General features: G+C 40.3%; 1 protein-coding gene and 1 pseudogene across 2 annotated transcripts; both read left to right on the forward strand.

Annotated features, from left to right (window-relative positions):
• Positions 1–216: 216 nt before the first annotated feature.
• grapa (GRB2 related adaptor protein a) lies at positions 217–33,829 on the forward strand. Its single transcript, XM_006798060.2, has 5 exons — positions 217–604; positions 7,204–7,301; positions 8,332–8,451; positions 20,905–21,073; positions 32,548–33,829. The coding sequence occupies exons 1-5, from the start codon at positions 527–529 to the stop codon at positions 32,731–32,733; spliced, it is 651 nt and encodes a 216-aa protein (XP_006798123.1). The 5' UTR covers positions 217–526; the 3' UTR covers positions 32,734–33,829.
• Positions 33,830–39,680: 5,851 nt separating this feature from the next.
• On the forward strand, positions 39,681–56,488 carry LOC102782752 (uncharacterized; annotated as a pseudogene). Its single transcript, XR_015719015.1, has 5 exons — positions 39,681–40,133; positions 41,015–41,182; positions 48,715–48,839; positions 49,179–52,420; positions 56,056–56,488. The product of XR_015719015.1 is annotated as an uncharacterized LOC102782752 (transcript).
• Positions 56,489–72,089: the final 15,601 nt, after the last annotated feature.

Below are 72,089 nucleotides of genomic sequence, written 5' to 3' on the forward strand. Positions count from 1 at the left end.
ACGACAAACCACACGGAACATAATGGAAAAAGCTGAAGCACACACACACTCCACAGAAGCCGCACTGAGTGTGTAAGACAAATATATACACAGGAAGTGCCTCCCACTCCTTTGCCCCTAGTCACTTGCTCTCTCTCTCTCTCTCTCTTTCTCTCTCTCTCTCTCTCTGAATGTTTCTGATGGCAGTGTGTTGCTGAGCAGCAGCCAGTCGTGTTTTTCCCCTCGCTGAGCTCACTCTCTCTCTCATCCTCTGCTCCGGCTCTCAAACGCTCTGTTGCTCAGTGAACAGACCAGACCTCTCCTCTCCACTTCTTCTCTTCTGCTACCCCTTAAGTCTGCTCTATCCTCTTCTTTTATCTGTTTCTTCATCACATTTCTTCTTCATCCCCGTCTGTCCCCCTGCCCACTACCACTACCACCTGGGTGCCAGGGGCATTAGTGGGGGTCCCGGTCTTTTTGACTGTGTGTGTGTGTGTGTGTGTGTGCGTGTGTGTTTATGTGAGAGCGTGCCGGTACTGTTTTCAGCATGGAAGCGGTGGCATTGTACACGTTTCGTGCCACAGAGGGTGATGAGCTCAGTTTCAACAAGGGAGACTTGCTCAAGGTAAGAAAAAGAATTTTTCATCTTTGTCTGTCTGAAGAGTAAAACTGGCACAGCACCTCTGTCTTCTCTCTCGCTCCGTCTGCCTACTGTGATAATTACAGCAATTAAAACTTTACTGTCAGAAGCCATTGAAATTATATTTCAAGTGCTGCGGGTGCTTCCTAAAGAAAGAATAGTATAAAGAAAGATAAAGTATTAGAAGTGGCTTAAACCTGTTTTGGATGATAGCACTCACCTGTATGTGTGGTAATGTGCTAGACTGAGTTAGCTTAGCTTACCATAAAGGCAGGAAACAGTTTGAAGTAGCTAGCCTGGTTCTTAAAAAGAGCAAAAAGTTACTTATTTTTTATATTTAATTTGCTAATCTTTACACAAAAGTGTCAAAACAACCATGTAGAGTATGCTAGAGGACTTTTTTGGCTTGAACCAGTGGTTTCCTGGAGCGTCTGCTGACTACAGGGCAAATAGTCCTTAGCTTGTAGAAGTGCCAAATCTGTACTTCCTCAGTGGCCACCAATAAAGTCACTCCCTATCGTGTTTAATATTGAAAAGGCTTACTTAACAGCAGAAAAACTCAAGATAAAACATTTTTTATGTCTATGAAGCTAAACACATTTTTGATAACTGTGCAAATTTTCCTTAAAGACTAAAGAAAGTGGTTTGGCCACTTTGAGAGCTGGACACTAAAATGCTGTAGCATGTATAAAGTTACAGAGCTAGACCTCACAACAGTGTTCTTTCTGCTGTTAGCTAATTATACGGACTATTTATTGTACAAACAGCCCATTTAAGAAGTTTGTGTTTCAGTTTTGTGAGTGAAATATAGATTTTTAGTTATATTTTTATTAGTAAAAAGGCACCTATGCTATCTGTGTACTGTACAGTCATGTTTGCTAACATTAGCTCAGAACTTAGCACTCCACTGTCTCAACAAATGATAGTTTTTGCAAAAAAAGGAACATGGCAACAGACAAAATGCTTTAAAATGTAGCTTTACAAACTAATGAGTGGTAGCACAGGTGGCTGTGTAGTCTAAATCTTCACATTTTAAAATGGGAAGATTTAGACTACACAGCCAACTACAACTTTCACATGGCTAACAGGTTCCCGCTATTTTAAACCTTTTTTTCCAAGCTAAGCTAACGTCACAGGCTACAACTTAATATTTACAGTATAAAATGGGAATGCTGAATCTTCTTATCATTTTACAGAAAGTAAATAGGCATATTCAATTCTACTCCTCTAATTTAATTTTGCTCTCGGTTGCCTAACAATCTTTTTTTTTTATCTGCAGCTTTTTATTTGTGTCAAACACCATGCTGAAATAGCTCCGGCACAGCTGGAAATTAGTGTAGTAGAAAATCGTCCCTCTAAGACATCAACAGCAAACCTCAGAATTAAAGAGCCAAGTGCTTCTTTCTAACACTGGTGCTTTGGCACCATCTGTTTGACACTCAGACGCAGGCAAATCAGGCAAGATGGAAGACACAGTGAGATCAATTTGTCTTCTGGATTTTGTCTCAGTTAACCAGTGGGTGTCGGTGCTGCAGGTCCAACTTCTCTTACTAGTTAAATCCTTTATTTTTTCCTTTCACTGGAATATTTCTCTGCTAATTTGAGGCTTTTCTTTGAGGGTGAATTTACCTTTTGTTGCTTGAAGATAGTTGGTGTACTATTCTTCCCATACTGACTTCATTCCAGCACTAAACATGAATAAAAAGGCCTCTTATTCCTGCTGTCTTTAAAGTCATTTGTTAGAAGTCGAGTGTCACAGCATGTTGCAGCTAAGATGCAATGGCATTTAGTTCCGACACTATGACAGATAGTTACAGCAGTCTTTGATGCGTACTCGTGTTGTCTGGCCACAGTGATGAATTTACAGTAGCTAGAACAGCACCATCACTTAAACCACTGTTGAGTTTGTTTCTTTACTCGTGCAGGGCTAAGCGACTGTCTTGTCTTTGCCAAAAAGCTTTGGTTCACACTCGGGTCAAGCAGTACTTTTAAATAATTCTCCACATTTGTTCGTTTCTGCATGATGCGCCAGATGGCCTGAGCTTTACAACATCAAGACAATTTGTGCGGAAAAAGAAAAAAGAAACTCTATAATTTAGTTACAAAAATACCAAAGAGATAGTTGCTTTCCCCACAGCTGCTCACTGGTGCTCATTTATTGCCCTTATGCTGCTTTAAAGCCTACTTCTGCTTCTTTTCACACCTTGTTGCCAATGCGAACGCATTGTGCGTTTTCCATGTGGAACTGGATCGATTGAGCTGAGCAGAGTGTTGACTCATAAAGAAGTTATAAAAATAGCTTCATAGAAAAATTTGTAAAAAAAAAAGAAGTGGCTCTGGCATTATGTGTAAAGCTGGGAGACCGTGCTGCCAAGTTTAACACGAGGGACACAAAAGCCGAGCTTTAGTTCTCCAGATACCGTCACAAAAAATGTAACAACTCTGGCTGGAACTGAAAACCTCCAAAGCACCCAGAGAGTACGCACTACATTCTAATCACAAAATGAAATAACTTCATTTATTTAGAAAATAGTTAACTATCCTTGGAAATAAAAATATTGCTGTATTTATTTGCTTCATTTCTCCAACAGTTTCGTGTGTCTGACCACAGCAGTCAGGTGCTGTCAACCATACCTGACCTGTTTTTAAGCCTCATTAAGAGCTTTGTGTGCGGTCTTTTCAGTCTACTGCCATGTCAGATGTTCACGTTGTCGGATTTTGTTTGTTTAATGCTCTTTTGTTAAGGGTTAATTATGTAATGAGTAAACTCTCTGGAGTGGTCTGGAAGGAGCTGTTAGTCACAGCTGAATTAACAGGGTCTAGCTAGATAATCAGCTATTATTGGTTATATATGGTCTCTCTCTACATATATATATATGATAAACACTGTACATCAGCGGCCCCCAATCTTTTTTGCGCCACGGACCAGTTTAATGTCAGACAATATTTTCACGGACCGGCCTTTAAGGTGTCGCGGATAAATACAACAAAATAAAATGATACAGACAAAGACCAAAACTGTGGTATTTTGTAAATATAATAATAAACGCAAATTCACTGTGTAATTGTATAACTTTATTAGCAGCGTCCTCCTGAAATGCGCCAACAATATTGAGAGTAACATCCTCCTCTCTGCCCCTTAATCCTCTCCGATTGCTATGGTAACACGTAAATATTTCTTTCAAAATAAGACACACAACTACAACACGGAAAAAGACAGAGTTAAAGATAAAAACCCTGAAAACCATAAATTTCACACCCGAGCCTAATCTCTTGCTGCTCGGTACCAAACGACCCCCCCGGGCGATGGACCCCCGCATGCCCCCCCCCCCCCGGGTACGGGCCATGGTACCGGTCCATGGCCCGGGGGTTGGAAACCGCTGCTGTACACGGTCAACATTCAGTACAATTGTTTACTTACTTAGTAGCTACTAGTGGTGAGTGATAATGCAAATTTTGGTATGCATGTGATACCAAGTAAAAACAGGGCCAGAGTTACTAATACTAATACTGATACTTTTGATTAGTAAAGTCAGCCTTTATGACTTATGAGCTGAACCAAATAACTTACTTTTACTTCCCACAGTCATTAGTTAACCCAACAAAGCACACATTGCAGCATTTCATGTAATTTGATAGTGGGGTTGTTTGGAGACCTGGGATGTAGATACACTCGTCTTTTTGTGTCAGCTTCTGTTTAAATGTGCTACAGGCTATAAATATTTTCATAGTGCGTGTTTGAGGTGTGTATTTTCCTTTCCAAAACACAACAACAACAACAATATGGGCTGCATGTTGAACTTTACTATATTAATACTGTTGATATTTGTATTGATGCGCTAGTACTTACTGGCATTGTTGCATTATTAATAAAATTAAAGTAGCGATCTATGAAATAGAAATAAGGAAAAGTTCTTAAACTGCCAGTGTTACCTCTTAAGAGGCTTTATGAACACAATACATATGACAAAAAAAAGATTTGGTTTCTCCACAGAACTCCTGTAGTTACTCGTTATTATGATGTACAAGCAGGGAAAATTAAATTAACAGGTGAAGCTGTACAGGAAGTGGAAACTTTTTGATTGAAATTGTGGTGGGGGGGGGGGAAGTTAGTCTCTGAGTCAGACTGATGCAGAAATGGCTCACTGGGTTTCATGAGAGACAGTCCAGCGTGTTGTTTTAAACTGTGGGAAATATAGGAAGAGGTTGTTTAGGAGGGACACCGAAACCTCCAGCCTCTTGAAAGGGCAAGCTTTCAGCTCGATGAATGACTGACGCTATGAGCAGTAAATCATTTCGTAGCCCGCGACGCATTTTAAAAATGCACGTACAAATGTGCACTGTAGCCATTACAAGCAGCTGATGCATGAAATGAAGTTTCTAAAGGCAGAGAGGGGACAGGGCAACTTTTTTTTATTTATCTATTTTCTGGCAGATGGGCATTACTGCCCAAGGTGTTCTTCATCACAGTGGCCTTCAAGTCCTTGCTGGCAGGATGTCGCGTGAAATTTGAGGTGAGGGAGGATGTTTTAACTACAGTACATGACACGCGGTACTTTGCTGGGTACAGCCGCTGATCAAACACAGAGGCAACGTGACGAAAGCCCAAAAAGTGATAAACCCAAACTGTAAGGGAGATAAGGAAGAAATGTGGCAGTGCGAGGCAGGTAGAGCAAAATAAAAATCATCTTAAAATATCAAAATGACAAGCCATGTCACAGCTGGGTTAGGAGACTGAATGTAAAAAAGATTTTGAAGAAGAGCATGAACAGAGATGAAGCAATGAAAGGGGACGGGATAAAACAGATAAGGTTTAAAGCAGGAACATATCAGGAGTCAAAATAACAGACTGTCCTTTATTACCATCATCATGATGGAGCCCTGGCCCTGTTTATTACCTACTGTAGCCAGCAGAAATAAGACATGTTTGCAAGAGTTTTTAAATGACTATCATTAATATCATTTGTGCTTGAATTTCTTTTAATTTTACTTTGCACACCCCACTGTCAGATTACACGTCCTGCAAATGCTAATGAAGGCAGCTAATGTGAACTTGATAGCAGGCTCTTGTGTGACATTTCAGACTTTCTTAAGGCAAGCGACTAACTATAGTAACTATAGTCTTTAAAAAGTCAACTGAAATATTTTCAGTTATCGCTTATTTATCAAGCAATAAATAAACAAGGGTTCAATTTATTTTATTTATGTAATTAATTTGTTTTTACTTGCACCAAAGCGGTGTAATTTTGATTATTAACTCTTTGCCCCTTAAAAGGCTCCTAGAAGCTCTTTTCTGAGCCCAGTGGTTTCTTGTCACTAAATGTAAAGAGGAGAAAAAAATTACTGATATATAAATAATCTTCTCTTGCAAAAAAGCTCATTCCAAGTGTATCACCTGCACAGGATTTTTCTTTTGGCGTTTCCTGTATTTTTGGTGAGATGTCTGTGTTTATGGAAAAAGGCTGGTGTCGGTGGGGCCTTTAGGAGTATGAAGAACTGTTTAGAGATAGCGCTGGGTGTTTTGGCTCTGTAACGGGCTGCGAGGGCAGCCTGGCTGCTTGTTGTGACAAGCTGTGTTTCCTTATCTATAGAGTACACGCAGGAGCAGGTAGATGAAACTTAGTGTGAGATTACAACTTCGGATTGTAATGACAACGCCTGCTGAGATGCGCTCATCTTTACTCGTCGATATTATGTGAAATTCCACAGTAAATATATGTATATTTCATATTATTCCTCTGGATCGCCTGGAGAATCTGCGCAAGGTAAAACCTGGTGTCGTCATGATTTCCATTACACTACCCACTTTGCTCATGGTGTTACAGCTCTGCTATAAAACACAACCTGATCATCTGACCTGTAAGTGTAATAGAAACAAACAAATCACTATGCATTATAGCGCATGCATTATATTTTACCCATAATTAGTGTAAACAGAGAGCCTCCCTTACACACATGTTTTGTACTCCATAATGCAGAATATAGCACTGAATAGATTGTAGTTATTCTGACATTATACTATAGGGATGAAAATGTGACAGAAAATCTGAATTAATAAGAAAAAATGTTGTTTTTTTAAGAAGAATTAAGTTTACAGTATTTATTCTTTTTAATTACTTTGATCTTTTGGGCTTCACTGATGGAAAAAGACACCTATTATGGGGTGTTAGGAATACATTACATATTAAAGTGCGATAAAGGGCAGTAAAGGGCAACAAACATTTGGCAAATACCATCAAACTTCATTTTTATCTCCGCTACACATCTGTGATGTATGGTGGTTTCCACATTCGGCGTGATGACACGCGCAGACCGACTGACTCACGTCAGCTAACTCGAGGAAGATCAATTTTGAAGAAATATGTGGATTTGCCAGCCATGGTGAAATCGCGAAAGGCTTCATGTGGCATTTAAAACTCGCCCAGTAATCTTTTCAAACTTGTGCGAGTTGACGGTTGCGGATAGTAGAAGCAGAGAGGCCTGTGAGGAGGCTGATAAAACAGTGTGAAGACAAAATCCAGCACCAACATCATTATGGGCAGCTTTTCATCTCACTCTGTGTTTTTGTGTGCGCTTGCTCTTAGATCACCAACATGGAGGATGATCCTAACTGGTACACGGCCGAACTCCACAACCGAAAAGGGTTCGTGCCAAAAAACTACATCAACCTGCGTCCACACGCGTAAGTATGCGCACACTCACGCACACATGTGCATCTTTAGCTCATCTGTATAAAGCGTTTCACACATCTACCTACCACCGGTCCATTTAAACATCTCATCAGCGAGGATGTGAGCAGTTTGCTGCCCCGGGCATTTTCTGCTCTGCTTTGGACATCTGCACTCTGGCATAAGGCGGTCTACCCAAAGGGACACACTCATTCGCTAACTTATGTAATCACACATGATACAGCCCTGTGTGTGTGTGTGTGTGTGTTTACAGTGAAGCTGCTGGTACACCCTGTATCTCCATCAGATGGTCATGCACCAGCTGGTTTGCTGTGACAAACTCTAAACTGACAACACAGACGTTATAGCAGCTCTGGCTCATTAATGAACCCTGATGTACAGCCCAGTTGGAATTGCGTAGTTAAGTCTGTGGACACCCCTGGGAGTGTAGGATACGTGTGTGTATATATGTGTGTGTCTTTTTTTCCTCCAAATTTCTTTGCGTGGCTTTGATTATTTTTTTTTTAAATCCCTGAAATCTGACTGCATGAAGTTATCCACGAGGGTCCTAGTTTCTCCACCATATTGGATAGATGCTCACTCTTCATGAGTCATCAAACTGACTGTGCTCACAGCCTCCAAGCAAAGCGCACTACTAAGCAAGTGCAAAAAAAAGAAAGAGAAAAGAAATGAATAATGACACCTTTACTTCCGCTCCACAGCTGACAACTGAATTGCTGGATTTGTGGGATTTGTTTCATGTGCAAACTTAGCAGCGTGTGGGAAATTCACTTCTTTCATTCTCTCTCTCAGCTCTTTGATCCGTGCTTTTGTGAGCTGCTCTCTTCTCAGTTTCTTTCAGAGTTAGCAGATATCCACAAACTTCTTTTCTTAAATTTGAGTGTGTGTGCAAACGTCTGGAGGAGATGCTCAGATCAGGAGAGTTCACCTGCATAAAGCGGTAACACCGGTGACCCCTTTCTTTCTTTGTTTGCTCACTTGCTTTCTTTTGTCTGTTTTTGTTTTTGCTTGACTGGCCTGCAGATGGTTCGCCGGTCGCATATCTCGCGGTGTGGCAGAAAGTCGACTCAGAAACAGAGAGTGCGGCGCCTTCCTGGTCAGAGAGAGCGAGAGTGCTCCTGGCGAGTTTTCCATGTCTGTCAGGTAGGAGAAAATTACTAAAGATTTGCACTATATTCTGCACAGTTGCTTTTTTTGTCGTGCTCCTCGCAGTGGGATTTCATACACCTCTCTGATCTCATATGTATTTCTTCATATTACTCTGCGTAACTTCTCATTACTGCAGCTGCAGGGTTGCTCCACAGCCATCACTGAAGTTTCATTGCATCTCATCTAATGCCACAGAATTGAATTAGCAGACCTATAAGCACACACCTCTGAAAACGCTACATTATTTCCCTGTATCTCTTCATTAATGTATTTTGGATGCGCGCGGGCGAGCGTGCGCGTGCTCGATATATTTGTCATGGTGGCTGGGGATTAGAGAAGCAGGCAGAGAAGGAGGGTTAGAGGATAAGGTATGGGGTGGAGGCTAAGAGGGGTGAGGGGGGGATCTGCGGGCCCTCTGGCCTGATGTGAGTTAATCCTGTCTAGCACACCACGGCATCTGGCGCTGCTGATGGGGCTGATGGGTTGTCTTGTCAGTGCGTGGCGGTGAAGGGTGCAGCTGAGACTTGGTGTTGTGCCTTGAGGGGCTGTGTGGATATTGGAGTGTGGGAGTTCTGGGGTCTGAGTTTTGGTGCTGATAAAGGCCAGACCTGGAATGGAGGTTTGGCCCTTCACTGTGCTCCTACTTAACTCAAGACAGGGGTTAAGAATTAGATCTGGGGATTGTTTTGTGTTTGGCTGTTAAATCGCCTGGGCACAATGTCACTCTCAGTGGATTTGTCTTAGGATAGTCCTTTGGAAGGGAAAGGAAAAAATTAGGTTGCCTGTGTTTAAAAAAAAGCTAAAATACAAAATTAGACACAAGGGATGGAAGAGAAGCGATACGCTGCGTGTAAAATAGATTTGCCAAGGGGGGACAGAGCGGAATCTGATGCTTCTTGTTTTTTTGTTTTTTTTGGCTGTTTATTGATGTCTTTCTGGCTGTTGTTGCTGGATGGTGTACCAGCTTGAAAAGTGGGTCAGGTGTTTGTGTGAGTTTGCCAGTGTGCGTGTGTGGTTCTTGTGTGCCGACACCGCTCCTGTCAGAGGAGACAGGACATCAGTAACTGCAGAGACTTCAGTCTCAGTTTAGCTCGGTCCAGCTTTGACGTCAGTCTGTGAAAAATCCGATCCACTTTCACAGCCATGAATGAATCCTAGAAGAGACGTTGTGGCTCTTTTTGTCATAAAAAAAATTCTGGTGGAGACAGAAATCCTCCAAGTGTGATGTACGATAAAATTGGCTAATTAGCAACTTTGTTTTAGGAAGGCAGGGATGGCAGATCTAAATCTAACTTTAAAACCACTTTAGTCCATTATGAAAATAGTTAAAGTCATGTGTAAAGATGTGAATATAAATATTTCCACTGTGTTGATCTCTTTGAAATATTGGTCTTGTGGTAAGTAATTCTAACATAAATATATGTGGGTGACCTACTAAAGGAAAAACCAACATAAAGTGGTTAGTTCTTTATCCTCTAATTTGTTGGTCATCTACATCTGTCCCTGTTGTACTTGATAAATGCAAACAATGTTACTATCTTTGTTCTTGTTTCCGCAAAAAAATTAAGCAACAAAACATGCATTGCTTTGTTATCAAATATTGCAGTCATTAGATTTTATATCGCAAACAACAATGTACAATATCTAAAAATTGGATTTATATAGCATCAAATCACAACAATAGTTGCCTCTAAAGCTTTATATTATAAGGTAAACACCTCACAATAATAGAGAGAAAAACCCAACAATCAAATGGCCCCCTATGAACAAGCACTTGGAGACAGTGGGGAGGAAAAACTCCTTTTTAAAATGAAGAAAAGTCTATATTTAAAAGTACAGAGGTTGACTGTCTCCCAACTCCAAACTAGTAGCTGGCACCACAGAAAAGTGGCCTGAAAGCTGAAGGCTAATGTCTCCCCACTTTTAAATATCCTAGGAACCACAAGAAAGCCTCTGATAGTGCCTTATTGGGGTATTATGGTACTATGAGGTCTTTAAGTTAAGATGGGGCCTGAATATTCAAGGCCTTGTATGTGAGGAGGATTTTTAAATTGATCAAAAATCCTGACATTTTCATTAAGCAAATATACTGTGCCAATGACCAACAGATCTGAGTCAGAAGTGAGCCACAGTTATACCCATGTCAACCTACAGTAAACCAAACACATAAACCAAAACTGTCAGAGTTAATCTGAACTGTCGGGGGAAAAAAAGTCTAATCTCAATCTTAAAATATAGTAAATATAGTAAGGATTCTGACATGAAGGGCTTCCATAAAAGCAAGATGTAAGCAAATATAAAAAAAAACAACATTAAAAGAATGTGCTGGTAGTCTGGTACAACTAGAGAACTAAAATGGTGCTTAATATAAGATGCCAAGTGAATGAAACTGTGCACAAAAGTAAAATAGCCACAAATGTGGAACACAAACATCTGCAGAGGGGAATAAAGAACTGACGTGATCTCAGCGTCCTGTTCGCTATCGTTCTTCACCATAAAATCAGTCTTAAAAGCGTTTTTGTGGCCTAAAATAAGTAATTTAATGACTCCAGCCATAATGCAAGGGACCTTTTTTAAAACAGTAATTGCTTCAAAATTTCTTTGAACAGGCAAAATATGTGGCAGAAGACTGTAGTTTCAGACTACGCCAGCAAAACTATCCCGGTGGGTTATTTAGTAGCTTATTTTTGGAATATAAAGTGATGCCAAGATAGACTTTAGACACAGAGAGACAGAGAGAAATCTATTTTGCCATGCCGGGTGGTTTCACAGTTCTCTTTGACTCAGCAGCAGATGCACCCAAAGGATATATTTGGTCTTCTCCTGCAGCGCTACAGTGGCACAACTTAAATCTAATACTTTCAGCAATACCTAATCCAGTTCTATAGTTTACTTTTTAGATGCTTGCAGGGAGACAACATCACTTTTCTCACAGTCTGGTGGAAAATCTCACTTCCTTTTTCAGACTTTTCAACAGCTGCTATAACTGCAAGTCCTTGCGGCTGACTCCCAAACTCCCTCAAACTAAAAAAAAGTGTGCGCAGTCACCAAAAGACACTTCAGGAAATTAGTAATTGAAGCAAAAATTTGATCGAGTGCCTTAGCAAAAGTAGCTACACCTGTCTTGAAGGTGCAGTTCACTTGAAATTTATTAGACAGGCAGGAGTAGCATTGTGGTTGTGGTTATCAAGGTTTTGTTTAACATGTTTCCCACATCCAAAGAGTCAACATCACTTCCTTCCTTTTTCTTTTGAAAAGACCTAAATCTGTTCCATTAGATATTTTCTTCCTGCTTGACCCCGTGTTTGTTTAGACTATAGTCTGGTGTTGCACGCAGACGCACACGTGCACAAAGACACGTACACAGTCGGTTTTCCTATTGCATCTGTCCCGTATCACCTGGAGGTCATACAAACACCATTTCTTTGATGTAACAGTCTGATAGAAGCTCACCAACAACTTGTCTAGCCTTATGTCTTCTTGACCAGTGAGTCCACATTCTCAGCCTCAGAACGCCCACCCACCCCACCCAGAAGATGACTCATAGTCTCAAGATAATGATTTGTGCTCTGAACAGTAAGGACTGAGGTCTATTGCATGTCTTGCCAAGAGCGATCACCACCCTGAAAAAGGGTTGGCTATCTGATTTCACTCTTTGATTTGTGGGCTCGGATGTTTTTGAAGCCTTGAGTTTAGCATTTTATGTCCTTGTTTTAAGGACATCGAAAAACTAGAAAATTTGAGTCAGTAAGTTGAAAGTTTCAGTTAGTTCTGGTATTCAGAAAGGGCCCTGAAGGACCTCATTTCCACTTAAATGCCTTCTAGCGAATGATAATGATAATTCATAAAAGGTGTTCATGTGGAATTGTTGGACAGCTGATGTCTTCTGCAATCTACCTCCAGGTGACAAGGTAATGGCATAACTTCACAGAGCCCCTGATTGTCAGATCCAGCTTGACAATTTAGGTATTTGCTCAAAATTTTGACTTATTAACTCGAAGCTTGAATTATGAATTATACAGTTTTCAGCTAACTTTGCTAGTTTCTCTAGCTTGACTCATCAAAGAGTACATAGAAACAGATGCCTGTGAATTAGTACCAACATGTAAATAATATAGTAAAATTCGGGTTTACTTAAAAACAAAATCTGCTTCAAGAAAGTTTAAAAAGCATAGGTTAGATTAAAATGCAGTTCTTCTGTAAAGTTGCTCATTTTTAACATAGGCATCTATAGTGATTAACTTGCCTTCCATGGAGACTGTAAATACCATAACGGTAGATGAAAATTATATAGACAGGGCCACTAGGCAATTTGCCCACTGCGCTACCATTTCAGTGTGGATGCTGTTGTTTTTGACACGGCCTCACGTATCACTGACTCACACTACACTGACTGATGGCTCATACAGTAATCGCTGATTCTGGCTGTTCATTCGGCTTCCTAGTCATCATTTATCATCAGCTTCTTTTCAGGGACATTTCTACAAAGGGAAACCATTAAAGGGAACTAACCCTGTGGGTGATGCTTATTTTACAGCTACATAATCCGCTCAGAGATTTAAGTAACGCAGAGTGGGTTCAGTGTCCTGTGAATGTCATCATTTGGGGGACAATTTCACACTTCGGGAACATCTGGAAAAAAAACGTGCTTTAGTTTATTTGATACAATAAAAAAGAGTGTGTCAAAAAACGCCTGACAAAATGAAGAAGTGACTCAGTAAAGTTATGTAACATGACTCTAAAATATTAATTAGGCCATCATGTTATTTGGTATACCTGCTACTACTTGGACAAACTCCTTTTGCCTTCAGAAATATCTTCATGGTGTCGACTCAACAAGGTGCTGAAAGCATTCCTGAGAGATTTTGGTCCATATTGAGGTGACGGGGTCACACATATCCTTCAGATTTCTCGACTGCACTTCCATGATGTGAATATCCTGTGCTCTGTTGGATTGAGATCTGTTGACTGTGTAGGCCATTTGAATGCCGCGAACTCAGTGAACTGTCATTTTTAAGGTGTTTGTTCTTTGGTCATAAAGGGTTGGACATAATTAGCAATAACACTCATGTAGGCTGTGGTATCTTGGGTACACCACCACTACTGTGAACCATCCATACAAGGCAGAATGGACCAAGGTTTCTATGCTGTTTACAACAAATTCTTATCCTGTAATCTGAATGTCGCAACAGAAACTGAGTCTCATCAGATGAACTTTTTTCCAATTTACTGTTGCCCAATTTTGGCGAGTCTGTCCAAATTGCAGCCTCAGTTTCCTGTTCTGAGATTACAGCAGTGACACCTGGTACAGTCTTCTGCTGCTCTAGCCCATCTGCCTTAGGTTCAGTGTGTTGTACTGACATGTAATGAGTGGTTATTTGAGTCATCTCAAAGTAGTCTTGGGATTCTCATCTGATCTCTGGAATCTACGGAGCATTTTTACTCCGACAGCTGCTGCTGTAATCCCTCGAGATGGCTGTGTGGGAAAATCCCAGTAGATTAGCAGTTTCTAAAATACTCAGATCAGTCTGTCATCAACAACCAGCTGATGGACAGTTGTCTACTAATCGGAAGGTTGATGGTTCGATCTCCAGCTCTTCTAGTCTGCTTTTAGTATCCTGAGTTGCCCCCGATGTATCCATCAGAATGTGAGTGTGTGAATGTAAACACACTTTGACCCAGAAAAGAGTGCTTGTGTGAATTTGTGTGTGAGGTAAGAAAGTGCTTCAGATGCTCAAATAGAGTAGAAAAGCACTATGTAAGTACAAGTCAGACAAGTTTAACATGCCACCTTCAAAATCACCTCAATCAACTTTCTTTCCATTGTGATGCTCAGTTTGCACTTCAGCAGGACATCCATGTCTGCATATCTAAGTGCCCTGAGTTGCTGCCACGTGATTGGCTGTTTGTTACATTAATGAGCAGAGGTGGGAAGCAACGAAATACGAATACTTTGTTACTGTACTTCAGTAGAATTTTCAGGTATCTTTACTTGAGTATTTATTTTTCTGACAATTTTTTAATTTTACTCCCTACATTTTGAAACGAATATCTGTACTTTCTACTCCTTACGGTTTTAAAACAGGCTTTTTACTTTTGGTTTAACGCATTTGAGGGGAGTTATTATCACTGCGGGCCTTCAAATATGAAACCGATTTGAGGCTCAGCACTAATGCACGAAAGGCAATCCTATTCATGTGTCAAGAAGCAAACTGTTTGTGTGCAGTTTGTCACACAGTGTGTTGCTAACTAAAGGTCCAGCTGCTGTATTTAACAAGGAGAGAAAAGAAAGAGAGCTAACTTTACTCAGAGATGGAGAAAGATAAGAAAGACAGGACAGGAGAGGAGGAAGAGAGGTTAGATGTAAAGGTAAAGACTGCTCAGTGGTGTTTGATAAACCTCATGTTTTTAAATCATATATTGTGCCTGTACATGTGACAATATGTTTTTTTCCATGTTGTGAAACGTGCTGCAAAAAAACCAACAAAAAACCTGAGGTAGACTAACTGTTATTTAAAGGTTGCATGAAAATACTCTGCAAGTTTGTGCAGGATAAATAATGTGGTTGATTTAAAGTAAAGCACTGTGTTGGGCTGGTGCACAGTGGCTGTGGTTCTCATGGTCAGAGTTAGGTTACATTGGGTGTAGCAGAGATGAATTTTAAGTTAAGCTGATGATGTTTAGATCTGCTGACTGAATTCCACCTTCATACTAACTTTATACTGTCTAATATAAAGACAGCCTAAACAGTAAACTGTCTGTGTAGAGTACACTAGTATCTGTACTTCTACTTAAGTACAGAATGTCTGTACTTTTGCCACCTCTGTTGAATAGATGTACCTAATAAAGTAACTGGCGATTGTATGTGTGGTGCACGGCACAATAATGTTTGTTCTGTGAAATTCTCCTTTAAGTTGTTTACTTGCAATATATATGTGTAAACCTGGCATTGATAGACATGTTTGGTCAAGAGTTCCACAGCCAACATGACTGAGACCAGGAAAACATTGTCAGATACCAAAAACCGCAGCCTGGTTAGAGAGAGGATATTGTATTCAAACCCAAGTGAGAGCTTTTCTCATAAATTTTCAGTAGAAAGTCAGGTTTTCATAGCCTAAACCATAACTCATACTGGCACAGTTTAATACCACAGTTCAGTGAACGTAAACACGGGGAAGAGAGAAAGAGGCAAAGCAAGAACAGTGTCAGAGAAGGACAGGACTTTATATTTCCTTCTGTTGTGTTTTCTCACGGTCAAGTACGACCATCACGTGCTCTGTGAGATAGAGGCTCCAGAGGGTCTCCTCCTCCTTATTTATGTATTCATTTGTTTCTCATTTTAATTAATCCAAACTCGCTCTGTCTCTCACTCTCTCTCAAGGCTTAGACCAAGTTTACTCTGAGAAAAAGCAGATACAAAAAGTTAGATTAAATTTATTCCCCAAATTCCAAAGACTCCAATTGAAAAGATTTTCAATCATAACATAAATGTACCACAAAAAAGCTTGAACTCAAGAAATCACAGAGCATCGCAAAAGTCTCATTACTTAAGAATTTTAAAATGTTATTGAATTTAAGGTGAACAAAGTTAATGAAAAGTTAAGACATGACATAGATCTGTAAATCTATTGACAGCATCATGACAGTGGTGTCATTTGAGCTTTCTGCTTAAAGAGGCCTGCTCGTTGGAGACTTTTCCTGTGACCAACATGACTCATTCAGCAGAAGTGCTTGCTGACAGTTTCTGTCACCTTAGGATGGCAAGTTCTGCTGTTTTTAATTATTCATGTAGAAGGTCAAAACAAAAAAGGAAGCCAAAAACAGAATACACGTTTAACAAACATCCAAAATGAGAAAAGCATCGTTAGTATTGCCCAACTGCTGTTAAGCATAGCATGGAATTTTTAGCGCTGCTTTTCCAACAATCCTGGTTTTATTTTGGATGCTTGCATTGTTCCACTTTGCACACAGACAAAAAAATTGAAAGTAAACAGTTTGAACTTGATTTTTAAAAAAATGATTGAAGTCAAGGGGTATGAGCGCTTTCCCAAAGTTTCAGGTGGACGCGAATGACTTAAATATGCAGTAGAAATATTCAGCCCACTAAGTCAACACAGTTTTGATTAAAGTGCCTCCACCAAAACATATTTTATCATTCCTCCCCTTCTCTGCTTCATCACATCTCTCGCTCTGCACCCTCAGAGCACAGACGGTCACACTTCCTTCCTATCTCCTCAGCCATCTATCAAAACTGGCTATGCTTTATTAATGCCGCAAGCGGTTTGAACCACCCCCCCCCCCCCACCCCCCCCCACCCCTCACTCACTGACATGCCTGGTTGACATGCAAGGACGCTCCTTTAAAACATGCACGCACTGGTGGTCAAAATGTGTGTGCATGACGGCCTACAACACATGTAATACGGCAGACGGTTATGCACGCTAGCTGGCACAAAAACATGATATAATCAGCAATTTGCATCACATGGACACACACACAGAGTTAAAAACTGTCGACCGGAGGTGTTAGTGTGACTGTGTGAAGTAGTCCAGACATCTGCAGCGGTTTAGAAACTGAACAGCAGATTAGACAAGGGGGCTGGCAGAATGAGAGAGACAGCAAGAACAAGGAAGTGAGAATAGATTGATGGGGGAAGTTGAGAGAAAGATGGTCGGACGACCTTTGAGCACCCACAATAGCGCTGGCGCAGAGCAAAAGTCTGAAATGTAACTGCTGTCCTCATCTACAGTATATCTGACTCTGAGTTCTATCTCTAAATCTATTTCATTTTCTGTCTTTCAATCTTTCTCACTCTCATTCTTAGATTCTTGCTCTCGTTCTCATTTCCTTTTACTCGGAAACAGAGCATAATCTCTCAATCGCTGTGGGCCTTAATTACACTGGATCAGAGAGATGAGAGGGCACTTGGAGAGACTGCTTTGTGTATGTGTGTGTGCGAGAGAGCGATCCAGCTGAGACAGATGCTGTCTGCACTCTTACAGCAAACTGCTTCCCTACTGTCTCTACTTCACCGTCATAATTGATAAAACCATCAGTATGACATCGCCGAATATTGTTCCAGCTACATTACTCATGCATTCTCCTCTTGATTACATACAAGTATTCAGCTCTAGATTATGGTTTATTTCATTCTGAATAAGGTGTGTTGCCATTGCGATACAGCAAAAAATAGTATTTAAATAGTTTTTAAGGCTAGTTTTCTCATGATTTGTGTTCAAAGTAGGTCTCAAACTGCGTTATTATATTTTTTACCTCTTTCCTGATACTGATGTGTGGTTGTGTTTTGCATGGCAGGGTAAATTTAGCATCAAGCGTGGTTTAATGTTCAGCCAGTATTTAGCTAGCTTCTGGTCACTTGCATGGGCACTTTTTCCGGTGAGGGAGGGGCTGGGCATGTCAAACATTAATGATAGATGCCAGTTTCACATTAATATTCCAAAGCTAAACTGAAATTAGTTTGGTTTTTTTTTTCGTTTTCTATTGATTTCTTTTTCCTGAAAATACTTTTTTTTTTAAATTTCCTGAAAATAAATTTTCTCTTTCAAATTTCAAACTACTACTGAGAAGGATGTAGAGGGTGCAGAATAACTTCAAATATTACCTTATTTTCTTCTTTTCTTCCATCTGTTTTATGTGTTTAATTGTGCTTTACATTGTTGTGAATCCCCTCGAGGGAAAGTCCGTGTTGAGTTCACATCCTGTTTTAAAATCTTCTCGTCTCTGTTCACCTCTCACAGCACCCCTTACTTATTTTGACTTCGTTATCCAGCAGGGGCTTATTGTGCGATTTGCTCCCTCAGACAAGCAGCTGCTGCACAGTTGCAGAGCTGGTGGCAGTTACAGAGCCCCACCAGTAGGGTGCAGCAGAGGGCGCCAGACACCTTGGGAGATTTTTGGGGCCGATGAAGATTACTCTGACAGAAGACCACAGTTTTGTGCTTTGTGTGTGTGTGTGTGTGTGTGTGTGCGTGTGCGTGTGTGTGTAAAGCTGAATTAAGAGAGGCAATGAATACAAAGTGAGATAAAGAGAGAAAAGTTAGAAAGAACTGAGATTAAGAGGTGATTGTCTGCACTGACAGCAATGATATGGCAACAATATGACAATAATAAAAAAATTGTGGCCTTTAAGTAGCAATTCATGAACATTACCACTCCAGTATTGGTCTAGGAACACTACAGCATAAAACACAGTGTTCGTGTGTTACCAGAGGGGCACAGACAGATCTGTTTGTAAGAGTCACCGAAATTAAATGTAATTAAGACCTGATTAAACATTAATTCAAGGTGAAGTTGTGTTTGTTGCTTCTGGCTGTTCGGAAATTTTCCTCAGAGTTTATTCACCAAACCTCAAACCCTCGCACAGGGTACCAAAATAGCTGAAGCCAGCCAGACCTGTGGGCAAAATAAAAGTTGGTCATACAGAACGAGTTAATATTCACATGCTGGTAGGCTGTCATTTTAGAAAGATACATTTGATTAATTTAATATTCCTGCAAAATAAAATCCTCAGTTTTGGGAGTCAGATCGTGAGAGGAGAGAAACAAGGACACACAGGCTGGAGAAAAAGAGAAGGCAGAGAAAGAAGGGCAGGGTGGAGGTGTAGCTGAATGCCATCCAGTCATAAGGGAGCCAGCTCTGCTTGTTCACAGGAGCACAGTGTCTGAATAGAGAAAGGAATTCTGGGTGAAAAAAAGCCGATGCTCATTTACTTTCCGCGAGCCTGGAGCACGGCCAATCAGACGCGATTCAGAAGGAGCCGAGCAAGGTTAAACCACAAATCCCCCCAAAAAGAGATCCCACATTGTGCTTTTTCGCTTATTAGGATGCATCATTCAATGGCGGTATTTCCATCCGCACCGATGACGTTGCGCTAGAAGAGAAACGGGAGAGAGAATGTTGGCTCTCTCTTTAACCACCGACGTGATATTTTAGCAATCATTAACATAACATTAACACACACACCTACTCTGCGATGTGTTTAGAAATATGGGGGTGTTGCACTGATTTCCGCTGCATGTTAGATGCAGTTATGTAACCATGTAATCACGGTGAGATGTCCAGATTTCTAAAGATAAGCTGGGAAGTTACTTAGCAACCACCGCAGACCAGGACAGGGGAGCAGGTATGATTGTCAATGAATGCTGGCCAAACTCTTCTAATTATAACAACAAGGCAAAGCTCTTCAACACCAAGGCTATTTTTGTTCGTGCCACTTATGGCTTTATTTTATTATTATTTGTCATTTGCTTTGCTTGGCTTTGATCAGAATCTGTCTAAAAATGTTGCTGATTTTGTGCTACAAAGCATCTAAACCACATTTATTTAAATTTAAGGGGTATTGGGTTTGTTTGACATGAGACCCACAGAGCAGTCTGTGAAAATGTCATTGTCTGCTTTTATGAATTCTGAGAAACTGACTGCGTTAGATATTTCCACAGTAGTTTGGGTTTCTCTTTGTAACAGCTTGTCTGTTTTCACATTATTTCAACAGCTTTAAGTCAACCCAGGGTCCTGGGTTTGGACTCGGGCACAGCTTCCGGCTCAAAATGAAAAACACACAAGGTTAATTCTGCCTGTGCGAGGACACGATACTCTTACGGAAGAGACTTGTAATCTCAAGCGTTTCTCTTGCTCGTTAAATAAAGTCTGACCAAAAATAAAACTTCAATAAGTATAATACCAAGCAGAGGTCACTGCACTGATTTTAGAGGCAAATTGAAATGCACTAAATCCATTGTCCAATCAGCAGCTGACATCTGGGAGGAGGCTTTGCAGGCTAAACATTAAGACTATTAAGAAATAGTTGGTCCAGATGTACTGTAAGACAAACAGAAATAAACTAAACGAAAAATAAAGAGACCTTGAGATTGACAATAGAGTACATGATTAAAAAGCAGGATTATTCAGCCATGATTCCTACAATAGACCTTAAATTGAGCCCAAGCACCGTCAACACAGTTAACAAGTCATCGTTTTGTTTCCAAATTATTTCTGAGAGTAAATGACCCGTGTTGTTGCAGATATATATATATATGCAATTTGTCCCATATAAACAATAGTAAATATTCAAACTTTTAATGAGATTTGGGAATTTTGCCCAGTGTGTTTTATAGATTTCATTTCCATGAAGTTTAATCCAATAAAGGGAAACTGGCTGTGGCAGTGATTCTCAGTGTTTGTGAGCATGGAGCCACTGCAGGGTGGTGTTGTGGATGACCAGGGGAGAAAGAAATGAGCAAAATTAAGATTTATCAAGAGGAACAAAATAAGGATTTTCTCATGATTTTGTATTTTTTTATTGTTAGCTAACAAAATGGCAAAAAAATGGAACTCATTAGTTAAGGTATGCTACTGCGAGGAAGCACATATCCTCATAGATACTCAGTTTTATGATCGTTTGCGTCTCTTTGTTTACCTGCTTTGCAGTTATGGGGATCATGTTCAGCATTTCAAGGTACTGCAGGATCGCTGTAGTCAGTACTACGTGTGGGACGAGGCGTTCTCCTCTCTGAACGAGCTGGTGGACTTCTACCATAGCAACAGCATCGCCAAGGAGAGGACGGTCTTTCTGAGAGACCCCGAGCACTTTGCCAGGGTGAGTTTCTTTTGATTTCATGGTTTTCTTAAAGCAATCTAAAATAACATTTAAGTGGGGAAGCTTTAACCTGATTTTTTTTTCTTTCGCATTTGTACTGTAACAAAGTAAACCCTCTAAACTGATCTAATCAATCAAGTTTCAGCTCAATCTGCTCATTGTAGGTCTCCTTCTATGGTCATTTCAGGTGAGATAAGGAGGTCTAGCTTGCTAGCACTGGATTCTGTTTGTGAAAGCCAGGTGAGGAGCTACCAATCAGATTAAACTGTGCTTTAAGGGAGGGGTGGCCTTAAAGAGGCAGGAGCTAAAACTGTGTCTAATGCAAATGTGTTCCAGTGGAGTCCTAGGACCAAAATATACAGTAGAAGTAAAAATGTACACAAAAGTCTCCCTTTAAACTCCAGTTTTTAAAAGCAACCTGAATATAATTTATTTGAAATGATATATATTAAATTAAAAAAAATTAAATGTACCTAAATCACCTAAATCCTCATCTTTTTTATAAAAAAATCCCTATGCATTTTTTAATCCCATTATCCTTATGAGTGTCCTCACCAAACCATTTAAGACACATCTGCTCTTGCTGTCATCTGTCTCTGTCTCGTTCCTCTTCCCTCCGCCGTACTCCCATACATCATGTTAACTATCAGGCGAGACACAGTAAATTATCCGGTGCTTATCAAATCAGTGCGCCTAGACAAACATAACAAGCCGAGTATTCATTTTTCATTTGACTCGAAGGCATAACCTGTCAATCTAATGTAGCTGATAAACTATGGGAAAAACTCCATATGTGGAATTTCTGGAGCTGCAACTGTGTCGGCGGAGTTTGACGTTTGACGTAGAGGTGCAGCTTGTAATGAAACATCACAGAGCAGCCGCCAGTTTGGAGTAAAATCAAATCAGTCATCTTAGACAGCGTGCCAGACGGACTGAGCACAGCAGTGTTAAAGGAAACTGATTTTCTAAAAGGCAATTCTATGCATTAGTCATGAGGTAGCTACATATCAAATTTGGGCATATGATTACTTTACTCCATAATTCAATCACCTGATCAGTCTTAGGTGGATCACACTCTATGTAGAGTGTGATATGTAGACTCCAAAAGACTGCACACGATAGTAATATACTACAGCTGTAAACCAGAAGCATAGCCCAAGCATTAGTAGTACTTTATTTGATTTTTAGTATGAGAAATGACAGTTAGTTCCATCATGGGAAAAGCTGCTGTTGTTGTTGTCATTATGTAGACAAGCTCGTATTGCACAGTAACTACTCCTGGGAGCGGCAGGCAGTGCCGCACCTGCAGGCGAACCCAGTTGCACCGAAGGGATTTGATCCACAGCAATCCCAACGTGACAGCATGTTTGTGTCCCTGTAACACAAACCACAAGCTAATACTTCATATAACATCATATTCAATTCTGTGGTTTCAGCCCCGAGATTTGACCTCAATTCATCGGGGAACAGAACGATCAATGGAGTGCAGTCATCTGCCAGTGTTAGCTGTCACATGGAGATCATGTTTCATTTACTACACTGACAAAAATTATAATTCTCAAAATGAAACCGAGGAATGTCTGGCATTGCTGGATCGCGTGGTTTTTGTCTTAAGTCGTTCTTTTAGTCAGCCTCCTGTCTTCATGGTTTACTCCTGCTACGCTGGCAGGTGGCTGTTATTGTACATCACAAAGTCCCCAGTTTCTTTTAAACAAACAAAAAATCATTTACAGTACTGTGCAAAAGTCTTGTATCTTATCATTTTCATTTGCTTGTTAAGCTGCTTAAGACAATGTCAGAATTTGGTGTTTTATGTTGTATTATCGTGCATGTCGCATGTTTTAATTAAATGCCTGCACCTATTTGTCATTTTCCTAATAAACTCTGAAGAAATGAGGGCTAGTTTGAGACTTTTGCACAGTACTATATGTTATTTTAAATAAATAGGGTTTGCTGTTTTTCTTAATTTGTGCAAAATTATGTTACACAAAAAGTCCTGCAAAATGCATAACATGTAACTCACTCAGACTTCTGAATGGAGTCCGGTATTTTACAATCATATGAAGCACAGAAGAAGCCAAAGGCAGAAGCTTAATGTGCCCTGGATGAATTTCTCAGCTGGATTTTTAGCACAGACTTTCTTACTTATTCCAGCTAGGGAGCCGTAACATCATAAGAGTAATATCAGCGCAGTGTAATTTCCAGATCCTGTATATTTAAAATAAAAGAGTCACAATCAAGATGGGCTTGATCTTAAGTCATTTACATGAGCACTTTACACTTTTCTCATTTTGGGCTCGCTTTGAGTCGAGGATTAACAGAATGTGACAGGGTAAATTTTGCTCACATCACTCATTGAAATGGATCTCATCATATGTGATTACTTAGCCCACAGCTCAACTGAGTATCAGTTAAGAATCAGTGCTTCAAATTGCCTACAGATGATGTTGAAGTTTGGATCGTTTAACCTGAAGAAGTTGGATTTTTCAGTTATCAGACACTCGCTGCATGTTTTCTTTTGATTGTAGATGATAGTGGTGATGAAGTTTTAATTGTGGGATGCAGTTTCTATGTTAGAAAATGCAAGAGCTCCCTCGTACTCTGTGTTTACAGTACATGCACAGACAAAGTTTGCCATAGAGCTGTCTCATGTTTTCTTTATTGACTTAATAATGTTTTTAATACCCCAAATAAGAAGACATGATCCTAAAGCAACTCTGGAGCAGCTTAGAATTACATCCAAGCTTCATCCTTAATGCTGCCATCTGTTTTCAAAGCACCCTTGCAGATGGGATCTGTTTGCGATCACTGCCTCGGTTCGGTTCACCTTTGAAATCAAACCTTTCGCCTAACAATCAGCTCTGTGAAGTGCCAAAAAAGAAGCAGAGAGGCGCTGACATCCGAGGTGGTGGCCTGCAGATAGCCAGTCACTGCTGCTCTGTGGTGTTTTGCAGATGATCAGAGAAGAAGTGATGTTAGTGGCCAATGAGTCAGTGCTGTTATTACAACTAAAGGGAGGCAAGGAATAAACAGACACACATGCACGAGTGTATTTCAGGCAAGGTAGCAGCACATTGTAGTTCTCACCCTCCTTTCTCCACTTTCCTTTTATGTTCTGCTTAAAGTAATAATAGCATCCTTACTAATCCAGCCCGGAGAAGAACGCCTGCAGTAATATACATATAGTAATATATATAAAAAGAGAAAAAACGATTATTAGCCTTAACCCAAAGTAAAACCACCAGAATCGTCACTAAATTATTTTAAACCAACTTTAAAAAAAGGAAATGTCTGTTTACTATAGAATAAAATACACCTTTGCACTTATAACTTACAGGATTGACACTAAAATGCACTGACTTCTGTTTAAAAGCTAACTCAGACTCAGTGCCTTAGCTATACGAAGGTTAACTGAGCTCATGTGCATGGCCACCCCTCCAAATTTGGAGCCAATGTGGATGAGAGGACCCGCCCAGTACTACCTCAAAATCATCCAGGTGTCTGCCATGCTTACTCTGATATGAAGAAACCTGAGTGTCCTATCAGTCCCACATGCTAACGGTAGCTCCCCTGTTGATCGTGGCACTTGTTAACATGACTTTAGCTGCCTGGACAGCAGGCTCCAAGGAAAGAATTTTTTAATAGGCTAGGGTAACCTGTAAGGGCTATTTGCTCTGATAAAGAATAATACTTTGACTTCTACCTTTACTGTTTAACAAAAGGTTAAAAAGTGGATGTCCATTGTCCAATTGTGGGGTATTTTATTAAAGACATTTAGCAAGAGCAGCTGACATCACCCAACAGGAAAGCAGCTGGGCATTCAGTAGAAAAATTATGTAAACCAAAATCCTTCTGAATGAACCATTTAACACAGGCAAAAAAAGCGCACACAAAAAGCCAAAATTTACAAAATGTAAGCATATCTGAGTCATGAAGATGATGCATGTGATCGTTGTGATGATGTGCTTTTGGAGTAGCTGCTTCTAGATTGACACTTTTCGTCAAATTTCTTAAGAAAAAAAGTACCACTGATCTTACTTGTTTAGAAAGGGTTTGCAGAGCAGGCAGGCTGGTGTTGTAGTTTGTTTTGTGGAACAGGAAACCTTCAGTGGATTTTTTTTTCATCCTAAAAAAAAGTATTTTTTTTTTGCAAATTGAGCTCCTGATTAGTTGCATCATGGCTGGTCATAAAACCGTTCAGAGCGTGCTCCAAATGCACAGTGCATTTGTCTCTGTGTGCAAATGCAGCTGGAGCAGGTGTGAAGTGATGAATTTAGCTTTAGGCAGTTACTTAAACGGAAGATGGCTACAGCCATCCCGCGGGAGACTAATAAACTGTGTGACCTAAATACTGTGATAATTGAATTATCTTTAATGCGAGTGAATAGCACATGAAAACAACACCAGGTTTTGTTTCTGAATATTTCAGTTTTTTGAGAATTTCTCATGCTCATGCACAGGAAGCTTAAGGCTACACCAACGACACCACTACAGAGGAGGTGGTGTTATGTTATGACTTCTGGCTTTGTGGTTTGGGCAGAAATAGTACAAAAAGGATGACTGTCCTCTCTCCATCTGCTCAAACGGCTCATTCAAAAACACACTTTTGGATCCACTTGTGTGCAGTGACTTCTGACAAACTCAAGCTGAAGTGGAATACGAACACAGGAGAAACAAAACTAGGACAGATGCTGCCTTCTTGTATTCTTTTATTGGCACTTACTGCTAGAAAACAGCCTGGAGGCTTTAACAAGATGTTTATGGTTGTTAATTTCATTGCTTTTTACACCCCATTTATTCTGTCTCATACTTTACTATGATGACACAGGCAATTTGCCCTGAATTCTCAATGAATATGCAGGTATTAGAGGTCAGCTGTGACTCTTCTGTTACTTTTAAGAATATGGTTAAACTTAAGAAATAATAGGTCTTATGGAAACCGCCACTGTTCACCCAGCGTCTATCTAAGCATTAGTAGAGCAGCATTACTTTCATGATCAGTGGAGTTTCTACATATTATACATTTAAGGATCTGTAAAAGCACTTTAAGCTAATCCTAACCCTAACTCATCTTACTCTTCATCAATCTTTTGCATGTAAAGCAAATGTGTTAATCACAACGCCACAGAGCCACCCCATTTAAGGAAATTAAGAAAATTGTTCTTTAAAAACAAAAGAAGCAAATGTAAAATTCCCATAGTTTTGAAAATGCATCTACAAGCTCTAATTTAATGGTTCAACACCCAAAAGAAATTCATTTTACAGTGATGGACATGATTAAAGTCTCTGCAGATTCATTTACTCATGATCGATTATTTCAGCTCTTATCTTCAGGCCACTTCCACTCTGCTATCAGCATTTAGCAGGACCTTCAATATTACTTAAAGTGTATTTTAAATTTGCTCACATACGTGCATTAGAATAAAAAAAGAAAAACACAAAAATACACATTATCACTACATATGGCTTTTATGGTCCTCAAGTACCATAAAAGACTGTTTCTGTTTTACCAGATAATGTTGTCGTTTTTTTGTTTAATTTTGTTTTTTCTTTCATTTGGTTCTGCTTAATTTCCTGGTTCTATGATATTATATCATATCTGTTCCATTCATCAGTGACATGAGTCCCAGGCACAGAACCAAATTGTGATTGTCTTTATATTACGCAGCATCATTAGTCTCAGGTCAGAAAGTTGCCCCATCAGAAGCAAGCTTATTAAGGATCCACTAGGACAGTGTTATGTAATTATCTTCCTGAAACATGTGATCATAATAATAATAATTATATATATAAAATGTGGCATGTGTTGGTTGTTTACATATATGGCTAACCTTAAAAATACAGTCACTTGTTTTTTAACATATGTAATAGAAAAATATGTTGTACTCATATGGCTATTGAACATTTGTACATGTATATTTTCATGATCTGTTTCTCATTATGCTTTCCTCCTCTGTCATCTGACAGAAGTGAGTTTCATTCACTTATCAGAATGTTTTACAGCCTCCTCCAGAGTAAACAGACGTAGACACCAGCTGACTTAAACAGCAAACCTATGCTCACTACAGATAAATATAGATAGGTATAAATAGAGTTGTTTATCCTATAGTGGCCACCTTAGCTAGGATTATGCACTTGAATTAGGAAGAGTAAGAAAACAAACTTCCGTTGTCTGCAGTCCACAGACATCTAGACATCTTTTACACACTGTACCTTTAAGACATGACAAATTAATTCTATATCCATTGCTGTGGAGTTTCGCCCACATACAGCAACAGTGTAACTTTGTTTTGAGAAAAAATAAGTGAAATTAACTACAGTGAAGTGTCAGCTGCTGGTCATATACAGTATCTTTGTATCATTCTGTGTTTAGCACACTGGCTGTAATGTTGTTGCACTGTAGGTCACTTTGAATCTGAATCACATCATGCCCCAGAGCCGAAGGTGCCGTGCTTTCCTTACATGGCTATGCAGCCTTTCTGTCTTTCCACATGAGATCACAGCAGCTTAGTCAGTTCTTTATGTCTCCATATGTGTTTACTGTTTTAATTTGAGCTTTAAGGTGTATTTTCTGTGCCTGTCTGTTGAGAGCTTTCCTTAGCATTGAATCTCCATAAACATAATGTATTTCTACAGCCTTCTACTGCTTTACAATTTAATCTGGGAGAGGATCAAAGGTGGGGAAAAAAATGAGAGATGCAATCATGTAAACACCAGCCGATCATTTCTGCACTGGCTCCATGCGTATCCAGTTATCTTCAATTCACATCAGTGGGCTTGGTTTCCCAGTAGGTAGATGTGCAGATTAAAAGCACACATGAAACATTGATATTAGCTTTGGACCCATCTGGCTTTTTCACCGTCAAGCTATATAAAATCACAGTCAGTTGGTCTTCGCGTCTGCGGGGTTTTGTCTTGGCCTTGGGCATCAACAAAGCTCCAACACCCAGCGTCTTCCACTGGCAGCGTTTGCACACGGTCATACAACTCGCGATTTACTTCTCTTGGAGAAAAGATTGTTTGGTGAATGACTTAACCTGATTATGGCAAAACCATATTTAGGGCTTCTATTTGGGTTTTGATCATGAGAAGGACTCTTAAGCATCTCCGAGGTGCCACTGTGGACAGAATTGTGTGAGCTACAAAATCCTCTGTGCCATTTTTGGAGAAGAAAAACCCCCCAAAGAAATACTAAATGAAAGAAATTTGCCCTAAAGACCACTTAACCAGACAACACTATGGCAAACTGGCAAATAAACAGTCTGGCACTTTCTTGTGTATTTGCTCAGCAGCTCTTTCTTCTTTGTGAGCTTGATGTGCACGCTCAAAGCTCTGAAATATTAACAGTATTCAGTATCCACTTCTTCACAGCATCACTTCTTTTTCTTTCATAAAAGAAATAAGAATACAAAGGAAAAAACTGCTCAATCCCCTGATTTAACCATTTAGATTATAAAGAAAGACGAGGTTGTGAAAAGATTGTGTTCAGTGTTTCTCTTACTTTTTGTGTTCGACTAAATAGGTCAGTTTCACAGACGTGAACCGAGTGTGTTGAGCACTTGTGAGTCCTTGAATCATGTTGCACCATGGTGTTTTTTTTGTATGTATGTGTGTGTGTGTGTGTGTGTGTTGACCCTCCTATTGTTTGGTTTGTCTTCCCAAACTAATTCCACATCAGCTCATTACATGGCTCTTGATAGCTTCTTATCTCAGTATGGCAGAATAGGAAATAATTCTCCTAACACATCCCTTAATATCCTCATGTCCTTGTGTTGCAAAGCCTTCCCTTTTACCCTGGAAAACTTGGACCTTGTGCAAAGGGGCAAACAAGCAGTATTGGAGGAATTTTCGTTGCATTCTGTGTACAAGGGAACTAGCAAAAAGCTGTACTGTCAGTGCTCTCTTAGGCGGTAGAGTCAACCCTAATCACAAGGATACATGGATTGTATTTGTCTTTACAAGAGAGAACAAGAATGAAAGGGTTCTTCTTGTGCAACCCACACAAACTAGAAGTCTCAACTAGATCAGTGAAACAATAAATCATAAGACTGTGAGGATTTTATAGATTTGCAGGCCTGATGGATTCTGTCTGGGTTTCTTGATCCTAATCCCGCTGTCTAGTTAGTGCATGTACGTGTTTGTAACTGTGTACATGTTTTGTGTGCCTACCACTACTTGGATGCCATTTTATTGGGCCTTACTCTAAGATAAAGCAGTCCACAATAATAAATCCCAGAATTGCAACATAGATATCTACGCACCTACATATAAAAAACAATATTGGTATTCATTGCAGCCTCCCCGCTCCCTCGCAGTTCACATCACATCCACCTTCTTCTGTGGGAGCGCCAGTGACAGCCGGGTTAGTTAAGTTCGAGCCTCTCTCCTTAAAATAGCCACTTTTGTTCTGCCACTCTTAAACTGCTTTTACTTCACGAGTCAGCAGCGATCAGAGGAGGCCGGCGATCGAGGGAGAAGAAAAACAGTACTTTTGTGAACTCAAAGAAAAACATAGTCAGGAAGAGAGAGCAGAATCTGAGGGCTGAATTTAAAGCGGCCCCACTTGCCCTGGATTGCCATCAAACATCACAGCGACAAGCATTATAAGCGTTGTTTGTGGTTGTTATTTTTAGTGGGCATGTGTGTTTATTACACTCATCATTCTGGACTTATAGCACCTCTCCGTTGCATACCCATCCCTCTGTGTTTCTCTTTTATGACCAAGAGAAACTAAAATCTACCATTTACTCGATTTAAATATTGGATAAAACCCAACGCTAAACAAGGCTTTTGAGGAGAAGAGTGGCGCGAGGTGATTTTCATGCTTCACGAAGGTGCGCATAATGAGAATTTTATGCAAAGCACATGATGTTCATCACCATAAAAGTGTCACAGCAATCTAAAATATCTTGCCTCATTGATATTTACTTTAAGCTGCTGTCAGGTAAGGACAGTCTGAGAATCGAAGGGTAAAGAAAGTGGAATGTGTCAGAATGGTAACTTTAAACCCAACAGGGCCAGATTAGTGGTGTGTCTGGAGTGGGAGTAAGCAGCATGTTCTTTGTTTTTCTGTCTGTTAGGTCCTTTTTAACATCGCTGTGTGCCTGTACTCGCTCTCCCCTTGAAAATATGCCCTACACGCATAGTTTTCTTTACAGCTTTCACTTTCTCAGTATCACAAGTCCTTGAAGCCCTCGAAACAAAACCAGCCACCCATTCATTTTCATCAGTTTCACCTTCAGTTCACCGTCCTAGCCCAGCTATCATAGGACAAGAGAGGGAGTACACCTTGGACTGTACTCCAGTCTAACACAGGAACAACACTGAGAGACAAACAACAAGTCAACAAGTCACATCACATTCACGCATATGTCCAATTTAGCCATTTATCCTAACCCCATGCATATCTTTGGACTGTGGGAGGAAGCTGAAGTACCAGAAGTAGTGTGTGTGATTGGGTGAGTTGTTGTAGTGTAGTTGTAGCTGTAGTGGAAGGTGCTATATAAGTATCTGTCCATTAGCATATGCTACTCTTGGACAGATCTAGTTGTTTCCCTGGTCCTGATAGTACTGCAGGCTTACTAACAGTTTCTAGGATACTTAAAAGTAGAATGGGAAGCAGAGAATTCAGCTCCCAGATTGGATTCAGGATACAAAGCTCTCATAATCAGGGCTGGCTCAGCTACTCCTGAATCCTCACTTAGATACACTGCAATAGGCCTAGGTTGATGGCTACTTTCCATGATGGACAGTGTTTCTTCTTCATTCAACTCTTTTCACTCTCTAGGTGCTTACACACTACTGTACATGTAATCATTAGCTATTATTAATCTCTCACCCCTCAACACCAGCCGGTCGTAGCAGATGGCTGTCCCTCCCTTAGCCTTCTTCTGGTGGAGGTTTCTCCTGTAAAAAGGGAGTTTTTCCTTCCTGCTGTCACCAAGTGCGTGCTCTGTATGAATGTGTGAATACATAGACTGCTTTTCATATTGACCAAGACTTATTTAATCTCTTTGGAGCTCGTATTCTTTTTCTTGTTTTGTTTGGCCTCCTGCTTCAAAGAAAGTGCGCTCACTTTAAAAATTCACCGTCTAGATTGTGGCTGGTGAATTAAATAATACCTCTCAAAGCCTTTAGGAGATAAGACCAGCGAGCCTTATTGACCAACATTCATTTTAAGTTTGTGTAGTGGAGAAATTTCCAAGCTAGCCCTTGCAAACTGTGTGCTCTATTTTTTTTAATGAGTAATCAGTGACTGGAAAAAAGTGCAAAATTAATTTCGATAATCTTATATCCTGATGATAAGCAGAAAATGCACTGGTATGTATAAATATTACTTGAACATAAAGTAAGACATATTTTTGAGAGTCACTGATAAAAAAACAAGTAACCCAAAACTGGCTGTGATATTAAATCAGCATGAAAAATCTGTCTTTTGCAGGATATTAAGTTGATTTGGTTTCTGCAGCCATCTAAATGTAGCGAGATAAACATGTTAATAACTCTACAACCCCCTGATTTGACGAGTAACATATTTGACCGTCACACGCAAATAACACCATGTTGCTACAGCGTAACCCCACTGAATACTACACACATTGCACCGGTGCGTTATGACTCATTTTATGTGGGAGATGTTGGATTACAGAAGCTTACTGCCTCCTTTCCAGCTTTTTAAAAAAAGAAAAGTAGCATTCATGTGCTTTGTGTCTGGATTGAAATGGTAAAAAAGAGCTTCATTGACATTTGACATGTGGTGTCTTTATATTGTGCGATAAAAAGGCCTCATCTCTCATTTTCTAATACAGGGATGTCAAACTCATTTTACATTGTGGGCCACATGCAGCCTACTTAAGCAGGCCAGTGAAACTCCCCTTTCTGTGACTATACAGAAGTTTAACTGCACATTTAATCCCAGAGATATTTTAATTTAAGAAAAAGAAGTTCAGTCATAATAGTTTGTTATTTTAGTGAAAGAAGACTGTCATTATGACTCTTTGGACTTTAAAGTGTAAACTGACAGAAAGAGTTCTGGTAGCTCACACACTTGTCCACACATGTAAAAAACAAAAAACAAAACAACAAAAAAAACAGTAATTTTCTACCTGTTTTTTAACAGTGGCTTCTGTAAATGGCAAATGTGTGGTTGAAGAAAAATATACAAAAAAATCTTTAAAAAATTCAGAATACAGAAATTCTTTCATTTTAAAATTTTGTATAATATTTGCATTTATACTTTATACTGGAGTCTTTGTTGGGCCAATTCTGGCTTTAAGGTTCACTTCCCCGGACTAATATGTAAATCTTATATAGCTTGATAGCTGTCTCCATCACAGGGGTGGGTTACTTTTAGTATTTTCTTTGACGCTATTAACTGGGTATTAACTTACTGTTGTGATGAAAATGTGTGATTAACTCTCTTTTCTTTTCCTCCTCCCCTCCCTCCTGTTCCCTCTCTCCCTCCTGACCCACAGCGTTCCCATCATGCCCAAGCTGTCTTCGATTTCACCCCGCACCACCCGTCCCAGCTACGCTTCCTGCGTGGTGATGTCATTGAACTCATTGACTGCTCTGATTCGGTGCGCTGGAGGGGCCGTTGCCATGGACGCGTGGGCTACTTCCCTCCAGAGTACGTCCAGCCCATTTATCACTGCCAGTGACCTGACCTCGTGTCAAACAAGCGCACGGCCATTCCTTCGGGTTCACCGACGAGCCATCCTGAAAGACACTCACGCTGCTCCCCCGCTCTGCACTCGCCCGTCAACTTCCTGGAGCAAACGACGGAGCTACCACCGAACGACCCGTTCCCTAAACTGATTCCTCCCAATGCCCCCCTGTGATGTCGCCCTTCAAATCAGCCTTTGCTGCAGGCTCATCTGATCATCTGATCCTGAAGTCTCCACTTTCTCCTCCGATCCAGACATGGACCTTTACACTGTGGAGAACTCTCACATATATTCAAAGTCATACATACTCCCAGTTATAATCATTTATTACAGCTTACCAGCTCTAGTATAAAAGTAACACACATAAACACTAAACTGAGGGGAAAAGTGTGTGGCCCATGAAAACTCCTGAAGGAAGGGCAGGCTTGCTCTCTGGCTCATTTACTCCAGTATTTTGCCATCCTTTTCACCGGGAGCTGGACAGAAAGACACAGAAAGTCATTGTGAGTGTGAACACTTAGACGATACTGACACAGCAGATTCCTCTCTCACTGAGCTGGTGTGTGTGTGTGTGGGGGGGGGTCTGTACAGATGTAAAGCTGCAGTCTTTACATACATATATGCATGTTGTGTGACGATGAGGGAGTGAGAAGTGTGTTGATTGTGTTGATTGTATCTGTGTGCGCGTATATATGTGTGTGTGTGTGCGTGTGAGTGTTTGAGCGTGCTCAGTGGACCAGTGAAAGGAGTTACTGTGTTACAGTGTGACAGTAAGACGAACACTGCCCAGACATCGCTTTGTTAATACAAAAAAAGAAAAACGCGCTGCTTAAAATGTAACATGCTCAACTCAATTTACTGATCATTTGTTTGTTCCTGAGTATTTATTCTTATCCACGTGTGATCTTAAATACATATACTGCAAGTGAATTTAAACATTGTATAAACGTTTTGCTTCTGTTGAAACTGTTGCAGTGGCTTAAGAGGAACAAACTTCATGTGACTAACAGCAAGAACTTGGATCGGTCTTCCTTATCCTGTAACAAAATCATTGAAATAAAGTGATACATTTACATCTTTGAGCCCTGAAGCTTGGACTTTATTTGGTATTTACTGTATCTGCTTTTAGTGTGTATTTTTCAATGATCTTGTGTTCTTTTTAATGAAAAGGTCACATATTCCATAATTTGCTGTGATCTTGATCAGTTTTGTTGGTGCTATTCCCCCCTGCCCCCCCCCCCCCCTGCTTTTTTTTTTTTTTTTTTTTTTTTAATATAATCAGTTTTATCCTGAAGTTCCCTGTACCAAAGCCATTGGAGCACTGCTAATCTTACAATCCCCCAAACCATTTAATTAAATGGTCAATTAAATTTAACAGATTTAATGTACTTGTACTTTGAGTATTTCCATGTTATGCTACTTTTGGCTTTTACTTCAGATTACTCCATATTTTGAATGCAATTATTGCACTTTGTGCCCAACACTATATAATTTAAAGTTTTAGTTACTTATTATTTTACAGATTAACTTCAGTTTTATAGCCCAAGCTGCTGAGCAACATTAAAGGAACATACACATGAATAAATCAATAATTAAAATCCAATAATATCATGTATATGATTCTGATTTGTTTTTATTTCACATGACTTTAGGTATTAGGTATTTTAAACATGTTTGAATATGTAACCAGTGAATTATTATGCCATGCAAGTAAAATTATAATTTTATAACTTTTTTTTTCAGCTATCCATCAAAAGATTAGGTTTAAATTCTGATGCAGCTCCACTTTTTACATAATAAATCTGGAGGCAAGGCCACATATGAGCTTGACAACTGTGGTTTATACACAAATTTTCTAAACTTTTGTAAAAAAAAATTTAAAATATTAAATACTAAGCATTTTGATCCTCCCTGCTACCTCCAAGCACCATTGTTGGTCTGCCCTGTGCCTCCACACTTAAAAGTTATGGAAATGCTCCCGGTCAAATAGAGTCCACTGTGAGTCTTTCTTCTGTTTAATGTCAAACAGCAAAATTCCAGGGGCATTTTTTTTTTATATGTACACAGCATATTCATCACAATTTCCGTAAATTAAATTATATAATTATATTAAATTCAGATAATAATAATAATAATAATAATAGGGGCTGTCTCTCTGTTTGTTTGTTTGTTTGTCCATTAATTCCTCATAGACCATCAGGAGCTGAGTAACCAAATATACAATATACATACAGGTACATCTTGGGCCCCCGAAGGTCAGTATCTATTGCAAGAGAATATAATGACCCGCTTTTAACATATAAACAACATCTATCTTTTTTAAAGTTTTCTCAGTCTGATTAAGTACATCAGTTTGTTAACTGCATCAACAGGAAAAGCTACTGTAGCGTCCCAATCTACTAGTTTTTCATGGATCTTAATACATTTTTGAGTGGACACTGAGCACAACGGCAAATACAATAAAGCTTGATCTCTCTGATTAAACAAAAATTGGTATTATGATTGAGTAAATCAAACCCTGGTTAACAAAAAGGAACTAAAAAACACAAACACTTTAGTTTTTCTTTGGGCTAGAATTTAGACGTGTCTAAAACTCTCTTAAAGAGGAAAACATATCCATGTATATATCCACACAACCTAAACACAAAATTCTAGTCAAGTTAAAAGAGTTGTCACTTGTCTTTTAGGTGTATTTTATAAAAGTGTCAACAAATATGTACATGTTACTTATATGGTAATTAGAGTTTTACAACACTTGCTCATTTTATGGTCTTATTGTATCCTGTGCCAGGAGACGCCTCACTGGCATGTAATTCTGTCAACATAATAATAGATCTGTGCGATAACGCATCACGTCACCGATGTTAAGGACAGTTTTGCGCTGACATTTGGCCGCCGTTATGTGAGGAATGCAGAGCCGCTTCTCTCACCACACTGTAATGTTTGACATGAAGCTGGTAAACTGGGTTACGTTTGACCATTCCCCTGCTCTCAATCACTTCTGTTGCCTTTCACTCTCTTGTCTCTGCTTTTGTTCTAAAAAAACCCACTATTTTCATTCTTCCTGACAGAGTCACCTCTGGCTTGTCACTGACAGTTAGTCAATAAGCTACCGCAATCCAACGGGGGGAAAGAAGAAAAGGAGTTAAAGGTGTACCAGAAATAGCATTGCTGTTTTCTCCCTCTGATCTTTTTTAAAACTGCTGAGTCACTTTGAAGTGTCTGAGTTGTGGATGAAGGGATAAGGTTTGTGTGTAAGCGTGTGTGAGAGAGATGCCAAGATTTCTATAGTGACATATTTGTGTCACGGTGACACAGAATAAAAATGCAAAACCTTATGAGACGGCAGTGAAACGGGACAAGATAGATGGTAGAAAAGAGCCCAGGATGAACCAGATTACTGATGAGAGATGAGGAGGCAGTGTGATGGACAAGTGTGTTGGTCTCTCAGTCGAGGTTGATGGTTAAACAGCAAACGGCTGAGGAAGGCGTGTGAGCTCTTACATCAAAGCTATTTACAGGTGTGAACAGTAAAAACACTGAAACAGAGGAACCAGTTTGACTGACTTACTGGCCCCTGGCTGGTTAGACCACGGAGTGAAGGGAAACTGGTCAAACATCCTGCGAACCAGAAAAACTATTTACTAAACTAATGGGTCAAATGCAGCCAGTCTGGGAGTGAAAGACGAGATGAGTCATCACTCACTATACTCACCTTTAGACCTGACATCCACCTGACATTCAGGCATAAAGAAAGCTTGGATTATACCGTATAAGGTTTCTTTAGTGACCCAACCAAGCCGTAACACAGCTGTTCTGCTACAAATTGCCTTTTTAAAATGCTGTCCAGGATTAAATCCCACCTCTGAAAAGAATAAAAAAAACCTGTGAGACCGTCTTTATATGAAAACACTGATAGAAGTGTGAATGCAATATAATATTTATCTCATGAAGTAAGAAAGGAAGGAATGATAAGCAGGCAAGCGTTTCACAGTGGATGTTGTAATGTTGTATTGACTGATGGATCGGTAAAGGGGAGAGAATGAAGCATATCTACTCTGCAGTGAATGATATTCAAGTCTGCAGGTTTTTTTGTACTATACTCTGAAGTTTGACCCAGAAGAAGTAGCTGTCCATTCTTCTGAGACATGCTCTAATGTCTGGTTTGCACTCCAACTTTGAGACCAACGAAGACCAAGGAGTGCTGACTGTCGCTGATTTTCCTCCATAGTCACGTGACCTCAGCCACAATGAACCAGAAGGCAGACGGGCGTTTCACAGTGGATGACTCAGAGCTCTTTGGAAAAGCCAAATCATGCAGGGATAATATCAGGCTTTATACACACCTGGAGAGTCCATGTCAGTTAAAATTACTGCAATTCAGAGCAAAATCAAATGTAGGAAATAATTAATAATCATCCTGTCCTTAAAGGTCTTAAAATACACTTTTGATCGACTGATCGCCAGCAAGTGTGAGCCCCCCTATGAAAGCAGAAGTTCGGGCAGTTTTTCAGGTGCTGCACTGACACATCAGTGATGATCTTAGACATCAATCGGGAAAGGGTTCCAATTTGAAGTCTACAGTGAGAAAGATTATTCACAAGTGGAAATCATTCAAGAGCGTTGCCAGTCTTCTCAGGAGTGCACATCCCAGCATGTTCCCCCCAAGGTCAAACCATGCAATGCTCAGAGAAACTGCAAAAAAGCCTAAGAGTACCGCTCAGACTCTACTGGCCTCAGTTAGCATGTTAAATGTTAAAGTTCATAACAGAACAATTAGAAAAAGACTGAAAAAGTATGACTTGTTTGGAAGAGATGCCAAAAGAAAGCCTCTTTTCTCTAAAATCAACATGGCAGTGCAGCTTAGGTTTGCAAAGTTAGAAATCACAACAAGATTAAAATGAAGCTGCTTGACTGTAATACACAGCATTGTGTATGGAGAAAAGTAAACATAGCATATCAGCACAAACAGCACAAATGAACTGTGTCAAGCACGGTGGTGGAGGGGTGATGATTTGGGACGTTGCAGACCACGAACTCCATGGTGTTGCAATGACCCACTCAAAGTTCAAATGTCAACATGAGGTTACTGAATTGAAGCAATGCTGTAAACAAAAGTGGACTTGCACAGCAAGACACTGATAAAATCATACAGGAAACCATTATTTCAAGTTATTGCTGAAAGTAGTTATACAAGCTACTGAATCGTGGGGCGCATTTGTTTTTTCACACATTATTGCAACATTTTAGATCCGTTTAAAAAAATAAATAGATATTAACTCTTGACTTTATTGTGTCCTGATACTAAAACTGACAGAGGGTGTACTTTATTTTTCTGACTGCATCGATGTTATTGCAGTTAACCAAACTAAAAACTAAAACTAGGTGTGAAAAACACTGTTTAGTTTCTCCATCTGTCCAATCTTTCAATTTTATTTCATTTTAGCTCACTAAAATAATAAAGCTTTTAGAGGTTTGAGAACTGATCATTAGCCAGAGTTGGAGTAAAATTGTGTGTGTGGAATCTGCAGCGCTATCAACAAATCATTGCTAAATTTCTCACGGTATAGGCCCTCCCAAAACCACAAGCAGTGGTTTCAATTTCGGGCCCAGAAATGTTGCGATACCGCCATTGCCTGATTCTTAGCGTCATTGTTCTTTGGGTGGCAATCTGCAGACTTCTAGTTTGAGCACCTGCATCAGGCCTGCTCTGCATTAAAAACAGAAACAGTGAGCTGTAGGCGAGAACACCTCCCTGCTGAAAAGTAAATTTCAGCCTTGACTGCAATCTCTTTGTTCTTACACGGTAATAACATCACATGCATGCTTATAGATGTAACTGGGCTGCCCTGTCACTGTAGTCTACTGACAATGAGGTACTATGTTTCTGGTATTAGATGCAGTTCAAATGAAGTTATTATTTGATAAAAGAGATATAATGATCATAAAAGTCTCAAGGCAACACATTTGATGGGCGGTGGTTGTGAAGACTTGTTCTTTGTTTTGTAAAGGGTTGCGTAAATCTAAATGTTTTAATTATCGTATGCGGGAATTAATTTGCAACTCTTATTCAACATGTTCTGTGCACAGAGGGCAGAGGTCAGAAACATAGTGTACAAGGCAGGAGACGCTGAAGTTTGTGGTTGAAAACACAGACACCAGGAGAAAAAACCCAAACAAACCAAAAACAAAAACTTAATGGTGCATGTACCTATTGCCCCCCCCCCCCCCCCAGGTAATATTTTACATCTTATTAATCCCGCTTTGATCTCACCGTCATATTTTAGTCTTTCTTTAAAGTAATTATGTGCTTCAATTTGATCTTTACAAAACACAAGCTGGGGCTTTTCCATCCTGGCAGGAAGTTAGATAAGAAAAAAAAAAACATGACAGAACAGGTAAAACAGCTATGTATGATCCGCTGATGGTTTTCACATGAGGTGCCATGTAAATGATTTACTGGACAAATCGAGGGATGGACATCTTCCTGCTGCCAGCGGTGCAACACTTCATAAAACTGGGAAGCCCTGAAGGTCACGTGATAAAGGTCTGCCTTTTTCTGAAAGCGTGTGGGTAGGTGTGTTTTGCCTGTTAGGGTCACACCTGTCGGGCGGTGCCGCAGGCAGCATGTCGCTCATTATTTACTTTCTCTCTTGCCGGGTAGCCTTTCAGCTTGGTAGTAACAATGGCTCAGTGTTAATGCATTATGGCTGACCAGCGGAATTATAGCGCTGACCGAAGCAGGCGACAAGATGAAAGATATTTACCAGACCTCGAGCTAAGCTGCTCAGCTCTTTTAAAGAAACGCGAGGAATTAAAGCACACAGGTGCGTCTGTCTTCAGCCAAAGTCTGGAGACGTTTTGGAGAACTGCCTCGTAGAACTGGGTGGTTCATGAAAGTTGTATTGCTATTTTTCAGTTAACTATTTCGGGCTCGCGACATGGCTCTATCCCAGCTTCAGTGCCTGGATGATAACCACGTGAACCCGCGGACGCACGAGTCCAAGCCCGAGTTCTTCTACTGTGAGGACCAGCGGCTCGCGCTGGAGGCTCTCCTGCGGGATGGTCGCGAGGCGTTCTTTAAATACCTGGAGGCTCGCGGCCTCCGGGGTTTCCTCTCAGACCCGGAGCTGGAAGCTCTCACCGGCGCCGTCGAACCCTATGACCCGGGCTTGGAGCTGTTCTCGGGGGATGCCGAAGACGTGCAGACCCCGCTGTCGCTTCACTACTGGCCAGAGCTGTCGGACACGTCCATCCCGCAGATGGACCTGGGCTGGCCCGACAGCGATGCGTACCGGGGGGTGACGCGCACTACGGTGTACACGCAGCCGCCGCTGGATGGTCACGCTCACATCAAAGAGGTTGTCAGAAAAATGATCGCACAGGCGCAAAAGGTAGGTGGGCCAATACAGTTATGATAATTTTAAATGGCACTATTCATCATCAAATTGTGCATTAAATAATATATAAAAATAACCATGTTTAAGTGCGGATGAAAACTTTGTTTTCTCGTCAATATTTATGTGTGTTTAAGCTTCCTGGATGACTTGTGTGTTGGTTCATCTTCAAAGCATGCTAATGTTTACTCATCTGAGTTCATTCAATGACTGAATAAAAATCCGAAAATATTGATTTCTAGCCATCCTAACTTTTTTTTCTTTAATCAGCTGTGCATAGTCCAGAAATTACCCACAGTGCTGGCATAAAGTCTAAAGGAGTCAGTATGGTCAGACTATAGACTGCTGACCAAATGAGTAAAGTGCAGCTTGATTTATGGCCATTATCAGCTATGCCACTAACAGTGGACTATGTGTGCTAGGTGGGGTATTTGCATGGGTATATTGCAGCGCTTATGCCTATCAGTCAGTGTTTGTGTCTGTTTATGCGGCTGAGTCATCTGGAGGTAGAAATTTATGACATGTCTTATTTCTTAGCATCACTTCTCTGTGTCGTGTTATTTGCCTGAAACGAGCTCGCTGGATCATTTTCCTCAAGAGCTTCAGACAGAAAACGAGTTATCGGTTGTATAAGTAGCTGTGAGAGCTGGGAGAACTTTCCCTCTGCATAGGAAACACATATTTTACTTAAACCTGAAACACAACTTGAGTGTTATTTGTTTTGGCATAAAAATGTGTTCGCACAGTAACCTTAAGGCTGAGGCTTTTATCCTTCTGCTCTGTAATGAATTTTGTTTTCATTTTCATGCATGAACTACATAAGAGCATCTGAGGTTGATCTAGGTTCTGTGCCTGTGCCTGTGCTTCTGCGTCTCCAGGTAATCGCAGTGGTGATGGACGTCTTCACTGATGTCGACATCTTCAGAGATTTGCTTGGTGCTGGTTTCAAAAGGAGAGTTTCTGTTTACATCCTGCTGGAACGCGCAACGCTACCTCATTTCTTGGCCATGTGTCGGAGGGCCAACATGCACACCGGACACCTCAAGGTGAGGCGGAACCACCCACTTCATCATTTTGCATAGCAATTTGAATCTTATCATCAAAGAGTGAGTCCAAATTCTAAGTAAAGCTGAAAACAGTCATAAAAGTCAGCCGTTCAGTTTTCCCACAGCACGCTGTTGGACAGACGTCGCCATTCAAAGCGCCGTCTTAGGCAATAAAAGGTGATTACGACTCAAATGATAATGAGATAGAAAGTGAAATTTCATTGTGTGACATATGAGGTCAAAGTGTTACAGGGTAAATGTTTCACTGACGAGTTGAGTGTCTTTGCCTGTTGGCCCCAAACGCACGTGCATTGAAACCTTTGGGACAAAACGGAAAGTCTTGCCGTGTTTTTGAGCCTGAAATAACTTTGTAAGGCCGTTGATGTAGAAAACAAGGACAGATTATCTCACAAAATAAGCAACTGAAGTCAAGAGACTTCTGTTATGCACGGATAAACAGAAGCACATGCCGGCTTCCCCTCTCTCTTTTGTCTCTCGCTGTCTCCCTCACACGCACACACGCTAGAGTCCACACAACCACCAGTAGATCCACCCAGCTGGTACTGCAACAATAAATCCCACTCTGCCTACCTTTATTGTTACATATCGTAAGTAGCTAGCTACGATCAAAACACAGATATGAAACAGATCTTTCTCATGCCGGGACATGTTAAAAGGGAGTTTCATGGAATATAAAAATGCGTTTTCACTGAACTGTTTTCTTGGGGCATAAATCTTTAATAGAAAGCTGCCAAAGCAAACACAATCACTTTAACTTAAGTCAACCAAAAGAAGCAATCTCTTTCTGTTAGGTGTGATCATTTCCCAAGAACAGTTTAGGATAGATTACTGGTTAAATTGTCATTGTGTAGGATTAATGTTCTCACATATTACTTCACTGTGTAGTGTTTTTTAATGGCGTAGTCATCATTAGATGGGGCCTCTCACAAGGTCTGCTTGTTTCACTTGGACACAGTTTTGCATGACAGGTGGAAGAAGGAGCTGAAATCATCCAACGCAAGGTGTTTCCAGTTGGAGCGTTTGGTTCAACTGTAAAGGATTTAAATTTTCCACGAGTACAGAAGAAAATTTAATGGAAATTTTCCATGAAATTGGCAAAATGAAATTTACCTGATTGTTACAGTTTACACCAAGCACATTGTCCTCAACAGCTCTTTGTTTGATTGAATAAACGTTTGATTTCATGTATTTCACTTACATTTTGGTCAAAATTGAAAGAATAATTTGAAATTGAAATTGAAGAATAATTTTTTTAGGGTATTTACTTGAGCTATGTTTCGATCATGCCTACCGTCTGCAGCATTAGCCTTACCTTATTGGCTCGACCTGTGTGCTTAGTGGTCCCTGTAGTACTGAAGAAATATTTCAAAATATCTAAAGTAGCATGCATGCGTGCAGATCATGCAGATAAGAAAAGATGCACAAACACTCACACTTGTCACTTTATGCCTCAGAGTAACTAAAGTTAAACAGGCTTGACAGTCTTTCAGTACCATCTGGATCCAATTTGCCAACAAAACAGCAAGAAATTCAATAGCAGCAGTGTTTGCTTTGTTGACAAAAGCACATGTTTGTGTGGCACATGACATGATACATGATAAGTGAAAGCGGTTGCTCGGTTTAATGAGTTTTTCATATGCGATTCATACTCGCTGCATTTGCCTTTTGAATTAAATGCCACGTTATTAGTTCCTACTAAGACATCCCAGACCTTTTTCTTGCTTTAGATTCATAAGCACTGAGAATCTGTCTTTAACAGATTTACTCCTACTTGCTTCACAGTAGACACACAGGCTGAAGTAAATTAAATATTTGATAGCACAGTGGCTCTGTATGAAGAAAAAACATTCTGTGCCACAGTTTCTTCTAATATTTATGGAGAGACAAGTGTATCTCCTTCAGGTAGGTCACTCTCTGGTTTTAGCCAACAGCAGCGTACACTGTACACCTGAGAGAGAGTTTTAAAATGACATGCAAAGCTGCTATTCTGTTTAATCCACGGTGGCTCTGCAGCAAGTAAAACAACGCTGTTAAGAGATGGATCCAGTGTAGTAAGACACAATCTTGTTTGTTTGACAGCCAGCGTGCTTCCTTTCTCTTAGTCATACACTGCGAGTCTGTTAGGTTGTCCTATGAAGTGCACTGGAGGGGCTTGCTCCCTGATGTGTCATATACTGCTGCTTTGTTATACTGGCAGGCAACCTTTGGCGTGGGGCCTATTTCACCAAGTAAAACTACATAGCCATTTATGACATTAACAGCCCTCTGTGCACCAATAGATGCTCATCTATGTGGAAAATCGGAAGAGCCAGGAGACAGGAGTACGTGACGACGATGAGCAGCTAACACAAACATCTCTAAAAGTGACAAGTCTGTCAAGAAAGACAATGAGAGGATGACTTGCAGGAAACAGGTGATAGTATGGGAATTTACCACAAGCCGTAAGTGACGAGATAGAGCGGCTGGAGGGGAGGGATGGGAGGAGGAGCAGATGAGTGGTGAGATGAGTTGCCAAGTGAGTGAGAGTAAGTGGAATCTGGCACCTGAGTGGGCAATAAGGTACCAAATTCTTCTTACTCATCAGTTATTCAGGGAGGTTTTCTAGGAAAATATCCAACTGCCACACTTCAAGCTGACAGAGCTTCATTTAAGTAGTTTAGCAAAGCGTGCACATTGACTGTAGAGACTGTTGAAACCACAGTGCACTCGGAGGTGGTTTTATTTCCGCATAAAATGCATTGAACAACAGCTCAAATGCTCGTCGTCATGAACTCGGAGCATGCAATGCAATTTATCGAATCGGTTAACCAAAGGAATGCACTGCGGGAAGGAGAAAGTTTAGGGTGTGCCTAAACGAAGGAGGAAAACAAGTGTTTCTACTGTGAGACAAAGCATGCCAGAAAAAAAGAAAAGAGGAGGAGCTGAAACAAGAAGACTGACTGCATAATGTTTTGGCTGCATCATGTCACTTTCAGACAGACTTAGCACTCAAAGTTGTGTCAAGGCATCCGGAAGGGCAGGCTGAAAATCCCCAGGTCAGACAGTGTAAGTCTACACTTACAACAAACCAAAGGACTACTGTGTCAAGGTGACTTGAGGGTCTGTTACACACCTCTCTGGGCTTATGGAGCTTATTTATGTAATGCTGAGTAACGACAACAAGAACCACACAACTTACGGTCAATATGGTGTAATGGTGTGATTTTTTTTTTTTCTCTCTCTCCAACGTTACTGTATTATGTTTGTAAAATGATATTGTTAGTCTAATACTTCCATGCATTCTTTTTTGGATAATGCAACAATTAACCGTGATAAATCATCCATGAATATATATGTGTTGCTGTCTACATAGATTGAAATTCACATTTAACTATTACATGAACATTTCTTCTTCTACATGAATATAACCAGAATACAACCAGCTGGCAGCCTGTTGAGTCGAGTCCCTCAAGTTGCGCTCATTGACAAAAACTCAATCAGACTGATGGCAAAATGCTGGCAATCTGTCTGCATTTATAAATTAGACAGCAATTCTTTGCAGACCTCCAACAATCTCTCTGAGAGTGACATCAGTCAGTCCACGTGGTCATGAGTGCAACACCCTCAATCTCTGGGCAACCACTGAGTCACCACAAGTTGCACTCGGTCGCAGAATGTGAAAAAATTCAATATTGTCACCAGGAAGCCACACTTTTTTCCCCTTTTTTTGTAGATGCAAGGAGATTGATGTCCTATGTTTACTCATGTAACTTAAGTATTAGCTTGTTGTGAATTAGGAGGTTAAGTCTGTCAGATGGCCTTTCAGTTCAGTCGATTTAATGAGAGTTTGCTTGCGTCCTGTGAGCTTATAGCACTGCCTAACTTTGTAAACCTGTTCATGGATACCTAAACCTTTATTTTTTATTTTAACAACTGGGATCTCTTTGTTGGAGCTGAAACTAAATAAATTGTTTTTAACACTCAGCGGTATTTTATATTTGAGAACTGAAGAAGCAATTGGACCTATAAATGGTCAATGACAACAGAGTTGACAAGCAGCTAGTGATGTAGAAAAGTGATGGAAGTAAACCATGTTTTTTAAAATAGTTTTATACAGACTTTTAGCTCTTAAACACTATAGACAATGAAGAAAAACACCCTAAAAGCACCTTTTGGGGTGTTTTTAGGGTGGTAGTGTTCACAGTGTTTCCACCATATTTTAATTTCTTTAATAAAATATCAATATTTAGTGTTCCCGTATTGATACAATATCGCCACGCAAGTATTACGATAAAAAATATTTGCAACATTTAACTCTGAAAAGTTTGACTGAGTCAGACTTTCTAATATCAGTTTATGATTGCAACAATGATATTGCACCATTCAGTTATTATGAACCTTACAGTGGTTAAATGTTAGCATTGCAACATACATTATTTTATATGTTTGGGGTATAGTTGAGAACAGGCTTTTCACAGAGGTCATGTTTGCACATGTATATGCACAGAGATTGCATAGGCTTAGTTGGTATCTATTTGTCTTTTGCTTTCTGAAAGTGCATTGGGTTAGATGATGATGTGAGGATTCAGTTACTGTGGTTACTTTCAAGCGCTCCAGTTTTTCTGTTAGCACTGTTCATGTACAGCATGTTCTTAAGCTGTTTCTAAAAGCAACAAAATTTCAAAGTGAAAGTAAGCTCAGGATCAGACATTTGTTTTAGTGAGTAATCCAAACCGTGCAGCAACACCCATCAAACATGATTAAAATTGCGGCGTCATCTCCTTGGTCAAAACTTGTCAATGATTGATGCCAGAAACTGAACCGTACATATATGGATGTTGATGTTGTGTCACGTAGAATAGTTGTTGCGTCAGCCCATCTCTTACAAAGTGAGAAATGTATATCAGATTACTGCAAAGAAGAAATGAATGGTATTTGTCTCTGTTTTGTTTTTTTTAGTACATGATTGTGAAGAGACTTTAATGCAACTTGGTCTTCTCCATGTACACAAACTAGTATTACCGCAACCTGTTTTTAAGAAATACACACTTTTAAGGTAGTCACAGTTTTGTATACCTCTGTTGTATTTCATTTGTTGCATGGTGAACCTAACATCAGGCTCTTTCCACGATGTTAGCATCATACAGTCAGGAATGATATTATTCAAATGTGCCATTTAGCTCAGTAGGATAAGTGATGAGGTCACAGGTTTCAGTCACCACAGCAGTCTGTGTAAATATATATAGTTCTCATTCATTTCATTTTTTAATTTTGTTAATTTAATTTTAATTGATAAAGAGGTTTTAGAAAACTATCCTTGAACACAAAATTACTGTTGATAGAAAGTCTAACAAGGACATCCAGATATTGTTTAAGAAGCACCTTAAACCAAGGCATCAGTTCAACTTTTAATTTGGAATTTATTTTTTTTTTCAGCCACCACTAGCTGCTGAGAAAAAGTTGATGGCTATTAAATGTGTTTGGGATATTAACGGCTAACCTCTTGTTGTGGATGAATAATTTCAGACATTTTCGTCATCTTCTATTTGCCATATTATGACGTTTGTCTCTACTAACTGAAACCGTGAACTTTTACTGAAAACAATTTAACTCTCATCCTCCATCTTCCCTGTGCTAATGTTTTATATTATCCTAACCATAAGTATGGAAGAGGATTAGGGCCACAGGAGAAACAAAGAAAAAAAAAGTGGACATGTCTTTTTTTCTTTTCTTTTCCAGAATTCTGACTTTAATCTCAGAATTCTGGAAAAGAAAAGAAAAAGATGTGGCCACTTTTCCCCCCCCCCTGGTGGGCCTAATCCTCTTCACTGTAGCTAGCCACAAAGGTAGGACATAATTGTGTGCCAACTAGCACAACGTCACTAACCCTCCAAATGTTGCTACTATTTAGTTTTCTGTCTCTGTCAAAACATGGTCGAACATCTTTAGAAACTAGCTAGCTAATGTTGTGCTAGCTTATAACACAGCTAACCTTACAAATCCTCTTGTCATGGATACCTGAACGTTAAACTTTATTGTAACATCTGGGAGAATAAACGCATGGATCATTTTGTTTTAACCTAAAAACAGTACAGACTTTTTTTTAACACTAAGGCTACATTCACACTGCAGGCGAAAGCGCATAAATTACGACTTTTTTGACCCTATGCGACCCATATCCAATCATGCTATGACAGTGTGAATGGCACAAATCCGATATTTTTAAATCCGATCTGGGTCACTTTCGTATGTGGTACTGAATCCGATACATATCCGATGTTTTAGAAAGCGACTGCTTTTTGAACGGTCATGTCGCATTAAATCCATCTTTTACGTCACGGACACAAGACAGACAACAATTATCAGCTCTGGACAAGCACCGAGAAGACATCGCAAACTCTTCCTGGTTATCCAGTGTAGATGTTAGTGAAACTGGTGAGAAGACGACGTTGGAGAAACGTTGGAGAAACGTGAAAATTTTAATTTTATTTTGTACTGTATAATCCTTTGAAGCACTGCTCCTCTCTAAAACAGCAATAAAGATAATTATTAGATTTTACAAAATAACTTAAAGCAAAAATTAGGAAACGTAAAGTCCAAAACAAGTCTTTATATTAACGGCCATCAGTCAAACCATAGTGCTTGGTCTGGATCTAAACAGAGTGCAGTGTGTGAGACGTCGTCTTTTGCGCATGCGGGCCGCTTTGAGGATTCAGACTAGAGCGCGTTTGCTGTCACATTTTATTTGTAGTGTTGTACAAGCAGACCAAAAATTTGGATTTGATCCAAAAATTCGGAATTGAGCATTAAGACCTGCAGTGTGTATTTCAACATTTGTTTGATTTTGAGATCAGAAGAAGTTATTGGACCCAGAAATGGCTAATGACAATGGACAGATGGAAGGAAAACATGTTTTCTGTTGAAAGGAATAATTATTTTCATTATAGGCTTTGAGCCTTAACACATTATAGGCAAAAGCAGGTGCAGGAAAACTGACTCAGAAGGCTTATTTTATAACACATATGCTGTGCTTTTAAGAGGCATGAAAAAACAGACAGTTTCCAACAAAGGTGGGGAATATAGGCTTTCAAATCAAGTAAAGACAAGCCAGACATCATAATGTGGGTTGTGTAAGTTTTAAGCAGAGTGTTTACACTGGCTGTAGTTTGTGTAATTGCTCAGATGTTTGAACACATGGAGCAATTACCTTAGATTAAGGCAGTAAGTGGAAAATGACTGCTAAGGACTTCTGTATCTATGTTTTAGGGATTATTATTAAGAAGTACCAAAATGCCAGGCAAACAGTTGTTTGTTAGCAAAAAAAGAAAATTCTACATTGGCTACATTTGAGTTGTAAATGTTTGATATTACTATTATTTGTGGATGTTATTGTTCTTTGGCTGACGTAGTGTGACTCACGGTCTCTACTCACATTGTTGGCAGCCTTTTATTCTGTAATGCAGGTCACAGGTTATGAAGGCAGTTTTGGGTCTTTAATATGTACAAAAATTGCGTGTTTGTTTGTGTTTCAGCACCTTCGTGTCCGCTGCTCAGAAGGAGCGGAGTTCTACACGAGGTCCTGCACCAAGGTCAGAGGGCGAATGGGTCACAGATTCATGTTCGTTGATGGAGACAAAGCTGTGTCTGGGTCGTACAGGTCAGTGCGCATTACGTGTGTGAGAAAGAGGGAGAATGTGTCAGAAAAAGATTATCGCCTTGTGCTCCACCTGCTTTTGAAACTGCCAACTTGGCACGAGAGATAAATAAACAATGCCTTGTCGACATAGCAGACAAACAGGTTGTAAATGTATCCAATCTACCATAGTAACCGTGCAGTTCCTAAGTGACTGGATCATTATACTTTTACGTTTGCAGTCATTGCTGATTACTTCATTATGCTTGCAGTGTAGTGTAGTTTGTTTTGTGGTATTGTGGTGCAGTTTAAATAAGTCTGAATTTGCATTTTTTTATTTGTTCATATTTGTTTTTTGTGCAGCTTCACTTGGATGGCCTCACGTCTGGATAGGAATCTCATCACCGTGGTTACAGGGCAGGCTGTGGATGGCTTCGACCGACTGTTTCGCTTCCTCTATCTGTCCTCCAGTTCTGTTGACCTCCGGCAGACCATCACAGAGCCTGAACCTGAGCCGGAACCCCTCCCACAGCCCGCCCCTGTCATACCCCCTTCTGCTGACATTGCGAGGAAGTTGTACAGCCCAAAATATGCCCTGGTTGCTTTGACCAACCCCGGCCCCACCACCTCTGTTAACCAAGAAAGCCCCAAAGAACCCCAAAATCCAGAGAACTCCAAGAAGAAGAGGCGAGGCAAGGCTAGTGAAGAATCGACAAAAGAATCTCCTCCTCTCCATCCTGGATTAATAAATCTAGAAAAAGCATGCTTAGTCGCATACCTGCCCACATGGCCAGAACCTGACCCCCCCAGTGATGTCATAGGGTTCATTAACGTTCGGGATGCCAAAAAACCAACTCAAGTCCACTTGCAGCGTTCAGAGATGTTTGAAACCAGCCAGGCGATCAGGTTTAGCAGTCCGTTCAGCAGCACAAAGGAATCCAAGGAAGAAGTCGCCAAGCCCACACAGGCGACTTCTAAACAAGAGGAGGTGAATGCACTGCAACCAGCACAGGCTAAATGCATGGTTGATGATGCTGTAGAAAAAGCACAGCAAGCACAACTCAGTGATGTCACACATAACAAAGAGGCATCTGAACAGAAATCACCTGCATCTGTGGAAAAGTCTGACCTGCAGTCAGACGCCGCTAATTCTGTCAGCGCCAAGAATAAATTTGATTTAAGCACAACCACTAACCAAGAGGCAGGCCTTGATACTCCCTTCGGTGCACAAACATTTCCCCAATCCAGCAGCGAAGCACCCGCTTCTGACGAGGGGAAGATTTCCCACGCAGAACAACCCGTCTCATCAAACAGTCACGCTGAGTCAGGCTCGCTCCCAGAATTAAACACAGAAAAGGAAGCAGAACCTACAAGTAGATTGAGCACACAAAGTTCTGCTGTGCACAGGACACACACCCCAACACCAAACTGTGCACACACCCCTCAAATTCCCGACTCCCCAGAATTAAACACAGAACAAGATACGAAAGAAAAGACCGCACCACCACAGGCGGATTCACAAACACGAGCTGTTCACAAGCAACTGCAAATCTCTACTGAAGTGGCTTCTAGCATCCAGACTCCAACTGTCCACAGCAACATTTCCACCTCCCTGGTTTCTGCCACACAGTCTAAAAATAACCACATTCCTATTACTACAGTGCACTCAAGCACATCTTCTAGCGCTTCTGTTCCCTCCACCAGCTCCTCTGCCCTTCCCCCTCTTACTTCTTCCGTTACAACACCAAATCCACCCCTCCCTGCATCCTCTTCTTTGACCCCAGCTCCCCCTATCCCTAAACCTCGTACCATACAGATAGTTATGAGTGACAGCAGCACCAGCAATGGGCAGAAACTGCCGGAGATCCGTCTTGTTAGGAGGCCCGAGGCCAGCACAGGGCCACTCGTGGCCCACAGTGCGTTTGATGTGGCAGCTGTTGAGCAGACATCTTTGGTAAAAGAGTGTCAAACTGTCCCTGAGCTGCAGGACGGCAGTACCAGTAAGGCAGGGGCACAAAAAGACACAGAGAACACAGGGAATCCTGAAGAAACTTCAAAGCAAGAATCTAAAGAGACAAGTGTGGAAGCAGATGAGCAAGACGATGACGGAGCAGCATCCCAGATGGTCGCTGGAAGCGAGCTGCACAAGTCAGACGCTTTGATTAATGATGCACCAAAGGCAGCCGCATTGAAAATTCAAGAAATCATTCCAAAAGATGTTGACCTCGAAACTTCCGAAGATTGCAGGATTATTGGGAAGATGGACGCACGCTGTGTAGCCACAGCGCAGGCAGCTACAGCGAGCCCTGAAAGGACTCTGACAGGCTCTGAATCTGGTGATGTGTCAGACAAAAAAGGTGAAAATATGACACAGTGCAGAACATTTCTCGCAAGAGTACATGAACCCCAGAGGATATCATTTTCTAAACCACAGGACATGGATCAGATGGAGGCTCTGAATTCTTCGACAGCGCCAGTGTTCTCAACCTCATGTCTGCGACCTCATAACGGCGATGGCGCACACACATCTGCTGCAGACACCCACAGTCAGCAAGGTGAACAAGTAAGACTCACACATGTAGACAATGAGGTTAATATGCGAAATACTGCAAATCACAACACGCACAGCACCTTTCAAGAACAAACTTCTACAGGACGTGTTGGCACACACACGCCCGAAAAAGCCCTGCGTTTACACCTCACCGAAACACACCTGCCGGACTTCCGTTCACAAACACCTGTGCACCAATCACAGTCGCTTAAAGCACACACTCCCACTCCTGATGGATTTTCTCCACGCACGGCAGCCTTGGATTCTCTATCGCCAGACATTTTTGATGGTTATATCTCCTCACGAGAGGACTCCACTCTCTCCACCACCTCTGAAGAGTATTATGAATGTAGTGACTCGCTTTTTAACGAGCCTGTTTTTGACCACATGGCTTCTCGTGGCCAGGGGATGATAGCGGATCACATTAATTTTGCACACACAAGTAGTCTAAATTCTCCCGCCACTGGCACCGGTCCTGCACACATAAATTACAGCTCAAGTGATGCTACATTAGGTACGGCACACAGTGAAACACAGACTTTGACTGGGGCCGCTAAAGTCCCCAGTTCTTCTTTACTTGGAAAAAAAAGTGGAAACTAGGGAGGTAGAGAACAAGGCAAGTGAAGAAGAAGCAAGTAAAGAGGACGAACATGGGAGGAAACTGAGTGTGGCCGAGATGAGGGAAGAGCAAGAATCCCAGGGGACAGAGATGAGAGGCAGTGAGGATACTAATAGAATAATGGAGCAAATTAAACGAGGCAAAGATTCAACTGAAACAGGAGGAAAAGACAAAGAGGTCCAAACGCCTACGAGAAAGGTGGCAAGGAGCCAGTCAGCTGCAGACAGACTGGTGGATGGAGGAATGACTGCAGGAGGGTCAAGTAAAGAGAGATCAAAGCCAAAGCGATCGTCCGCTGGTGACATTAAATCAACAGAGGGAGGGAGACCAGACAGAGAGGGGAGGGAGAATGCTTCAAACCAGGTGGAAATAAGACCCAGGGGTACAGAGAGGAGAGCGAGCCCCCAGTCAAAGAGGCAGACAGAGGGACAGAAGGTATGAGCACTGGTCAGAATAACATCTAAAACCAACAAAACGTTTCTTTAGTTTGCCAATCATATCCAAATGGGTATATATACAACTGGATTTTGTTAAAAAACAAAAACATGACACTAATTAATTGAAATTAAGGTAACACATTTTTCCTTCTTTGACAACTTCATTTAAAAAAACACAGTTTTTCAATTGGTGACCTTGAGACACTTAGTTGCTGCTGTATGTCCATCGTTTCCAGTCTCTGTGCTAAGCTGAGCTAAGCAGCTGAAACTGTTTAGTATGCAAACATGAAAGTGGTGTCAATCTTCCATTGGAGCCTTGGTAAACATATCTGTATCCGCCAACATCCTTAGTCTCATGAAGAACCGCACCCATTGCGTTGCCAGGGTTCATAATTGGATGCCCAAATGTATTTTACAACTAAATGAGGGCAAAATAAATGTTTTAGTAGATCCCAAGGCTTCACTCCGTGTTAACTTGCGTGACGGAAAAAACCCGAAGCATGCCAAAAATGTGGGTGTGATCTTAGCTTGTAGAAGCACATGCTCACTATCTCCAAGCCGGCCTTTTATCATCTTTAAAAAACAACATATCTACAGTTGTAGGTGCTTCCTGTCACAGTCTCAGCCTTTTCTGATGCTTTTATTTTCAATAGAAAGTTATGCACCTTTTCCTACTGTAACAATGCAGCTATTAAGTAAATATATGCATAATTATATTTCACCAAATCAAAGGAATAACCCCAACAGTCAAACATTGACTTGGCGACAGCAGGGAAGAAAAACTCCCTTTTAACAGGGGGAAAACTCAAGCATAGCCAGGCTCAGGCAGGGGCAGCCATGTGGTGTGACAGGTTGGGGGTGAAGGGTGGTAGACAAGATAAAACACATGCTGTGGAAGAGAGCCATAATAAGAGATTAATAACTAATGATTAAATGCAGAGATGTGTTTAAACACATAGAAAAGAAATAAGGGAAGAAGAATCAGTGCGTCATAGGAAGCCCTCAGCAGTCTAGGCCTATTACAGTGTAACTGGGAGGATTCAGGGTCATCTGATCCAGCTGTAACTATAAGCTGGAACAAAGGGTGGGTGTCTTTTATATCCAAACTGGGAGTTGGTTCCACAGAAGTGGGGCCTGAAAGCTGACGGCAGAGTTGCAGGGAGAGTCTTAAATAAAACCAAAAAGTTTAAACATCCTTCTTATTTCTTCTTCTCTTCGCCTCCCAGTAAAATAATTTCTCACTGCTTGTAAAATCGATGAATGACAGCCTCTTTTCACTCTGTCGATGTGCTTCCTGAATCTAGACCTCCTGGCATCGCTTGAATCACAAAGCAAATACTGAATGATTTCTAAATCATCTAGTTTTATGGTCCCACTCTACCACTTACTACAACTACTACTGCTACACCAGTGTGTTCTTTTAAAAAGAGACTCAAAGCGTATCTCTTTTTGCACGTGTGTGATCAATGGAGAAATTTTTCAGGATCAGTGTTATTTTTATTCCTATATCTTTCATCCTGCTCATCAAAATCCCTTTTTAAAGTGTAAAAGGTGATCGTGGCTCAAGAGTTGGCAGTTCGTCTTGTAATCGGAAGGTTGCCGGTTCGAGCCCCGGCTCCGACAGTCTTGGTCGTTGTGTCCGTGGGCAAGACACTTCACCTGTTGCCTACTGGTGGTGGTCAGAGGGCCCGGTGGTGCCAGTGTCCGGCAGCCTCGCCTCTGTCAGTGCGCCCCAGGGTGGCTGTGGCTACAATGTAGCTGCCATCACCTGTGTGTGTGAATGTGTAAAGCGCTTTGGGGTCCTTAGGGACTATGTAAAGCGCTATACAAATACAGACCATTTAATCTCTTATTTTAGAAGTTTTTGCCTTGTGTAATGTCCTTCTTTTTCCTTCTGCTTTGAAGCTTGTTAAGTCTATGCCTGTCATATGAAATGTGCTATATAAAGAAACTTGACATGACTGGAGTTGGTAACAACTTGAAATAGTGCATTTATCAAAGTGTCTTTTTGTTCTTCACTGACAGTTTTTTATATTAAGGTTCATCTAAGTTTAGAAAAATTGAATGTGAAAAGCTTTAATAACATACAGTATTGTGCTAAAGTCTTGAGCCACCCCTCATTTCTTTATGCTTGGGCAGGAAAAGTATATAAAGCAAAAACAGAGTTTGTACAATTCTCATTTTGAACCTTTTTTATATGACTGCATGTTTTTTCAACACAGTCTGAAGTCTGTTAGGCAGCCTTTCTGCAATTTCTTGAAGTAGTCTTCAGGAATAGTTCTCTAGGCTTCTTTGGATGTTGGCTGCCTTTTCTTTTGTTCTGTCAAGATGATCCCATACTGCTTCAATAACTTGAAGGTGTGAGCTCTGGGCTTTAATCACGTATTCTTTTACTGCCTTGGTAGTGTGTTTTGGATCATTGTCATATTGTCATGCTAATAAAATGCTTTCCAGAAGGTAATGCATGGTGGATTTTTTTTCTGCATTCATAAATTCCATCAGTTCCAGTAAGATCCCCACCAGCTAAAATGCAGATCCAAATCATGACAGCGCCTCCACCATGTAGACTTACTGTTTTATCTTGCACCTCAGCTGGCTCATGATGATTTAAACTAAATTTTCAAATTTGGATTCATCACTCTATAAGACCTGCTGACCCTGATTTTCAGTCCAGTTATTATGTGATTTGTATATATCAGCCCTTTCTCTCTGTTTCCCTTCTTTAAGAATGGCTTCTTGACAGACACCTTTCCATTGAGGCCATTTCTGATGAGGCTTCAGTGAACAGTAGACCATTGAAGGCCCAGATGCTTCTCTCAGGTTTATGCTGGATCCCCCCCCTCCCCCCCCCCCTGTTTCTGAAGGACATGACTTTCAGATACTGTTCCTCACACTGCAGGCTTATAGCTCTTTGGGAATTTCATCATTGTTAAACATGTGAAAAGTAGCCGTTGTTCAAAGAAGGAAAGCCTCAAGAACCATTGCTCAAGATCACTTAAAAAAAAAGTAAAGAAATATATAACAAAATCAGGGTTGGATCAAGAGTTTTGCACATTTTTGCATATAATTTAAATCCTATGTAATATAATTTAAAGCATTTGTTTCTGTGTGTGTGTGTTGATCCATGAACCTTTCACCAGCAGAGCATCACTAAGTTGAAACACAACAGCACAACCATGCTTTGTTCATTATTGAAGAAGGATGCCTCGTGCGAATAAAGGTGGCATATTTATAATGACGTGCCGTGCGTGTTTGCACTGATAGAGTATTTAAAGATGAATAGGTTTCACATTTATTTGTGTTTAACTCACTCACTCTTGCCCCGAATCCACTGCCTTTCATCTCAGAGTACTCAGTCTGAGTCAGTGAAGTGTTGTTTGCATGTTTTAGCTTATTTCAGTCATGTAATATTAATGGATGTGAAAATAACACAGACACTTTGCACCCTCTCTTTTCCATTTGCAACAAAGCTTATATGTCGCTTGCTAATGCGTGTGTGAGTGTAAGAATCCTACACTGCATTATAGATAAGTTGCCCCACATATAATAGAATAAATATGAGAAACTGTTGTCTGCAGAAGTGTTACACACACCCTGAGTCAGACATCTCCTCTGTCTTTCTTTTTTCTGCAGCTTTCACACTCTTCTCCCAAACCTCAAAAAAAGAGGGTCCAACGTAGTCCGAATTTCTTTGATAATATGTCATCTATTCACAAAACGTCAACCAGACCACCGCAACCACTGGTGACGGGTACTGTGGGATCTACAACTGGACGGAAACGGGTCTCCCAAAGCCAGCAGAGCCAGGATTCAGCAGCACAGAACCAAACTCCTTATCCAAACTCCTCCTTACCCACAGATACTCAGTCTCACAACCAAACGGCATCCGGACCGGAAGTGCAGGACGGGAGGACTCCATTTAACTTGAGTTTCAGCCGGCTGTACAACCTTAAGGGGATGAATGGCAAAGTGAAGAAGACTCCAGCACACAGTAAAAGAGGCAGCGTGGCCACTCCAGCACATGAGAGTAAAACCACCAGCTAACGTGGTCACTGGTCATCACGTCTTTTTAATGTTACTGCGTCAGGCGAAATCACCACTGGGCCAATGTTTATATACCAAAACATGTTGTTACCTCTTTCTTGACTCCTTGTGTTGTATGACTAATTTTTCATGTTTGCATTTAAACTCGTGGAGATTTATTTTTCATATTTAAATCCAGCTGCCTGCCAAGTTTACAGCGAGCTTTCTTCCCCGGGAGGTCATGACTTCAGGTGCAATAAAAAGACTAGACCAGAGTTTGCATACATTTTTAATAACTCGGATAAGGAAACTGAAATAGTGTGTTTTCATTCTCCAACCTCGGGCGTCAGTCAAAGAAAACAAAAACTCTTACATCAATCAGCTCTTTGACTTACTGTATTTAAACATGCTGCACATATACAGCAGATAAAGCGAAAAGAAAAACAATATATTATTAGCATTACTGGATGACTCCCATATGTTTTTGTGGATTAACGTACGGCTTTAATATTGTATTTTCTATTATTTTTTTTTAAATTTTTGCTGTTTGATTAATGGGGATTGATGAAAATGTACGTTAATAGTGTTTAAAACTGGTCCCATCACATTTTTCTTTTTATTAAAATGTACACACTTAACTGCATTTACATAGGACTATATTATATACCATATTAAAGTTCCGGCTGTTATCTAACATTACTTTACATTTAATAAAGAAAACGCTCAGCATTTTGTGACTTTTTTTTTTTTACAGCACTCTGGAGCATTTGTCCTGAATTTGTAATATATTTTTCCCCTCTGTATATCTGTACATTCAAAAAGGGGGTGCATGTTAAAAAAATGAAAACAGAATTATAATTTTATTTAGGTCATTTGGTATTGTCACACTGAAAGGCTAAAGAGCAGTTTTCTTTTTTCACATCAAATGTATTTTTTTAGATTCTTAATATTTTTGTCCTGGAAGTGACTGTGCCAACAGACTTGCTGCCTCTGAAGACAGATAAAGATGTTCTGAAGAATTGCTGCAGGAATGCACCAGATAGTGCACAGGTTTTTCCAAATGAGAGTGGAAATGTGCAGGATGACCAAGATGCTAAAAATCACAAATATCATATGTCATTTGATGGTAAAAATCAATAAAATAAATAAAGAAGCATCTTCTGTCTGTAATGTTATAGTTAATGGACAATGCATTTTTAATGAATGTGCAGCATGCTTACGCCTTCGCCAAATATTTTGTATTTAACTGTTAAATGTCCACATTGGTGTGTTTGTAGTGGATTTAGATAGATTTAAGATGAATTCAGCTCTTTTGAATCCACTGCAGACAGGTAGACATCTGCAAGCATGACTTCAGAGCTCACTTCATGTGAGCTTAAACATATGGTCATGAGCTGTCACCATATTTATGACTTCAAATTAGATTCAGATTTGCAGCAAGAGTTAAATTATGCAAATAAAGAGAGGAAAATAAAGCTCTGTGTCTTTAAATGGCTGGGAAAAAAATGAATATCCTTTCTGAGCAACATACTAACATCTTATAATTAAACATCTTATAGTTAAAAATGTTTCACTTGATAGGAAACTATCACTGATGCACGTAACATGAAGTACAGATACATTAAGAAATGAAAGACTAAATAGATGATAGTTTAGGTTGTAGCTTTGGGAAGGCCATTCCAGCACATTAACGTTAGCCTGCTTTATCCAGCCCAAAACCAGTTTTGCTGTGTGTTTGGATTGTCCAGTTGGAACACCCAGATGAGTCCAAGTTTCAACCGTCTAGCTGTTGATTTGAGGTGAAGTTGAATAAATTGGAGGAAGCCCTGCTTCTTCATTATTCCATCCACTTTGTACAACGTACCAGTATGACTGGGAGCACAACAGCCACAAACATGATGATACCTCCACCATGCTTGACAGCTGCTACGGTGTTCCTAGGTTTGAAAATCTCACCTTTACTCCTCCACACACACTTCTTTTCATTGTGGCCAAATGCCTCAATCTTTGTCTTGTCTGATTAAAGAATTTTCTCTAAATAACATTTGGCTTGTCCAAGTGAGCAGCTTCAGAAAATTTCATTGAAGCGTGAAGGTTCTGATTTTGGAGCATTGGCTTCTTTTTTGGTCAACAACCTTGCACTCCATTGTGAGATAAAACTTATTTCACTCTCTATGGCGACATTGGTGTTCCAGCTGTTTCCAGTTCATGGCAGGGTTGAGCCTTGGTGGTTCCTGAGTTGCTTCCAATTTCATCTCATCTGTGGGTGACAGTTTGGATCTTCTTCTAGACCTTGACAAAATTTTTGTCAATTAATATTCAGATTGGCTACAAAGTAAAGGAAGTTATGTGAGTTATGAAAATCTGTTGGGAAATATGTGTGTTTTAATCTATGAAATGTGAGGCATGTAATTTAAGTCTTCTTTCTGTTAAAGGCATGCAATGATCCATGTCACTGCTCTGCATGTTTTAGATAAGAAGAGGAAGGGAAAGTAACAGGAGACGTCTAATGCAGTCGTGCAAACACGCTAACACATTCCTACACTAGGTTTCACATGCTACAAGTCATTGGAGGTCAGGTCCTGGGTGTGGCTTGCCTCCACGCATTTGTTGAATCATATTTTCACTTAAAAATACATTGTTTGCTAAGCACATGGCTCATAGAAAAATATAGGATTAGATGATTATATGTTTGATATACCTTTATTAGTCCCACAAGGGGAAATTTCATAAGGCTGCCGACCTATTGCACGCAATGGCGGCGCCATCTTACCCTCCGACCATACATACATTACACAAAACATCACATGGGGAAGACAGGTCAGAGAGGTATAACAATGGAAAAATGCACCACATGAGGAAAGATAAGGAGAAAAAAAATAACTCCCCCCAGACTGAGCTCCAACAGGGAGATCAGTTTGACAACAGAAAAAAACACCTCTGCACATAGCACATGAACAAAAACTCTTAATACACCAAAGAAACACATGACAAGCAACAGGGGTGGGTAAAGGGTGAGAGACAGCCGATTTAGACAGTACATCCGGGCCTGCAGCTTGTGTGCTGGTCTCCTTGAACCACCGTCAGCATCGGAAGGGAATAAGTGTCGAAGGCATTTGGAAAGGGAGGGGGATGAGTGTGTGCATATCAGTGTATATGTATGTGTGTGCGTGTCCAGAGTTCAGCTGAGACAGTATGTATGCAATAAAGTGTAATTACACAGTATTTTAGAATAGTACTTTTGTCCTGTCAGATCATGTAAGGTTAATATGGTTTATATGCAAGTTTTAGCAACATTACAAAAACCATAAAAGAAAATAATACATAATTTCGATATGCAATATGCCTTAAAAATTGTTTTCTGGGTCACACATCCAAACTTAAAACGAATCAGGTGGTCAAAACCCATGTGACAAGAGGCAAATGTGAATGTCTTCCACGTGCCACTTGTGTTGTTGTGCATGTGACCACAGTGCTCTTGAAACTTGATGCATCTACAGTCATGAAGTTTTTACAGACCTGCACACCTGTGAAAAAATAAGTGCATCCCATCATTTCAAAAGCTTGCAGAACCACCTTCAGGAGCAATGACCTAGACTAATCAGTTTATAGGTGACTATCAGTCTCTCCGATTGTTGTGGAGAAATTTTGGGCCAGTTCATGAAGTTTGCAGGCATTAGTTTATCTACATCTACAAGTCCTGCTGCAGCACCTCAATCAGGGTGAGGTCCGGACTTGAGGTCTGGGGGCATTGCAACACCATGATTCTTATCTTTCTCACTTATTCTGCTCTAGATTTGCTGCTGTGTTTGGATCACTGGATGAGTTTGGACTGCTGTCGGATAGATGGCCTCACATTTGACTCAAGAATTCTTCACTAGCCAAAGGACTTCATGGTTGACACAGTGACTGCAAGCTGCCCATGTCCTGTGGCTACAAAAAGCCCAAATCATCACCAGTTTTTGTTCAAAGTAAGGAAAAAAACAACAAAACACAAACAGGACAAAAACAAAGACCTCCTGGCTGATAAACCTACAACTTAAAACAGGACCACTATCTCTTGGTGGCTAGGCACCCAGGCACCAGAAGCCAAAACACACCTTATGCATAACGGCAATACGCAGTTGGAATTTGATAAAACAACATTATATAATGCTCTAGGATAAGAATGTGTTTCAATTAAACATGCCATAAGCTTGCAAATAGCATCTTTTATGTTATCTACTTGTGATGCTAGATGATCTGATCCTGACTTTGTGTTCACTGCTTGTTGCTATCTCGACTAAAGCCAGAAAATTAGGATCTAAGTAAGTGGGTGGATCCGGGGTTTGGATGGTTCAGACATGCAGCAACCCCAAGGGGAACGAAACAGAAGAAAAATGCATCAGCGACGTGAATGTGTGCCAGATACATAACCTATATTGTCAGTAAGCTGTGCAGTGTTAACTGGGATCAGCACCTACGCATAAGACTTATTCATTACCTCTCTGCCCAGCTCAAAAATAATCCAGATCTTTTTGTTTAGTGAGACACACTCACACACACACACACCCTCAAACATGCGACAGCACTGTCATGATGATGGTTTTGTTTTTGTAGATGAGTGTAAGATTGGGATGGCTCAGTCCCAGAATAGCACACCATGCACAATGAAACACACACACGCACAATTTAAATAGAAACCATCCACTCTCCTCTTGGCTATTTATATGGAGATGAGAGCCTTGAATACACGGTGAACATGCACGCACACAGGCGCGCGCGAGAGCGTAGAAGTCAGCGTAACATCATCCATTCAGCTGATTGCTCCAAGCTCATCATAAATGAAAATGCCAGATTTACTCTCAGAGGTTGCAACACACAGAAGAATGACACAATGGGCTCTCTCTCTCACACACACACAAACACACACACACTGATTCAAAACTGTTTTAGGTCACTGCTTTGTGTACAGCCCTTTGGGCCCTTTAGCTGCCAAGTGTCCCACTCACACTCACACACACACACACACACACACACACACACACACACACAAATGAAAGCATTGTTTGCACTGCTGTACAGATGCACAGGTCTTGAGTCTTGTGTCTGTGGGCATGGTAAGGTGCAGGTGACCTGGGGATTAATTCAAGACATCCTTTGATGCCAAAAGTTTCTGACACTTGACACGAGTAATTCTGTAATTAGTGCCTTTTCATGCTCGGCCCACCCTCTGTGTAATGAAGTGTCCCTTTAGCCAGTTTGGACTCGACTGTGGACACACGTGTCATTTAATGATGTAAGCTTCAGTTTTTCTGGGTGTCTCTGTTTAACTCTTGAATCAGCTGTGTGAATGAAGAGGAAAGTAATGCTCTGGTTCTTTAATAGCTGGAGAAATGTTCATATCATCCTTTCTGAGCAAAAGCGGATGATGACATACTAATGTCTGATAGTGAAATATGTTTGTTGAAAATGTTTCACTTCATTGAACCTATCACTGATACATGTAATAAAAAGTACTGACACATTAAGAAATAAAAGGCAGTTGTGGTGAGACATTTGCATCCACTCATCTGGGCTTTTAATGGTTCCTCTGAACTGCTCTTTTCCGATGGTGGGATAATTGTACAGCATACATCTTTAATGACTTTAAAAATTGAGAACACGGTGCACAGGTTTGAATTTATTTTGGATTTTCTTGAATCCACACAGGGTAAAAAGTATACATGGCTTCAAATATGTACATATACCCCACTAATATCTGATTAAATGTCGTTTAGCAAGTTGCACCTCAATCAGATGCTTTTGGTAGCTATCGACAAGCTTCTGCCAAAGCTCCGTCTGGATATTTAACCACTCTTCTTGGTACAATTGGTAGAGTTAATTTGAATCGGTTGTTTCCTGGCATGAATCTGGCTTTCAAGCATAGTCCTCGAGGTCAGGGCTTTGTGAAGACTACTCCAGAAGCTTAATGTTAGCCTGCTTTATCCATTCAAAAACAGTTTGTGTGTTTAGGATCATTGTCTTACTGGAGCACCCAACTGTGTCCAGTTTCACCCGTCTAGCTGTTGATTTAAGGTGAAGTTGTATAATTTTTGGCTGTAGTCTTCTTTTCTCTTTATTCTAGCCACTTTATGTAATGTACCAGTAGCACTGGCAGCAAAACAGCCACAAGTATGATGCTACCACCATTATGATGCTACCACCTGGGTTATTCCTGAATATCCACAACAAGTGATGACACATCTGAATAACTTTTACTTGTGTGCAGTTGTTTGAAGTGATGATCTCAGAGTCTGCAGTTGGTTAAAAATGGCTCCAAGAGACTTTCCCAACATGTGTAGATTTAAAATGTTCCCTCTTACATTTTAACTTAGTTCTTTAGTTTCCCATTGTTCTGAGTGTTGGTCAAATTGATGAGTGCTGTCAAACAAATCAACTTTTCACTAATTTGAGTCTATATGTACACTTTTGACCATGGGTGGATGAGAGAAAATTCTAAATAAATTCCAATTGTACACCCAGTTCTTGTTTTTGAAGTCATTAAAGATGTGTGCTGTACAGTCATTCCATCCTGGAAAGTAAAAGTAAAAGAAATAATTAAAGGCCCACAATTACAATGACCATCATGCCAATGACAACTGGCTGCAAACTATATGACTTATTTGTTTTCTGCATTCACCAGCTAAATCACAGCCTAAACCAACTAACTTATAAAGATTTAAATGTACTCCTAGAGAGACACCCTGCAGTGGATTAATATTCTCTTTAAGCAACAAATTCTAATAAAAATGTCTAATTTTAAAGTGTCTCTGCAGTCACAGATATTGAACATTTGTAGATTTAGTGAGAATATAGGTGTGATTGTGCTCAGTTCTTTGAAGCAGCATTAAAAATAGCGGTAGCAGCTTGCAGAAGCTGCAGGGCTCATCCCATCACACAATTGTTTAGCTGCCCAGTAGTTTTATCACCTGACTTCAGTTTGACTACTTTCCTTAGGGAGGGAGCAGCAGGTATAAAACACCACGGACTCAGACGCTGAATGCACAGACTTCATTAAACGCAACTCTCTCGTGTTCTCTTGTACTCTGGGGACCCTACAGTTTATAATATCAGCTGACACTGTGCTGCAGAAAGTATCTGGCACAGGATCAGACTACCTATTTGGGTAGAAAAGAAAAAAGACAATCCCTGCTAACAAAGACAGAGTCAGTCCTTTACAAAATAAGATGCACCTCACCCAGATGAATTATGTGTCTGGATCCTCCGGGAGGAAGGGTGTGTTACATACTTCACGGGGCAATCAGGTGCATGGGCTTGTTTGCGAAGTTTTAAAGATCACAGCCTTGTTACAGTTCGTTTTCATTGTTGGTTTAATGTATCATAGTTAATCAGCTAACCTGCTTTCTGTTATATGCAGAAGGGGAAATACCATTAAACTGTTGATTCTGTCTAAGACCAAAAGAGGCATTCACAGTCATGCAAATATGCACTCCTGTTGGAAACTAAGTCCAAGTGCTTCCTGGAATTGAGAGGGTAAGCAATAGCTTGGTGCAGCTAATCATAGGCACTTGAATAACTGACAATCAGAAAGTGTGAGCACCTCTACAAAAGCTTGGCTGAAACTGGGTCATGTAAGAGGACATTAATCCCAGGCACAGCAGCAAATCTACAACAGAATGGGTAAAACTGTTGCAATGACCCAGTCAAAGTCCTGACCTCAACCTGATTGAAATGCTGGGATGGGACCTTAAGAGAGCTCTGATAAATAAAAGCTGCAAACGATGAACTGGAGCAATGCTGTAAAGAAGACCGGGCCAAAATCCCTCCACAGTAATGTAAGAGACTGATAAAATCACACAGTAATTGCTTAAGTTGGTTCAAGCTTTTGAATCATGGTGATGTACTTACTTTTCACAGGTTTGCAGAGAGTCTTTTTCACATCACTGTACATTCACAAGACCCACTGCATGTAAACATTAACTGTGACTTTCCTTTGTGAAATCATGGGCTGAGTTCCAATTGTCCACTAGTTCCCTCATTCATCCACTCAAAGTATTAGCCACATTTTAAACTAACTCAGGAGCTAAGGACCAGTGTCATTGTGAACACTGGTTTGATGGAATGCTTCTATGTAATTATGTACAGCATAAACCACAGCAAAGCATTTGCAACATATTCAATGCCACAGATGTTATTATTGGAAAAGTATACTTCATGCTTGACAAATATCTCTCTATAAACTTTTTTTTTTTTTAAATTTACTTTATTTACAACATAATTCAGCTGAACTACATCCACCTTCAAAAGGATGATGGAAGCTAGTCATCAGGCCCTTCAGTCAGTTTACTATTTTTTCACACCTGACTGTAGAACAACAACCTCATTAGTCAATGACATACCTCAGCAAACCCTTGACAATTCTCTTTTCTGACTCTTAGAATGACCAAAATGTATTAAATGGACTTACTGATTTAGTCTGTATGATCAGAAACCAGTTGTCACAGCTGTCTGGACAGAGGGCTGATTTCCCATAGACTTCTATAGAAATAGAAGTCTCTTTGTAACCACAGGTTTTTGTCCCCCTGCTGGCCATTAAAGGGAATCTAGGTTTAAGTCTTTTCCTCATAAAGACAATTTTTGGCGTTTTGAAACATCAATATATTTTAATAAAGATGCATGAGGACCATCAGAATAGTTTCCCGGGTTTTCTGCCTAACTACCAACCTAGTTAATGACGGTGGTCTCTGCATAGGTTACACTCTTCAGACCTACAAACTACATCCATCTTTGTATTCTGAAAGGACTTTGAGATGGTCTTAAAACATAAATTGTCTTAAAACATTGTATAAAACATAAAGTCCCCTTTGTAAATGTTGGTTATTCTAAGAGCAAGAAGGAAGGATATCCAGGATATTCACTAGCTACAAAGCTGTTAGCTCCGTAGCTGCTAGCTTCAAGTTACCTCGATTTTATAACAACAGGTTTTTGGTACTGTGCCTAAAGTTAAGTCTAAAGATATGTTCTCATTTCACTCTACAACATGCAATATCTAAGTTAGAAAATTATAATCTTATATCTTGAAGCTTTTTATGTGTCCTATAAGAGGGCTAAATATGACGACAGTTAGCTTAGCAGTTGTTGTGTTTTGACAGTCTTTCTAAAGAGTGTCTTCTCTGCATCTGATGCTTATTCTCTGCAATAATAGAGACGTCCATTAAAATTCCAACTCAGGTTTTTGTCAAAGGAGCTATGGCGACAAAATTAGGTCATCCATGGTGCACTTGATTGATTTTCTTAACATTTTAATGACATCATAACCCTCTCTCCTAAATGTAGACAGCTTTACACACCTGGTCTATGGGGAAAAACAGTCTTTGGGTTTTAGAGGATGACTACAAAAACCTCTAAGGTGTGTGAGTGCTGTCTGCATTTAACTTATACAGTAGAAGCTCTTGCTATTAACAACTGTCATTTTTCTCAGTTTGGTCTGGGCTGAATCAACCACTAAAGGTGGAAGAAGAAGAAAAAAAAGTCCCACAAGACATATATGCAAGTTCAAACTTTAGTCACAGTCTCACACTGAATGTCCCTCGCAGCAAACCTTTGATTTTTGGATCTGTTGAGCCCGAGTAGCAGGGGGAATAAATATATAATAAAAAGCTTGAGGTCACACAGACCCACCCACACATGCCATTCTGTGGCCCACTCCTTCCTATGGCATGCAGCTGGTTGTTAGAGTGACATTTAATTAATCTTGTCAGAGAAGGTTAAGAAAAAGAAGAGACAAGGGAGAGAACAAAATTGAAGAAAGGCAAGGGGAGAGATTTTGTAAAGCGCTCCATTTGCCTCTTGAAAAACAATTAACTTCACTAAAGCGATTTATCTCGGCTTCACGCCGCAGACAATTGGTTGTAGCCAAACTTTTACTTCACTAAATCCAGAGTGTGTTTGCATACCAGGGATGAAGGCTAAACGTTTTAAGCTCACAAGATAAGCTAGGTGTCACTGGAAATCTACACAGTGTTTTAGCAGGATGTTCACCCATCCAATCCTCGATCTCTGTTTTCAGTCCACAGGGTGGAATAAACTCTGAGCCAGCAATTTAACCTTTACCATAGTTCGCAGGAGGCAATGTGTTGTATGTACAAATGTGATTATGTTATAGGTTGAATCAGGAAATATAGATAGATATCTGCACAGGTTTCCTTGCAAATATATAAGCAATATAAGAGGAATTCATGGAGGTTATATGGGAGTATTTTACGAGAGCACTTTTTCTCAGAGGCACTAATGAGCAATAAGAGGTTTTTTCTTTTTACTGCCCCACACCACAAAATGAGTGTAACACTATATCTGCAGCGGGCAGGAGGTCATTGATTAACTCATCAGGGTCCAAATTTTCTGCCTTTCAAAGTCATTTTCCATTATATCTTCTCCCTGTGCAGTTGAAAATCTGAAGACATTTAAGTGTGGAGGTCACGGTAGACAAATCATTATCATGAAGCTATATTTATCTTACAGTGGTTGTGAAGTCTTGCATTAAAAGTGTATATAGCTGAAAGTCTACCACATTTATATTTTTACATATTTCACATAGAGGTGACCTTCACTGAGACTCGTTTTGGGTGTTTGTGGCTGTCAGATTTCTGTCAGAGCGTGCACTGAGCAACACAGCTGATGCAAACACAGGACACGCAGCAATCGTCTGTGGCTTCCTGTGGAACAATGTTGCTCTGCACTCTTTTTAAAAGCTGCTCAGGACGGCTAGATTGAACACATGCACACACACACACAAAGGTGATCCAAAAGTCTACATTCTCCAGCCTCACGTGGAAAACCATGAGACTACATTGCCATCTGCAGGTTTTCAAGTTTAATGACCTTGTTGACCAACCATTTTGCATCTCTTCAGGAGCCCTTCTAGGCACTGTAGATCTACAACCTGCAGAATATGTGAGTGTTTAAATACACATTATAGTGCAAAACTGCACTTAATATGTTGTCATAAAGAGAACTCACTGTAGTACAAAGATGGAAATTAAGAGTCATTTAAGACACAGCCTCTGTCTCCCTCTGGTGCAGGAAAAGAAGAGGTGCATCTCTGCTCAGCTACTGTATCCACAAGTGTTTAAAAAGACATCTCTAGACCCAGTAGGCCTAGCTAATTATAGGCCAATCTCTAACCTTCCTTTCATATCAAAATATTTTGAAAGAGTAATTGTCAAACAGCTAACAGATCATCTGCAGAGGAATGGCTTATTTGAGGCGTTTCAGTCAGGTTTCAGAGCTCATCACAGCACAGAAACTGCTTTAGTGAAGGTTAGTGAAGATCTTATTATGGCATCTGACAGTGGACTCATCTCTGTGCTTGTCCTGCTAGACCGCAGGTACTGTGTTGCAGTGGTTTGTATCATATCTATCTAATAAACTCCATGTAAATGGAGAGTCCTCTTCACACACTGAGGTTAATTATGGAGTTCCACGGGGTTCAGCGCTAGGACCAATTGTTTACTTTAAACATTCTTCCCTTATCAGAAGAAGGCATATCATACATTTTCACTGCTATGCAGATGACACTTTATCTATCCATGAAGCTAGATAACACACAACAATTATTTAAACTACAGGAATGTGTTAAAGACATAAAGTCCTGGATGGACGCTAACTTTCTGCTTCTTAATTCAGATAAAACTGAAGTTATTGTACGCGGCCCTGAAAATCTGGAAAATCTGGTATCTAACCAGATTCTTACTCTGGATGGCATTACCTTGGAACCTTGGAGTAATTTTTGACCAGGACATGTCCTTCAACACACATATTAAGCAAATATGTAAGACTGCTTTCTTCCATCCATCCATTAAAAACTAAATCATGTATTTATTACTTCCAGGCTGGACTACTGTAATTCATTATAATCAGGATGTCCTAAAAACTTCCTGAAAAGCCTTCAGTTAATTCAAAATGCTGCAGCAAGAGTGCTGACAGGGACTAGAAAGAGAGAGCATATTTCTCCTATATCGGCTTCCCTTCATTGGCTCCCTGTTAAATCCAGAATTGAATTAAAAATCCTGCTCCTCACATACAAGGTCTTAAACAATCAGGCCCCATCTTATCTTAATGACCTTGTAGTACCATATCACCCTATTAGAGCACTTTGCTCTCGCACTGCAGGCCTACTTGTTGTTTCTAGAGTATTTAAAAGTAGAATGGGAGGGAGAGCCTACAGTTTTCAGGTCCCTCTTCTGTGGAACCAGCTTCAAGTTTGGATTCAGGAGACAGACACTATCTTTACTTTCAAGATTAGGCTTAAAACTTTCCTTTTTCCTAAAGCATATAGTTAGGGCTGGACCAGGTGACCCTGAATCCTCCCTTAGTTATGCTGCAATAGGTTCAGGCTGCTGGGGGATTCCCATGATGCATTGAGTAATTCTTCTTCAGTCACCTTTCTCATTCACTATGTTTTAATAGACCTCTCTGCATTGAATCCTACTTGTTATTAATCTCCGGCTCTCTTCCACAGCATGTCTTTCATCCTGTTTTCCTTCTCTCTCCCCAACCGGTTGTGGCAGATGGCTGCCCCTCCCTGAGCCTGGTTCTGCCGCATATTTCTTCCTGTTAAAAGGGAGTTTTTCCTTTCACCCTCTCCAAAGTGCTTGCTCATACGGGTCATATGATTGTTGGGTTTTTCTCTGTATGTATTATTGTAGGGTTTACCTTACAATATAAAGCGACTGTCGTTGTGATTTGGCACTGTATAAATAAAATTGAATTAATACAAGAAACGTAATAGTCTATTATGTATTAATAGTATGTAGAAAGTACACCGTCTTTCAAGTTCAAGATTTTACCTATTAGGAAAAATTATAAATTAAAATCTCATCCTCAGCAGGTGTTAAAATAAGATAAATAGAACATGAGATGAACAACAAAACATGATTCATTATGTGTTTACTGAAGAAATTTTAAGCCAAAATGAGGAAGCAAGACTTGAAAAATGATGCTCTTACTGCTTCCATAGGAATTGAGAGGGTAAGTAACATTCAAGTGCTACTAATCAGATGTATTTAATAAACTGATCATCCGCGAGTGTGACCAAATCTCTAAAAGAACAAGTTTTGGCAGTTTGCAGGTATGTGTGTTAACACAATGCCTAGGAGGAAATACATAAATAACACATACATGTTTCTGTTCATAAATCTGGCAAGTATTAAAAGGACATTTCTAGCCAAGTTCAAGTCCATCATTCTGCAGTGAGTAATATTATTCATAAAATGAAAACATTCAAGGAAAACACTTGCCGGTCTTCCCAGCAAATTCACTTTAACTGGAAAACAAGAGCACTATTAGTTCCTGGTACATTATGACAGATGTTATGTAACTACATTCTTTATGCACATTGCAACATAAGTGTGCATAAAGTTATACTGGTAAGTGAAACCCTCTTCAGAGTGTCTTTAACTGGGAGGAAAGTTGTTTACTCATAATCAAATATATGTAGATGCAAGATTGCTTTTAGAGTGGGGCTACAGGCCAAAGAAACACGGGGAAAAAGTTGGAGCCACTGAATCATCTTACTGTAGGGGAGCTATTCGTAAAATCAAGAGTGCTGTGTCTCACTTTAAAAAACAGAAAATAACATCCGAATAATTTTTCCTCTAAATACAAGAGAAAGTGATACATTTCCTTGAAAATTGTTTTAAAGGAAGAACATGAACCACACAGGCTGTTGGCTATAAATTGCTAAAGCTGCACAGTCATGTGCAAAAGGTTAAGGTAAATGTCTGTGAAGGTTCTCAGTCATCCAGGTCATCGTAGTCTAAGGAGCTTGGAAAGAAAAGCGTCTGGACTTCTTTAAGTTGCTTGAAGACGTTTCACCTCTCATCCAAGAAGCTTCTTCAGTTCTAGGGTCAAATGGTGGGGAGTCCCAGATTTAAACCCCGTTGGAGTTTCTCCCCAAAAGAGGGACAAAATTACCCCCTGATGATCCTCTACCTAATCACTTGAGCCAAGATGTGAAAATGGGTGTGGGTCACAATCAGCCAGGGTTTCAGGTGAGCTCATTGTGAAACCCATCCCCACCCTATCATGTGATTTCCTAAAGTCAGATGGCCCAGGGTGTGAGTGGGCGTTAAGGCCTCTGGGAAGGGATCTCAAAACTGAATTATAGATGGCAGACGGTTGGTGTCGTAAACCACCGCCTCTGTTCAAAGATGGTCGCTCACAGTGGACATAAATGGCTTCTTTCACTCCTCTTTCAGGTAAGGTAAATGTGTGACCCCTGCCACAGTGACACAAAGTTCAATACAAGATCAGTAAATTTACATCTTGGATTCAGCAAAGAGTTAAGTATCGTCAATTCAGAGAGTGCAGAGGGAGTCTAATGAAACTAGCTATTGAATAACGAGAAAAAACAGAATATAAAGTAAAAATATCCTGCATGAAAATCAACCGTCTTTGTTGTCCCTTTACCAATGCACGAAACACACACAGAAGAGAAGCCAGAATTAAAAAACAAAACATGATGTGCATAGGAAAGGGGTGTGTGTGCCTGTGACACGCACACGCAGACCTGATAAAAAGAATACCTTATGTTTCATCCTTGCTATTGTTAAGATATAAATAGATTATATCTCAATAAGAGAGGGTGCGGAGAAGTCATTGAAAAACAGTCCTGTGTTTGCCACTGCATAACTAATCACACTAAATAATTTCAAACATTTTAAGCTTTTATTAAAGTTGCAGCTTCCCTGTGCAGTTGAAAATCTGAAGACATTTAAGTGTGGAGGTCACGGTAGACAAATCATTATCATGAAGCTATATTTATCTTACAGTGGTTGTGAAGTCTTGCATTAAAAGTGTATATAGCTGAAAGTCTACCACATTTATATTTTTACATATTTCACATAGAGGTGACCTTCACTGAGACTCGTTTTGGGTGTTTGTGGCTGTCAGATTTCTGTCAGAGCGTGCACTGAGCAACACAGCTCATGCAAATACAGGACACACAGCAATCGTCTATGGCTTCCTGTGGGACAATGTTGCTCTGCACTCTTTTTAAAAGCTGCTCAGGACGGCTAGATCGAACACATGGACACACACACACACACACACACACACACACACACACACACACACACACACACACACACACACACACACACACACACAATGACCTTGTTGACCAACCATTTTGCATCTCTTCAGGAGCCCTTCTAGGCACTGTAGATCTACAACCTGCAGAATATGTGAGTGTTTAAATACACATTATAGTGCAAAACTGCACTTAATATGTTGTCATAAAGAGAACTCACTGTAGTACAAAGATGGAAATTAAGAGTCATTTAAGACACAGCCTCTGTCTCCCTCTGGTGCAGGAAAAGAGGAGGTGCATCTCTGCTTAGCTACTGTATCCACAAGTGTTTAAAAAGACATCTCTAGACCCAGCGGGCCTAGCTAATTATAGGCCATTCTCTAACCTTCCTTTCATATCAAAATATTTTGAAAGAGTAATTGTCAAACAGCTAACAGATCATCTGCAGAGGAATGGCTTATTTGAGGCGTTTCAGTCAGGTTTCAGAGCTCATCACAGCACAGAAACTGCTTTAGTGAAGGTTACAAAGGTCTTATTATGGCCTCTGACAGTGGACTCATCTCTGTGCTTG

Source organism: Neolamprologus brichardi, chromosome 4, assembly GCF_056152115.1.
Source record: "Neolamprologus brichardi isolate AB-2024 chromosome 4, ASM5615211v1, whole genome shotgun sequence".
Taxonomy (NCBI): domain Eukaryota; kingdom Metazoa; phylum Chordata; class Actinopteri; order Cichliformes; family Cichlidae; genus Neolamprologus; species Neolamprologus brichardi.

What these genes read in the sequence shown, in the direction of transcription:
- grapa (XM_006798060.2), top strand. Translation starts at nt 527, where the DNA reads ATGGAAGCGGTGGCATTGTACACGTTTCGTGCCACAGAGGGTGATGAG. An exon ending in ATCAACCTGCGTCCACACGC is followed by an intron (nt 7,302 to 8,331) that starts GTAAGTATGCGC and finishes ACTGGCCTGCAG; the next exon opens with ATGGTTCGCCGGTCGCATAT. An exon ending in GAGTTTTCCATGTCTGTCAG is followed by an intron (nt 8,452 to 20,904) that starts GTAGGAGAAAAT and finishes CCTGCTTTGCAG; the next exon opens with TTATGGGGATCATGTTCAGC.